Consider the following 72,089-nt stretch of genomic DNA (forward strand, 5'->3'; position numbering starts at 1 on the left):
GCCCGTTCGAGGCCGGGTAGGTCGCTGTCTATGGGGAAAGGATATGGCGAAGTTGCGACGTCGGCTTTGGGTCACGCTATGCTGGAATGGAGTGGGGATGAGGAGGAGATTGTGGCGCCGCAGCATGTGGGAGTGGGACGAGTGAGTGCGTCGGTTAGTGGTTTGTCAAGTTCGGGTTTTTTGAGTGGTATTGGATCGCGGGCAGCTAGTAGTTTTCTTGCTCCTGGCACACCAGTCCAAACTTTTTCTTTACAGGATAGGTCAAGTAGCAGAGCAGCGAACTCGGTAGGGCGAGGTGCGGCCCATTATCGCCGAGGAGAAGGGAGGATGAGGCCTTGCGCGGCACATTCCGTACCGGCGGGGGATCCCGTCGCGGCCAGCTCACGAAGGTCCGGCGCGGCCTCGCTGGCCCCAACGTCACGCCGGTCAAGGTGGATGGATTTTTCTGACAGGATGGATTGTTGTGTTAAGCGAGGTAGAGGGGGCGACCGGCGTGTACAGTCGGCTCCCCCGCAGGAGGGTTTTAAGGCCGCGGAGGCCGGTGGTGCTCATTCAGGGTCCGGTAAGGCCCGTGTGGTGGATTTTGCTCAAGAGGATTTGCTGGTGGACGAGCCAATACGCCTTGATTATGATGAAGACAGCCCCGAGGAAGGGGAGATTCGGGGCTACGAGGGGGGGGGAACTTCTCATGTTTCTCATAGTCTGTTACAGGTTCCGGGTGTGGCACCCATTGCACAGTCCTTGGTGGTGAAACCTACAGGAGAGCACGGCCCGTCAGCGAGGGCGCATCCTCCAAGGGATTCTTCTGCTCGGGCGGTGAGGCGGTCGGAGTCGGTCCGCACACCCTTTTTAGAGCCAGGTGAGAGCGCAAAAACACAGGCCAAACCTATTATGGTGTCTGTGGGGTCTGGGGAGGATGGGGGTGGGGGTCTGTCGGAGGGGAGATTATATAGAGGCAAGTATGTGAAGGACACGGGGGTTGGCACGGGGACGGAGGGAGCATTGTCGGGGGCCAAGGTGGAGAGTGGGTCTAAGGCGGAGGCAGGCGATGGTAAGGAAAAGCCGCAGAGCAAGGAATTAAAGATCAAGAAGCTCCCGTATATGGGGGTGACTAAGCCTCTGGGTGCACATTTAATGCTGGCAACAAAAGAGCGTATTTGGAAGGGTGAATATGTAGAGATTCTGAAGCTGTTACACAGGGAGGTGAGGTCTAAGGAGGGTTCTAAAGAGGAGGAATACGAGTTGGCCAAGCGCCCTAAGGTGCCGCTGACGATCGAGAATTGGACGGCGGCGTTCTTAATTTATGCTAGTGTTTACTGTGAAAAGTTTCCCGAGCGCTGCGTAGCCATATTTAAGTATATGGACGTTATTCGAAAGGCTCAAATCACTGGTACTGGTTATGCTTGGGCTCAGTATGACGAGGAATTTCGAGCCCGTATGGCTTGGGATGCTGAAGCTAAATGGGGCGAGTTGGATAATGACCTGTGGCAACATACCATGGGGGCCGCGCCAGGGGGTAAGACGATTTTTACGGCTAGTGGTCTGCCGCTAGTTTACCGGCCCTTTCAGGGAAAGCCCACCCGGGGTGGGGTGGGAGGCTCAGCCGCATCACAGACTGGGGTCGGGGCTTGTTGGGATTTCAACAAGGGCCTGTGCACTCGGGAGTATTGTAAATACAGACACGAGTGTTCTAAGTGCGGCAAGCGGCACCCTCTCGTCAACTGCTGGGGAGTTAGGCCATCATGAGGGCAGAAAGCAGGTGCAGGGATGTCTGGCAGTGCGCAGCAGTCGCAGGGTGGACGAGGGGGTAGGGGCGCACAGGGTTCTGGGCCAAAGGGCTCCTACACCTATTAAATTGGCTCGGCTACAGGATGCCTTGGATGGCTACGAGGACTTGGTGGCAAAGCAGATTCTTTTGGATGGTTTCAGGTGGGGTTTTCATTTGGGGTACCACGGGCCCCGGCAGAGACGGTGGGCGGATAATTTGAAATCCGCATCAGAGCACAAGCTGGTGGTGAGGGAAAAATTGCGTAAAGAAGTGCATGAGGGGAGGATGGCAGGCCCGTTTGGAGAGTGGCCAGTTCCTAATTTGATCATTTCCCCTATTGGTGTGGTGCCCAAGAAAGAGGAAGGGCAGTTTCGGCTGATTCAGCATTTGTCATGGCCTGAAGGGTCGTCAGTCAATGATTTTATCGATGAAGACGCTGCTTCGGTGTCATACTCCTCAGTTGACGTCGCCATGTCACTGGTTGTGGCCGCGGGCGCAGCTGCAGGGATGGCAAAGTGCGATATTAAGTCGGCTTTCCGGCTGCTCCCGGTTCATCCGGACGACTGGCCTTTGTTGGGCATACAATTTGAGGGTGAATGGTATGTGGATAAGGCGCTACCTATGGGTTGCTCGGTGTCATGTGCTCTTTTTGAGCTTTTCAGCACTTTTTTGCAGTGGTTTTTCACGCATCGCACTGGTCACAGCTGGGTCGCACATTATTTGGATGATTTCTTTTTTGTGGGCTCTCCGGGCTCTTCGGAGTGCCGGCGTGCGCTGGAGTCGTTTCAGGAGCTTATGGAGGAGTTGGGGGTGCCTTTGGCTCCGGAGAAAACAATGGGGCCGGATACTGTCATTTCATTTCTGGGCATTGAACTTGACTCAGTTGCGCTGCAGGCTCGGTTGCCTGCAGATAAGAAATCCAAAATGTTGGTTTTGCTGGACGAGATGTTGGCACGACCGAAGGTGACGGTGAAGGAAATACAGGTGTTGCTAGGCCATCTGAATTTTGCTTGTAGGGTGGTTCGGGCGGGGCGGACTTTCTGTCGGCGCCTGGGCCGGGCTTTAGCAGGCCGGCACCTGCCTCATCATCATGTGCGCTTGTCGGCAGGGGTGAAGGAGGATCTGCGGATGTGGTCCTTTTTCTCGCACTCATTTAACGGGGTGCCTTTGGCCAGGGACGAGGATGTACAGTGGGATGTGCAGCTGTTTTCAGATGCAGCGGGCAGTGAGGGTTTTGGCATTTACTGGCAGGGGCATTGGTGTGCAGAGCAGTGGCCACAGGAGTGGAAGAATGGTGGGCGGAGCATTGCCTTTTTGGAACTTTTTCCACTTTTGGTGGCTTTGACCATTTGGGGCAAAGAGCTGGAACATAAGAGGGTGCTTTTCCGTGTGGACAACATGGCGGTGGTGCAAATAGTCAATAGACAATCGGCCAGGGATGAGCAGATTTTGAAATTGCTGAGGGTGTTTGTGCTGGGCGGTTTGCGCTATGACATTTCATTCAGGGCTTTGCACGTGCCGGGCGTGGACAATGACATTGCGGATGCTTTGTCTCGTTCACAGTGGGGGAGATTCCATGGGCTGGCCAAAGAGGCGGACAGGACACCGACCCCGATGCCGGAGCACCTCTGGTCGGTCGGCAACGCAGGGTGTTTCAACTGGTGGTAGGTTCCTTGTCGGTTTCCACGCGTACGGCGTATACATTGGCATGGAAGGAATTTTTGTCTTCAGGAGCTTGTAGGAGGGAAGAGCCGGGGCGCAGTTCAGAGGATGTGGTTCATTTTATCCTTGACCTCATTGAGACGGGTCTGTCACGAGTCACTATTGCGGGGAAACTGGCAGGGGTTGCCTTCATGGGTAAGCTTTTTTGGGGTTATGCCCCGTCTGCTGGGGAAATAGGACGCAGGATGCTTGAGGGTTGGGCGAGAGAACGGGGTGGTACTGGGGTGTCCCGTTTGCCGATTTCCTGGCAGACGCTGGCTCGTTTGCTGGCTGTGTTGCCTGCAGTTTGCACAGATGATTTTGAAGTTTCATTGTTTTCTACCCTTATGGTTTTCATGTTTTTTGGAGCTTTCCGTGTTTCGGAGCTTCTGGGGACCAAGGTGAAGCGGGGTATTTGTTGGCAGGATGTTTTCTTATCGGACACAGGTGTACACGTTTGGTTGTCCAGTTCCAAAACAGATCAGAAGGGGGTTGGTAAAGGGGTTTGGTTAGAAGCAGGATCCCCTAGTTGCACATGTCCGCTGCGCTTGGCGAGGCAATGGAAGACGCTCTCAGGGGGGGATGGGGGCGAGTTAGTTTTTCAACACATAGATGGGGCGCGCGTCTCTGACTATCAGCTGCGTACGGTCCTGCGTAAAGGGTTACAGCAGCTGGGATTGGATGGAGCTCAGTTTGGGACACACTCTTTCAGGATTGGGGCGGCGACTGAGGCGCATAACCGGGGTTGGTCACAAGGCGATATAATGCGCTTGGGGCGTTGGTCATCTTCCTGCTTTCACAAATATGTAAGGGAAAATCCTCCTTCGGCGCCTGCGTCCACTGCTTTGGTTTGAGTCTCATATTTGTTTTTCCTTTCAGGTTCGGTGGCCGGGCCACACACGAGGGAATTGACGGTGTGGATTGTGGGGCATTCCTTCGTCAAGTGGGCGCACGTTCAGGCGTGCAAAAGTTATTTTGGGGGGAGTTTGGGTTTCAATAGCAGCCTTTTTCGATTGGTATGGAAGGGGAAGGGGGGTATGCTTTGGAGGGAGCTGATCCCCTGTTTGAATAAAGCCATGGTGAAGGGTCAATGCCCGGATATTCTTTTAATTCACTTGGGGGAGAATGATCTTTGTAGTGTGAAAGGGGTGGTATTGTTGCGAGCCATGAAAAGGGACTTGGCGTTGTTGAAGGAGCATTGGTCTGGTTGTCATGTCCTCTGGACAGAATTGGTCCCGCGGAGGGTGTGGAGAGGGGCTTTGAAGCCCAGGGCGATTGATAGGTCACGGAGGAAGGTGAATTTGGAGATCTCCAGGTTTTGTCGGGATTTGGGCTTTGGGAGAGTTACCCACAAAGATATCCGCTTTGAGGCGGTAGAGTTTTTTCGGGGAGATAGGGTCCATTTGTCGAGGTTGGGCATGGATCTTTACTTGTTGGAGCTCAGGGAGGTCTTGTCTCGGTGCTTGAGTGGGCAGAATCAGGCTCGTTGTGTTTAAAGCCTTTTTTGTTGGGGGGCAGAAAGAGGGGAGGGTAGTTGCACCGCCCCCCCCTTTCTGGGTGGCAGGGGTTATGGTGAATTCTGGTCAGTTTTACCGGAGGTTGGTGGAGTTATTGTGGTTGAGTTGGGTTATCGACAGGGAAAGGTTAGTTTGGTAAGTTTAGTTCGGTTACACAGTTTGGGGGCCGATAGCTGAAAAGGGGCAGGCAGGGGAGTTTTGGTTAACAGAAGGTTTGGATTTAGAGATTGTTGGGGGGTTATACAGGAGTGTAATGTTTTATAATGTTTTATAATGTTTTATATTGTTGTAATGTTGTAATGTACGGGCGGGGGCGGGCTCGAAGGTATTTAGGGGAGGGGGCGGGGGGCGGGGCTAGGCATGTTGTATTTAGTGAGGCCTAGTTTTGGAAGGCGTTTCGGCCAAGGATTTTAATTTGTAATGTGCACCTGTTTCCAATAAAGCGGCCTTTTACACACAATTATCTTGTCAGTGGCCTGCTTCCCCCCCTCCACCCCTCCCTCCCAATGAAGTATGAGCACACAAAGGAACTTAGAGGAGTGAACTGGGGTTGGCCATTTCGTGCACGTAGTGCCCCAAAAGAAAAATTAAGTAGCCCTGGTGTGTGCAAGGAGTGAAATGCTCATTCTGAAGTTCAAAGCAAAAGGGAAGCATGTGCTTAACTGTCAATAAAACAAGATATTTTTAAAAAGAGCCTCGACAAACAATTTACTCGCCTGATTCCGCCTCATTAGCATTTCCAGACCGATCTGCGGAGCACTGCCACACCGGCAATACCACTCTGTGACCGCCCCCTCCCCAAGCTTTGCCAGAAGCTGAGCCTGACCAGGCCGCGGACCCATGCTGCTTCCCCCGCACACAACACACCGCCAGGCCAGGGGGCTGGGGGACCTCACGAGTCCCAAACCCCTGCCCAGCACGACCCGGCTCAAACACACTGTCGGGGCCAGAGCAGCATGGGAAATACTTGGATGGGGGGGCGACAATGCCCACACACTCACCGGACAAAAACCGACGCCAGACCTAGATACGACGGCGGCGTCACCAGGACAAACCAAACGGCGGCGTGCGTGGCGATCATGCGGCGTGCGTGGCAAAAAAGAGGTCGCCCACATGGTGGGGGAGGGCTATATAGCCTCCCCCCTGGACCAAGATGTCCCTGAAGTGACGCCCTTCGCGTCATGATCGGGCAGGAAGAGGGGGGACTCCAACCTGAGTCCCTGCCCCTGAAGGGGGGCGGGGAGGGGTATCCGGTGCCCAGGCGATACTAGAGCGCTGACCGCTCTAGTGGCCCCTTGTGGGTGCCGCGGTCAGCGGCAAAGTGGAATCGCCCTGACACAGGGAGCTCTAATTTCCTGCCTGAAGGCCAAATGTTAGCGCGAGCTGCTCTGGCGTTCTAAAGAGGGGGCACGTTTAGGAGGGATGAGGAAGAATTGAAAGCAGTGTAGGGTATAATGCATGACGTGTGATAACTTTACTTCTGTGCTTTCACCACCTCTGGTGACCCGGAATGACGGAATCACTCCACTCACGAAGAGTAACCCAGCCTACGAAGACCTCTTCTGAGGTAAAGGCGCTTGATTTTCTTACTCATAGCACGGTGGTGGGGTCCGCCTGGTCGTCCACTGGGGTGGATTCTGAAGTGTCCCACCCTCTTTGTTGTTCAGGGGGGACACATGCGTGGGAAAGGGTTTGCACCCCTGAAGTCAGCCAGGTCTCTTTCAAAGAAAAGAGTCATCCCATTGGCCAACTGTTGGGTGCAGAGGAGCATAAAGTAATTATGGTGTAACTATTTTTGACGCCTCAGGAAAATTATTTTTTCCATGTAGGCGCTCATTTTCTTTGTTTATTTCATAAAGTCTGTTTTGAACCCTATGTAACTAAACAAACTGATTTCAATAAAAATATTACACATTTAAATAGTATTTCGCAGTTGATTCGTTATAAAAGGCAGCACTTGTATTACAACAACACCATTGTTAAAGTTTCAAAAATGTACAAGCATTAACATTTCCAAGCCTTCCATAAACACTTAGTTTTACAAAGGCTGAACTCATTTATAAATTTACCTGTGCGCTTTCTTTTGGATATCTTAAACTCATGAAACTGTATCATTTCCTGTTAAAAAAAAAATCCCGCTTGATTATGCTGGTTAAACTCTGGAATAATAGCTTCCTGTCCGCAAACAGTTTAGTGCAAGAAAATGATGTAAATATACCTTTTGCTCATCACAAAGGTGACCTAAGATCACGTTGTGTAAGGGCTCATTCCATCAATGCGTAAGTCCTTGTAAGGGAAGTTGACATGGTCTTACAAGTAGACCTAGTCAGTTATCCTCAATGAAGGACTTTTCTTGGACAAATGCTACTCTTCAGCCTTGTCCAAACAAGCATGTATTCTTGGTAAATAGGCAATGACTTCAAGTATGGCATGCCCGTCAACTTACTGTACCATGGGCGTACTTCACTTCACCTTTAAAAAAGTTTCATATTACTATTCAGACCACCAGGGAGTTAATGGGGCTTAAAAATGTGGCCTCTAGGATCCACTATTCTGTAGCCTATTTTTTTTTTCTTCTATAAGTCATGTTGGATATCGCTTAACATTGTGCCCCAGGCAACGGTCTTTAGATCCTACAGACCTAACGGAATGGATTGTACCTCACAAGGGGGTTTTCCTGCTACCCTCCCAGGCCCTCTATGCTGACCTGCCCCAGAACTGACAACCAGTAGCCGCTTGGGATTGGTGGATACCACAGCTGCAGTTCACAAACACACTTGTATAAACTACTGCTTCATGCATGTGGAAGATTTGTAAAGCACTACACACCACAGTTTAGTAGGTAACTAGCCGGGATATTGGCTATAACACGTTGTTCGCTTGAGGGTGACGTTGGGATGAGTCACTCTAGTCCTGCCTCGAGAGAATGTCCAAAAATAATATTTTAAAAAATCCTCTTCCAATTTTCCAAGTCAAACCCTAGATACTAGGATTACTCATAGCCTGTGCACCTACTACGTAATAGAAGCTGCAAATGTACAACTGCAGGTAATTGTTTTTGAAGTCGCACAAAAAAATAAACCGAGTAAGTAAAAACAGAAGAAATGTTGTAGCACAGCAGCCCCTCACCGAAAGTGAAAAGTAGTATTCTCTTCAGCTGGACTGACAATAGACTGCCCTGCTTGAGCCTGTACGACCCAAAAGAAAAGCTCACCCAGGATGTCATATTTTGATAGAGAAAGAAGATAGGTCCAAGCAAGGTACAGTTAGCCAGTTGTGGCTTCTTCCCAAACACTTTTTCCTTGCTTCAACAATATTAGTGTTTGCTGTCGGCCCAGAGGTTATCTCTCCCTGCCGTCCAATCTACAGGCAAGACAGGTACCATGGCAGTATGTACCAGGGTTCTAAAAGCGAGCATCTGGGCTTTAGAAGCGCCTTGCAATAACAGCTCGCTTTGCGCTAACGGGGAACTAGAGCTGCAAATTAACTCACCAGGCAGGGGTAGGACCAATAACGTCATTCAATTTGCCTATTTTGGCTAGTGCTTTGTCCCTTCAAGAATTGGCAAGGCACAGAGCTTGAAATGGTAGCCATCTCCCCCAAGTAGACTTAAAAGAGTCCATGGCTATAATGACCACCTCACTCTCCCAAGCCATTTACACTGAAAATGGACATGCCAGCCATCTGCACAGACTGGAACACGAGCACAACGTGGCTACTAGCAGCCAAGCACCCTTTGTCTTCGACATCCACAAGCATCAACTTTTCATAGATCATCAGAGGAATCCTAGCAAGAAAAGTAAGCTTGGTTGAACTGTAAATGGTGGATGCAGAAGAGTGGTATTATGTTGTGTAGTTATGTTGTATTGAGTAGAGTGTAAATATGTGTTGTGTAATTATGTGGTATTGAGTGTTATGATGTGGAGAGTATTTATGTTGCATTGATTAGTGTGTAAATATGTGGTTTGTAATTGTATGGTACTGAGTGGTATGAGGGATGTATTTATGTTGCATTGAGTAGAGTACATAACTACACTCAACATAATACCACTCAGTACCACATAATTACACTGTATTCAGTATAACATAAATACACTCCACATACTACATAATTGCACGCCACGTAATTACTCTCTACTTAATGCAACATAAATACGCTCCACACAATACAAATCTGTGCCACATAATTACACTGTACTCAATGCAACATAAATACACACCTTTCACTCAAGTCCGTAATATATAAAAATGAAACAACCAACTCACATTACTGAATCTTGGAGCTTCTAGTGTTGCATTATTATTAGCAATGCCAACAGCTCAAACCTTTATAATGCAAGACCTATTGCATTGCAAATGCTTGTTTCCTCTTTCTATGAGTGCTGTATTCTGCAGCACACATAGAAAGAGGAAAATGCCTCGGAGGATTGTTTTTGTGCATGAAGGTGCCCCTTTCTGCACAAAAACAATCCTGTCTGCAACACAAGCACCCTTGCACCACAGCGCAAGGGGGCCTGTGTTGGCGCTAGGCTGCACATTGTGTGCCTGTGCAAGGAAAAGACAGAAATGCACCGTAAAGTGTTAAATATGGTGCATTCCTACATTTTCCCTTTCATGCAGAGCAGCAAGGTGGCTTGCTGCTCTGCGTGAAAGTTTGATAAATCTACCCCCAAATTTACAGACATCTTTAGTGCTCATTCACCTTCAGAAATCCAGCATGGGATTTTTGGGGGTGCTCCAGCAACCCCTACATCCCTATTTCCAGAGCCTATGGCCAATATAAAACTTTCTAAATAAGTAAAAGTATGGCAAAAAAGCAGAAGACAACGTAACCGATCATGCCTGTGCTACTCAAAGCCAGTCCAGTTGTTGGAGAAAATGACACTGCAGCACAAGGCTAAATTTATCGTCTGATTTGCAGAAATGTAGTCAAACCCATCTCTTATTTGACTCCTACATTTTATGTTTACCTTTTGCGAACATTTTGTTTCAATATTATTGCATACTTACACATATTATCCATTATCAACAGTCCGTTAAATTATGTAAATTGCTTCTTTTTATCCTTTTAAGGCTTATTAGTAAGCATGATTAAAAGACTGCTATAAATTAATCACTACTGACTGTGGAAGAAAAGAGTGCAAAATAATGAAGTGCAGAAATATCAGCTGGAGGAGGGTTGTAGTCACGTTATCCTGCCTTTGGCTGTTTCGATGTCTCCTTTCACCTCCTGTGAAATGATTCCAATAGAATGTATGAGGGACTATCTTATATCTGAACAGTCAATCTTCACACTGTTTCTCACGTTCAATTCTTTATCTCATGCTTGCATTATGTGCAAAATTGTGTTCTTCTTTTCAACGTATGACACATTGGTTCAGTTTAGGACAAAGTCAGTTGTTAGGGATACCAAAGGATCTCTCCTGTAATGGTTTCCAGGGGAGGAACGGTCCTTTGGGGGTCCTGGGCGACTACATTCATCCTCCGGGCCACTAGCAATATGTAGTGCATCTGGCAGCTCTCCTGCTTCTGCCACGGGCTGGCACGGCTGAAATACTAATTCAGCACGCCTGCCTGGCAGCGTCGACAAAAGTCAAGAAGTGCAAGAGAGGTGTATTGGCTTTGCCAGTGCTTGTTTCATGCACACCTTAGTGGTATTAAAACACCTCTGCTATAGATGGCAAAGGTCACAGAGAAAGCTCTTCTCTGCTTTTGTTTACAATGCATTGTGGGCGGCTGCTGACACCACGGTGTAACCCTCACCCGGACACCCCTGGGGGATGCGAGGACAGTTGGGTCTCCATGCCAACCCTGCCCCGTGGCTCGCCAATGAGGCTGCCAATAGCGTGCAATTAGAGCTAATTGAGCTGTGAACTGTCTGCCCACTGGGAACTGAGTGCGAGAGACGGACTCTTTTCACAAAGGTCACTCATGTCGGCCCAGTTAAAGTCTTGCCACAGATTTATTTGCACCCCGTCTTCACAGAATGACTGAAGGCTAAATCATTGCAAAGCTAAAATGCAAGATGTATTTTTTATTTTTGGTCTAGTGCCATGTAACTCTGCTGGCACGAGAAATGAAATACACCATTAAACCTGCAGTCCCCTTATTTAACATTGGTCTAAATCTTTTGTCTGTGTGATGCAACTTCGGTTAGAGGGCAGATCCCAGACCTCTTGTGTAAGGAACGGCACGCTGTGTGCACATACTACGAGCAGCACGTGCAAAGCTATTGAAACATAAGGAGAGATTTCATCAGCACTAAAATACTGACACAGATCGACATAACTTTCAGAGTAAACAGCCCTGAAGTGGACAGAGTGGAGGACAGAGAAGGAAACTGGGGAGGGACTTTTCCAACACTTCAATCAGTGACGCACTTAAAAGTTAATCGAATCTTTCCCGCAAGTTGTGAACATGTCTTTAAGGTTTAAAGTCAGGTCTAATGTTCCTGGCGCTGACTCCTTTGCATTGCCCTTGCTGGTCCCCGGGACGAGCCTGGGCGAGCTGCAAGGCTTTTGGTCGCCCAGGGTCGACGCATCGAGCCTCCGCCCTGCAATACAGTCCAGAGAATTGTAAAATAATGTGAATAAATACCACTGTGACAGTCCGAACTGTAAAGTAATGCGAACAAGCACCACGGCATCTTTATTCCGCCATTTTTAGGTCTCGGCTAGCGAAGGCTGTGTTTGCGCAGTCTCGCTTGCGAGATTTAATGACTTTGAGAAGAGGGGCTTGAACCCGCCTCTCTTCTCTCCTCTTCTCCATTGGCTGTCCTCTTAAATGCTGGGCAGCCATTGGAGAAGAGCTTTGTCTCTCCAAACAAGCCCCGTCTCTTTCGGATTCGGGGCGTGTTTTTTCGATTCTTTCTCTCCCCTGGAATGTATACATTCCAGCCAATGGCAAGAGGAGAGAAAGAAAAACACGCCCCCGAATCCAAAAACGCCGCTGCCTTTCTCCGAGGCATTTCTGCTTGACCTCGGAGAAAGGCTGTGGCCTGGTATGCATGCACCGTGTTCGCAACTTTAACCGACGGGGAAACGGAAACGTACGATATTTTGGTGAAATACAACCGAGGGGTACATTCCAGGACTTCTTCCCAATAGTTCGCAGCTCAGTAGCTGGTCCGCCTTTCCCCCTCCCGCCTCCATTCCAGCCCTGAACCTGGCGCAGCGCCTCTGTCCTCCAGACACTCATTGATCCGGAGAGAGTTCTGAAGCGGAATTAACCCCCCGAATGCCCCCCCCGACACCCCCTCTCCGCAGCCCCTCCGTCCACCCCTCTCAACTCTTCCCAGGACCCTTACCTTCTCCTCCCTGCAGGCCTCCAGAGACGGTCCCCAGGGCTCACACCTTCTCAGCTCACAAAGTAGAAATCCAAGTCTGTGCGGGAGAGGGAGTCCAGTCCAAGGTGCACAGACACTCTCACTCAACCTGCTGTGGGGCGTGGGGGTGCCGGTGTGTGCGCGCGTATCACTCCAGCGGCTGTGGGGGCAGTTCCAGGCGCAGGTCTCCCCGCCGAGGGTGTAAGCAGATATCCGCGCAGCTGGGCGCAGGCAGATCTCTCTCCCGCCAAAACGGTCTTGGCTCTCCAACTGACGGTTTGTGAGAGGAAAAACCGGGAGTGGCTCTGCAGCTTTAGAGTTGGACGGCGTTAGTGCTGGGCACTTTCTGTCGGTAGCTTCTTTACTGGATGAGACCGTAGTGTTTTTTTTGAAGCAGCACATAAAGGTTGTAATTCAACTGTCTGCGGATTTTATTTTCTCTCAGTTCGAAAAGTTTGAATTCTTAATTGCGGATATTTGAAGCATTAATTTAGATAGTGAGAACTAATGAACGCAAGCTCTTCCCGCTCTATTTAATTCCGTTGCTAGTTCCTGTGGTTTTTAAAAAATAATAGTCATTTTTTTTTTAAGTCTACAGCAGTAGGAACTGCATTTTATTTGGTTTTGTAAATGTTTCTTTGGAGTTCTCCAGCTATCTCCTCCTCCCGGGAAGCTGCCAGCAGGGCAGGGAGAATGCAGATAAGGCGCTACAAAAGCCAGCCTGTCCGCTAGAGCGGGTCACAGCCCCATGGGGGAGGGGAGCAGACGGACGCACCGTGTGATCTGTGGACAGAAGCACACTCGAGGACCGGCAGTCAGTGGCAACCCCCAACCAGCGGGTGAGTAAATTCATACTAGATCCTCCTCAGATCCCTCTGAAGGTTGGCCTGCATGCATGACCGCACGGACACCTCATATGTGCTTGCAACACCACAGGTACTTACACACGCACAACAGAAAAGGGAATCGCCGTTCATGCACCGCACCTACACCAGAAGTGCATGTGACTGGTATTGGAGTGGAGCTCACTTTAACCGAGTGCGGCACTAATACTTTTCCCAGGGGTCAGAGGTGAAACTTGGAGCTGGGGGTTACACCGGCTGCCCCCAGGGCCTAAACGTGCTAAACGAGGCCGGAGAAAGGGACCCGGGAGCAGCGAGCAATAATTTCATGCCTGCATCCCGTGAGTCTGTGCTGCCTCTCAGTCCTCGGCTCCGGAGAACTGGCGGTCTCTAGGTCCTCGGGTCCTGAACCCTGCTGTCTCTTAGACGTCGGCTCCAGAGCCCTGGTTGTCCCTCAAATATCGACTAACGAGTCACCGAGGTCCCAAAACCTCGCATCCTGTTTCTGTGCTGTCCCTAGGACTCCCACCTCCGGCCGCACCTCCGACCCCTGAGACCGTTCTGTCCCTGAGTTCTCAGCAGCTAAATCCCGACTGTCCCTAAAATATCGAGTAACGAGTCACCAAGGACCCCGAAACCACAGCTCCCGTTTCGGTGCTGTCTTTGGACTTCCACTCTCAGCTGCCCGTCACTACACCTCTGACCCCTCTTTCCGTAAGTTCTCGGCCCCTGGCCAACCCACGGCAGTCACCAGACTCTGCACCATCGGGAGTAGGGGTGGGGTGTACCACGTCTGCCATGGGGGGCGGGGGGGGGCATGTGTGTATTTATTTATGCAGCCCTGTCTCTGTGCTCTATTCAGCAGAGCGAGTGCTGTGGTGCAACGCAGTTACAGCACCGCTGCAGCCCTGTCTCTGCGCTCTATTCAGCAGAGCGGGTGCTGTGGTACAGCGCCGCTGCAGCCCTGCCTCTGTGCTGTATTCACGGATGTCAGCCGTTCCTGCACTCCTGCCAGACAGAGCCAGACACAGCAGTCCAGCCCAGTGAGGGATTCCAGCTGTTGCCTCACTCCCTCTGTCTGCAGCTCTCAGCCCTCTGCCCTCCGTTTAACTGTCTGCCTCTCTAATGGCCTGGAGTCTTGACGGGAGGTGCTCCCTGGCATCTGCTGCCAGAGTGCGCAGTGTTCAATGCCTTCACTTCCCCTCTTATGTCCCGAGGCCCACCAGACAGCACGCCATGAGAAGCAAGCAGCTCAGCGGCTGCTCCAGCGGGGCCGGGTGCTGAACTCATCCTAATGGTCATAGGCTCTGACAGCTCGGTTGCTTCTGACAGCATTTGTTTTGTATTTACGTGAATGCTCGCAGTGTGGGTGTTATTTCTTTCTGATGTTGGCATTTAACTCCTTCGTTTCTCGTGCCTTAAACACTGTTAAATGATGATTTATTGCTAATCTCGTCACAGGTGCTGGAAGGTTTGTGGATGCCACTGTGTGTGTATGTGTGGCTGTGTGTGTGTGGCTGTGTGTGTGTGTGTGTGGTTGGCTGTGTGTGTGTGTGTGTGTGAGGCTCTGGTTGTGTGTGGGAGGCTCTGTGTGTGTGTGGGAGGCTCTGTGTGTGTGTGGGTTGCTCTGTGTGGGAGGCTCTGCATGTGTGGCTCTGCGTGTTGGCTCTGTCTGTGTGTGGGTAACTCTGTGTGTGTGTGTGTAGGTGGCTCTGTGGGTGGCTCTATATGTGTGTAGGTTGCTCTATATGAGTGGCTCTGTATGTGTGGGTGGCTCTGTGTGTGGGTGGTTTTGTGTGTGTGGCTCTGTGTGTGGGTGCAAATGCAATAGGTCTCGCATTGGAGAGTGATTAAGCTATTGACATTGTAAATAACAATGCCGTTTCTTTAAATGTTTTAAAAACAAAAACATAAACAAGAATAATGTCATGAGCAATGCCAACAGCTCTAACTTTAACAATGCCGAGACCATTGCATTGTAAATGCTTGTTAATACCAGGTGAAGAAAGGCAGCCTGGCTGCTTACGTCATGAACCTGGGTTGCCGCCCTGCAGTGTGGCTGGGCACAGAATGCATTGGTGCAGAAGTTGTTTACACACTGATATGATCAGCAGTGTTTAATAACTGCCCCTGGTCATCGTATCAATGTCATCCTCAGGCCTCTGTTGTTTCTTGCGAATACACATTTTCAACACCGCTCACACATGCGCCACGGACATTTTTGGTTGTGCCCATCATATTCATTTGGGAACTCCATATTTTTTGGTACTGGCCTATGAATATTTGTGGGACATAGGAGTCTGCGGGGCCCTTCATCACACTGGAAGGGGGCCACAGCATTTTGTGTTATGAAACTGGGGTTAAGCCCCTGCGCTTAAGTTATAATGATTAGCACACATCAAATATCAGGGAAAAGCAGAAAAGTCAAAGAAACTGTGGCTCGGGCTTCTAAATCACTATTCAGTGTGTTCATTTTTAGGGACTACAAGACATGCAATGTGCGAGCAATGGAAAGAGGAATATTCACAGTCTCACAGTGTGTACATACATTCCAGTGTGTGTATATGTCATCTGCAATCCAGGAACAGAAAGCTGGTAGCTGTGTGTGCACTGATGTACTGCTTTGTGTTGTAGCATTTATATAGCCCTTACTACCCCCATGTGGGGCACTGAAGGGCTTGCTTACATGGGTAGCATCTACACTGTGCAGGGTGTGTGGTCGGTAGAGGAGTGTTGTTTTTATTTTGATGCTACGTAGGAAGTGCTTCCATGTTATGCATGATGACCACCGAGGTGCGGTTATCGTGTTATCAGATGAAGCACTTAGCAAAATGATAGACGAAGAAGTGTGAGAAAGGTGTCCAGTTGGTGGTAAGCTGGCAGCTTCAGTGAGCTCTGCAGGTTCCTTTATGCTATTTCATATGATCACAGTTCATTAAACTGGTTACCGCACAGGGTTCTCCATTGAGACATTTTTGTTTGTTTATGGTGCTAAGCAAGCATAGGTTGGAGGGAGAGATGGTCAGGAGATCTGCCTTGCCTATGTGGTTGTACTTTCTGTGAAGAAAAAAATTCCCGTACGACTCGTATCCGTATATTTTTACGTACGAATCGTACAAGTCCCGTCCCACCGGTGAAGTACGATTCGTACGTGAAAAATACATATGAATCGCTTCGGGAAAAGGTCTACGAGACGTACCCGGACAGTTTTACGTACAAATCGTAAAACTGAAGTCCGAGCGCACAAGTACGAGCCGTAATGCCCTTCCGAATACACAAGCGTATGTAAAACGTCCCGTACTCTGTACCACTCGTATCCCGGGTAAACTTGTGCCCGGGATACGAGTCGTACAGCTCTCCCCTCCCCCCGCGTATGTCCACACGTACCCCCGTATGTCAGCACCGTACCCCCCGTATGTCAGCACCGTACCCCCCATGTCCGCACCGTACCCCAGCCCCGTACTTGTATGCACCGTACCCCAGCACCGTACCCCAGCCCCGTTCTTGGACACACCGTACCCCAGCACCGTACCCCAGCCCCGTACTTGGACGCACCGTACCCCAGCCTCGTACTTATACGCACCGTACCCCAGCACCGTACCCCAGCCCCGTACTTGGACGCACCGTACCCCAGCCCCATACTTGTACACACCGTACCCCAGCAATGTACCCCAGCCCCGTACTTGGACGCACCATACCCCAGCACCGTACCCCAGCCCCGTACTTGGACGCACCGTACCCCAGCCCCGTACTTGTATGCACCGTGCCCCAGCCCCGTACTTGTACGCATCGTACCCCAGCCCTGTACTTGGACGCACCGTACTCCAGCCCCGTACTTGGACGCATCGTAACCCAGCAACGTACCCCAGCCCCGTACTTGTACGCACCGTACCCCAGCCCCGTACTTGTACGCACCGTACCCCAGCCCCGTACTTGGACGCACCGTACCCCAGCCCCGTACTTGGACGCATCGTACCCCAGCACTGTCCCCCAGCATCGCGTATGTACGGACCTTACAACAACATTACATATGCGAGCACGGTACAACAAAATCGCGTATGTACGCACCTTACATACGCGAAAACTCGTACTGAACCAGGACACTGTACAAGGAGGGTCAATTCGACTCGCACAACACCACAAAACACGTCTACAGTAGAAAATACATCAAAATGACTGACCTGGCACATCCAAACAGGCAAACAGAGGCCCAAACTCACAACCACCTCTAATAACACACCCACAAAAATTTCAAACTCAGGCACACCCACAAATGGACCAATAAAAAGGGCCCACACACACTAACCATGAGCCTTTGCAACAGACTCACTGCAGCTACAGAGCATACCCCAACAACTGCACCCATACACCTTAACATATACACCATCACACACACACCTTCACACATACCCCCTCTTCACATTCCCACACACACCTTCACATTCACACCTACAACCATCCACACCCTCACCCCACACCATGCCCACAGACAAGAATCCAAAGTTCACAAGGGAGGAGCTGGACATCCTTGTCAATGAAGTCATCAGAGTCGAGCCACAGCTCTTTGGAACATTGGTCAGACAGACCAGCATTGCCGAAAAATCACGCCTGTGGCAGAGGATCGTCGATAGGGTGAATGCTTTTGCGCCCATCAGAAGGACCAGGAATGAATGCCAAGCCAGGTGGTACGATCTGCGGAGGGCAGTCAAGCGGAAAATAAACGAGGACTACGCCCAGAGCAACATCACTGGAGGTGGGCTGCCCCGCAGACCGGTACATTACCATCCCTGGGAGGAGAAGGTGATGGCCCTGCTTCCGCCGGTGGGAGTACACGGAGTCGAAGGAGTTGCAGAGCCTGGTGAATACACAAACAACTTACGTAACATGGCCTTGCTGGTGAGCTACTTGGTGATTTCATCCTGGTCCATCCCCTGGATACCAGTGTTGGAGATGTGTGAGCTGACAGTGTGTGACTACATCATGCATAATGCTGTGGAGAGGTCAAGGGGGGTGGCCTAATCATTGTTGAGCAGGGCAAAGTTGTCGGTGTTGGTGGCAATGATGACGGTTGCAGTGGGGTGATTACTGTGGAAGACGGTCTTGTGCAGGTTGCCTGGAGCTCTTTGTGTGGAGGAAGTTTGTCAGTTGCTCGTTGACTGTCTTCCTGATGACATTTGCTGGCTAGGGAAGCACGGTGATGTTCCTTGAGAGCCAGCGTTCCTGCCGTCCATTGTCTAAGAAGGGCCTGGGTCACTGCATGCCTCCATCTACCATGGAATGTGGCTAACTCCAATGATACATACATGACGTGCTGGACGGGGGCTACAAGGATGGGGAATGATGTGGTTGAGATGTTGTGTGGGAAGGGGCCTGATGGAGATCCCCAGGGGATGTTGCACATGAGCCGGGTGTTGTATCTGCTGATGATGTAAGTCCAAAACCTGAGGGTGGTTGGTCCTGCGTATAATAGTGCGATCTGCCTCTGTGTGACAAGGCTTGCGTGTATGTTCATGAGCTTGCAGTGGTAGAAAGTTGCAAGGGATTGGCTCAGCATTGCAAGGGTTGGGTGTCTTTTGGATGGAGAGCTGATGTCAGTGCACTCACGATGCTGATGAGCTCCTTGATGTCATGCGGTATTATGGCCTCGGCCCCATCTGAAGGATCTCCAATTGTCCTTGCTGATGATATGGTGATGGCTGTGTGTGCCGTTTTCCAGGGTTGTAAGGCCACTGATGGTTATGTGTGTTGCAAGCTGTGCACAAGTGTCCTGCTAGACGTGTAGGAGTCCAGTTGTCCCAGGTGGCTTAATTGTTGATGTGCAGGAAAGTCCATCAACGTGGCTAGATTGTTGGATCATTTGCTGATCCAGTGTGTGAGGTAGCAGGGTGTGGCGGTGGTGTTGGTTCCAGTGTCCCACACAGCATGTCTGTGTTGACCTGCATCAAGCATCTTTGGGGGATTGGTAGCGGGGTGTGTGGCAGTGTGTTGCTCGTCGGAGACGTGGATGCTAATGTGGATGGACCAATGATGGATGCTGGTGTGGTTCTCATCCAGCCAGAAGTTCCTGGCCCACAGCCACATGCATGCGTGATGATGGACGTGTTGATGGCTTTGCGGAATTGTGGATGTAGGCCTGGAGATCTGTAGATGAGTGTTACTCTGAGGGTTTGCAGGGGGTTTGTGCTAAACCGGATTTGTGACCCTGAGTGCGTACTTGGGAATAGATATCAATTCATCCTCCGGGATTGTTAGTGCCGTCCCTGCGGGTGCTCTTGTATCCGTCTGAGATGGCAATGAAGAAGTTGTGTGCTGAGGATGCTTTCATCCAGGTCACTGTCATGAAGGTTATGTGTGGGCCTGTTGTGTTGAGGAGGTAACAGAGTCCCATGGCGTGCTGGTGGATGGAGCCGGTGTGGAGTAGGAGGGACATGACCTGGTTGGTGTGACAGGGCCTGGAAGGCGGGGCAGCGCTGTGTAGGCAGTTGGAGTTGCACACTCAGCATGCAAAGGTGTCGTGTGTGCGCTTAGGGTATGCCTAAGAGCATGCGATTGATTTTCAGTTGGACATTGCTTGGAGGTTGGCTGCAACATGAGACTGTTGTGTGATGTGGGTCATGCAAGGACATGAGGGTTGTGCAATGTGCACGTTGCATGCACTGACGATCCTGCCTTTGGCACCGCGTGGCTGCAACAGGGGCACAGACAAGCTGATGACAGCCTAATGAATGGGTGGAGGGAGGAAGGGGGGTGGAGGGAGGAAGGGAGGAGCATCTTGGAGGCGTGTGGGTTGCAGAATCCGGGAACTTGGTGGGCCCTTGCCATGCAGGCGGCATGTACTGGAAACTAGGCCGAAAGTAGCACACAAAGACAAGGATGTCAGAAAGGACAACTGCAACAGGCGTATGTAAAGGAAGGAGTGTCAGGTTACTCATGGCTCACCCAGAAAAAAAGGATGAACAATCACCAAAGATGACTGACACAGGATCAGGAAACAGAAGGCCGAGCTGCGCACAGAAGACACACCCTCAGCAGGCGTTGACGGTCCATTGGGGGTAGCAACCTGCCCAAATACATACACAACCATGGACTTCATGCACAATAGAGATTATAAGCCATGAAGAATAGCATGCATGTTGCCAAACTACACATAGACTCATATGCACAATCTTTGACAACTATGCCAGAGATGACGCATGCAAAGTGGCAAGAGACCTGCATTGACAGAGATGAGGCACTTTGGAGGGTGAGGAACACCTTTATTACTCAGGCTCACACTAAAGGAAATGCATCAATATGAACAGACTCACAGGTCATTTGACTGAACATGTGGGACCTACGCTGGACACCCCCTTCACAACACGGATGTTGTAAATCTTAATGAACTGGCACACAAGTTAAGGGGATGAGCCAAACACCTCCTGCTGCACACGGAGAGGCTGCAATTCCCCATTGAGCCTGTTATGGGGATGTCCCACACTATGTCCACCCGTAGCATCCCGTAAGTTTCAGTGGGAAGTTTTACACACATTGATGCCTTCATCAGAATCAAAACACCATTAGAGATGACTGTCACGAAGGGTGCCTATCAATTCATGGGACTCATGCTACATGTTATGTGCCCCATGGTGAGACGACATGTATGCATGGTAACACAACATGCACAGAAGCAGTCCCCACACATTCCAAACACGTACCACACCCAAAATGCCTTGCTGCAATCCTTACCCAAACTGACCTTTCCCCATGTCCGTGCATGGAACGCTGATTCAGCACACGTTGCAATCCTCATGAGGAATAGCAGAAGGACAACAATGACACGAGCAGACAACATGTGGAATAACCTGGGAATGACAGACACACAAGAAATCAGCTAAAATATTTTTCTCCGCATACATGGGCATTTACTAAACAGGAACAATGTTGTTCCCATGCTAATTTAAAAGAAAGTGTCTCAGCTAAAATGTGTGGAATGACATCATCACTCGAGTGACACATCAGAACACACATCTAAGTCACTTAGCATACAGTCAGCTGCACACACACATCGCAACACATGCCACCCAAGGCTCCAAGCGTGCACACTCAGACCCAGTGACTCACCATTATGAGAAGAAGTTGCGTATGAGGTGACTCCGGATATCCTCCTCCTCCTCCTCCTCCTCCTCACTTGACTCGTGACCAAGCCCTTCATCCTCCACTGGTGGATGTTCCTGCTCATCCTGCTCCAGGATGAGTGGCACTGCCTTCTCCACTGCCATGTTGTGCAGCATGCAGCACACGAGGAAGATTTTGCAGAGCTTCGCCGGTGCATATGGGAGGGACCCGCCTGTCTTGTGAAGGCACCGGAATCGGCTCTTCAGGAGGCCAAACGTCCTCTCAATCACTCGCCTGGTCTGCCCGGGTGCATTGTTGTACCGGTGATCTGCAGCTGATCTTGGGTTGCGGAGAGGCGTCATCAGCCATGGCATGTTGGGATAGCCAGAGTCCCCTACATGGAAACATCATGTAAATAAGTGGGTCAGGAGATGCCGTAAGAGCCAAAGATACCGCAACACACAGGACAAACAAAGTATACCCACCAACAAGACATGCTCGTTAGTTGTGCAGCCGCAGCATCATTTGTGGCACCCTGCTACGCCACATGATGTAGGCATCATGTGCTGACCCTGGAAAACGCGCACAGACATGGGAAATCAGCATGTTAGCAAGACACACCACAAGGACCTTTATAGAGTAGTAATGTTTACAGTTGCGATAGGCTACCTCCTGTGCCTGTGGTGGTACCAAAGCCACATGCGTCCCATCAATGGACCCAATGACATGGGGCATCCCTCCCAGGGCATAGAAATCCCCCTTGACACCTGTCAACTCCTCGGGAGTCGTAAAATAGATGAATTCATCAAGGTGCTCCAACATTCCTGCCAAAACATCACGCAGGACACGGCTGAACATTGTCTGTGACATGCCACCAACATCAGCTAAGGTGAATTGAAACGTACCTGTGGCAAAAAAATGTAGGGCTGCGATCACCTTCATCTTGGGGGGCAGCGCAGTAGGATACCTGTGTCGCGGTTGGAGGTGTGGTGCCACCTTGGTGGTCAAGTCCTCAATCAACTGTTGAGTGAATCTGTAACGTCGGATGCAGGCACGTTCCCTCATGGCATCCAAGTCTGGCATTGGTCGGGGGACAGGCGATGTCCATGCTCAACTGCTACTACACATCTGCTAAATACAGAGTCTGGTCTGTGCAATACTTGAATGATGTCATCTCATACAGACAGCTGACGGCAAGCTAGACGCACAGGTCACATGGAATGTCAAATGTACAGTTAACACACATTACGATGAAGGGGTACACGTGAAAACAGAAAACACAGACATTGAGACGACGCAGATATGTCCTCATGTCAAAATATCATGTTCGATGCATACAGACCCTGTTTACATGGGAAACCACATGTGGCATGGTGTGCGTAGATGTGTGCCATGCCCATCTCCACACAGACACATGTTGGATGCAGCAACAGCAGATGTAGTTGACGGAACACCAACGGCAAGCTCATGGGAACACATGACACACACATGACATAGTCACATCGGGGCACGTTGATCATGAAATGTCAGTTGGTAGTGTCCCTGTCCCTGGCATCAGGGGACAGTTGCAGGTGGTGGTGACTGTGCCATACCAGTGATGCTGTGCTTGACACGTTTGTACTACAGGCACACATGTGCAAAGTGTGAAGGGGAAGTGTGTCACATAGTGCCTCATCACACATGACATGTGTACACAGGTCATCACACATCAATTGTGCTACTACATGAGGAGACATGTGCAATATCACTGCCTGACACACCTAGGCCCTGCACATGAAAGTTTGCAATGACCTAATGTACAGCCTTATGCGAGTCGGAGACCTCTATTCCTTACGTGTGCACCTCCTATCACCAGTGTAAGCGTGTGAAACGCACCATACACACGCTCTGAGAGCGTGTGTACGGTCCATATCACTATAGTAGTGGTGCCGTAGGAGTACGCATGGTACGGACCTTACACACATTGTGTGTACAGTCCGTATCACTATAGTAGTGGTGCCGTAGGAGTATGCATGGTACGGACCGTTCACATGTCGTGTGTATGGTCCGTATCACTATAGTAGTGGTGCCGTAGGAGTACGCGTGGTAAGGACCGTACACACACACGCGTACTCCTACGGTACCACTTCAATAGTGATACGGACCGTACACATGCTCTGAGAGCGTGTGTACGGTCCGTATCACTATTGTAGTGGTGCCGTAGGAGTACGCGTGGTACGGACCGTACACACGCGGTGTGTATGGTCCGTATCACTATAGTAGTGGTGCCGTAGGAGTACGCGTGGTACGGACTGTACACACACACGCGTACTCCTATGGCACCACTACTGAGAGCGTGTGTACGGTCCGTATCACTATTGTAGTGGTGCCGTACGTGTACGGGTACGTGTGAAATGCACCGTACATGTTTTTTTTTATCAAAAATTACATAGGGGACAAGTAGTAGGGCCAAAATGCATGCTGGTTGTCATGGATACAGAGATCATCATGTGGGCTTGAAAAGTCAGTTGGCCCAAAAATTACAATGTTGCAAAGTGGTGTTTGCCTTGCTATGATGCTCAAAATTTCAACCATGCAAATTCGTGTCATTGGTGTATGTTTAAAGGGATTGGAGGAAACGTAGGATGCAAATGAGTCTGACCAATCAGTCTGTACTCCTGTAAATGAAAGCCCCCAGCAAGACAGATATAAGTCAGCCAGAAACCATGAGAGGGCACTTGCCTGCACAACTTTCCTGTCGACCACACTGCTGCTGTCTGTGCTTCCTCTGGCACCATGTCGCGGACTGTGGAGAGGGCCCAGCCATTCACACTTGAGGAGAATGAGGCATTGCTGAATGTCCTCCTCCCACAGTACCCCAGCCTGTATGGGAGACCAGGGGAGCAGGTGAGTGCTGACTCCACTACCTTTGACTGTGCACCTTTTTTGTGACTGTCGCTTCTGGCATTGTGTCCAGGTGTGACAGACATGCAATGTGGTTTAGAGCGGGTCCCGGGGGGGGGGGAGGCTTAGGTCTGTCATGCAGAGCATGATGTAGTTCCTGTGTGCAGTCCTCACTTGCATTGTGCTTACTGTGACATTCACTGCATAGTACATGACACATTCAGCCTGGCAAATCCTTGGTGGCATTTTTTGGCTATTGTCCTGAGGTGATTCAGTGGTCCCCCCGGTGTGACAGGTGACTGTACCCACAGATGTGTATGAGTTGAGTGGAGCTGTGGTGAGAGTGTCCAAGTGATGTGTATGCCCTCCTGGACATTGATGTGTGTGAAGGTTCCTTGTCATGTGGGTAAGTGTCTATGTGAAATGTTGCACCACAGCTGCATGGAGGAGGCAACAGCTCTACCCATCTGATGTGAGAAGTAAGCCGTGCTGTGTGTCTGACTTGCTGAGCTAGCCCAACACCTGTGACACCCCACAGGCAAGTGGCACATGTGCAGAGTGAGGTATGTATCTGCTGATGCCAATGGCAGGTGATTGATCTGTGCCTGTGTGTGTCTGTGTACTCTGCTGAGGTTGCGTCAGTGGCCTGGGGCATGTAACTGCTTTGAGGTGCTGTCCATCAGCCTGGTGTTGCATGTAATGCACAGTGTGTGCCATATTCATGGAGTGTGTCGCACCCCTCATGCCACCTGTGTACTTTATATGCCATGTAGTGCATTGGGGCTTCCACAGAGGCCAATGTCTATATGAGTAAGATGCTATTCCTTGGCAGCATCCCCTGCCCTGTTTAACATATCATTGATGTTCAAATGTGCGTCTCTGTGACATGGAGCTGGTGTAGTGATTTTGTCTCACTTTGTCATCCTCACAGGTAACTGTCTACGAGAAGGGGGGGATCTGGAAGGAGATTGTCAGGGCCGTGAGAGTGGCGGGGGTCGCAGTCGGCGCCTAGCCCAAGTCTGAAAACGAAGGCAGGACATCCGGTGCTGGACCCGGCGGATCGCCCGGGTCCAGCTGGGGCTCTCACCTCCACGCCCCCACGGCGGGTGCCGACGCCTGACCACCCACATGATGCGCGTCCTGGCGGTGGTCTTCCCTGACCTGGATAGGCAGTTACAGGAGGGACAGCAGCAAGGAGGGGGTAGGTACATGTCTGTTTGTTGTGTTGTGTGTCCCCAGCTTTTGGAAGTGCTCTGTAGCCTGGATACACTGCCAGGGTTTATATGTGCAGTGCATATTCTGTTCCACGGGGTCAACCGTTGCTCTTATTCGTCCCTTCCCCTGCTTGACATGTGTCCCCTGGTCTGTGTGTAATCACAATTGCACATGGTCATCTAGCCTGCCAGTTGATCCAAGTGCACATTGCATTCTGCATCATGTGGGAGGGTGGTCTGTGACATGTGTTGGTACCTTGCCTGTGCCCTGTCCAGTTCACTCTGTTGGGGGTCCATATTTGTTGGCACTGATGATGAGTCTCAACATGGAAGTGTGAGGTTTCAAATGAACACACTTGCAGCATGCATGACCAATGTTGTGGCCTCAGACATGATGTGCATGAGTGGGAGATATGCATAGTGCCAGGACGGTTGCTCATGTTACAGTCAGATCATTCCAGGTACAAGGAGCAGTGTGCCCACTACAGTCCCCTGAGACACCCTTGCCTCGTAATCATGTGTGTCATCCAACACTGTGTCCATTCTCAGTGTGTTCAGCATATGTTTGCCTCTGTGGCATTGTTCCCTGGCCTCATTTGTATTTATCCAAAGTGTGCTACATGTGTCGACTGGACAGGGAGACCCCATTTGGCTTGTGCATACTCACACTGGGCAGTGCCTGTGTGTCTATTCACAACTATCTGTCGATGGTTGTTTTTCACAAATATGTGTGGAGTACATTTGGGAATTCTTGCTGCACATTTTTGTAAACCCTGATTAAGAGGTGTCACTTCTTGATCTGTCTCAATCACATTGTCTCAGGTATGGGGTATTTGTGCGGGCGAGGCCTACATGGCCAAACCTTATGTCTCCTTGCCAGGTCTGACCTGTGTGTGATAATTGGCTGGACAGAGACTCAACGTGCAGTGACCCAGTGATGTTGTGCAGGATTTAATGTTTGTGCTTTGCAGCATGTGTCAATTGTTTAAATACATGTTTCCTGCTCATACATTTTTTGCACCAGTGTGTTGTCCAGATGCTACGTAGTTTGGTCTTTGTGTGCTGACATCTGTGTGGACATTCTGGCTTGCCTTGGGGGTGTCTCCTCAATGCAGGTATGCCTTTTTACGACACAATTGCAGGCCCATTAGCTCAGGCATTGTCCTGGGTTTGGACATGTGTGCCACTCCACATGACAGGCAGTGGGTCAGATGTGTTGGCAACTGTGTCATCAGATAACGGATGGCCATGTGACAACTGACATAATTCAAGTTGTTAGTCACAAGGTAACGTACCTTGGCACTCACAACACTTATTAACAGGTCTTCAGGTTTTAAATGCTTTAGTTTGATGTTTTGTTGTTAAGAACAATAATGTGCCTGCATGACAGATGTCTCCCAAGGAAGTGCACAACGAACCACCTTTACACTTTCAGGGAACACAATGGCACAATTTAAAAGAAGGCACTGTTCTAATGAGACTGTTTTCCAGATTATACATATACATGTTCCCCCAGTGTTGTGGAAATTCGGTAAGTCCTTGGTTGTTGGTGATATCAAGTTACGAGTGTCAAGTCATCAAGACCTCCGTGGGCCCATGTATATGTACTTTTTGCAACAACATTTCTTTCTAACAGTGGCTTCTTTAAAGAAGGCTGCCAGCTTCTTCAATGACTGGGTAAATGTAGTTTTGTGTGCACCTCCTTGGGAGCCATCTGTTATGAAGGCACATGTGTGTTCTGTTCACAAAATGGCACATTCCCACATTCTGACCACGTCGATTGGGTAAAGTATTGTGATTCTCAAGGGACCAACATTTTTTCGTTTTGTGTTCAAAAGTACTTACAGGTCTCTGAGTGTGGGGACACCTTTGGTATTGAGGTGGGTTACTTTGCCTTGGGTGCACCACTACCGTTTCTTTCAGGGTAAACAAGAGGTGGCATGACTTCATTGTATTGCTGTGCTCACCTGTTCCCAGACACTAGCTCCTCAGTGTATTTCTCATTCAAGTTTTGGGCTGGTGTGTCCAATTTTTCCTTGTGTCCAAGTTGCATGGTGGGTCTACCAACTGGGGAGTACAGGGCTTACATATGTGCGGAGTAATCTAGCTGTTACTCATGATGCATTGCCTGATATGCACTGTGACCTATTGGTTTTGTACTCATGTGACTGATGTTTTTCTGTTTCTTCACCTTGCCCACAGCATCATCAATGGAAATCGAGGGAGACACCTGCATGGACCTGGATGAGGGACCCAGCACCAGTGCCACCAGTGCTGGCGAGTCTGCGGGAGCCAGTGACACAGAGGGCGAGGGGAGTCCGTCGGAGGACCTGTCTGGTGGCGATTCCAACTACGGCGCAGACGGGTCCGAGGCTGACCTCATCGAGGGGGCGGAGGCTGCTATAACACCTGGCAGCAGCCCAACATCTGTTCCTGCCTCCTCCATTCCCATCACCGCCCTCCCAGTTGCTCCGGTCCCTTCTGTCCGTGCAGGGCACCACCATGTCTCCTTCGTGACAGGCACCGCACCCCCTACCCCTGTCACCCCTGCTGCCCTCAGTGCAGAGTCTGTGGACATACTGCGGCATTTGCAGGTTGGGCAGGCATCGGTGCTGACTGTCCTCCATGGCCACACCACACTGCTGACACAGATGGTGTCGTTCATGGAGGGCATGTCAGCAGCGATGTCTGAACAACGCAGGTTTCTGCGGTCCATGAACTCTTCCCTGACGGCAGCAGTGAGTCTCCTGCAGCGCTTCGTCCCCCCCTGCCCCAGCCCCATCCACACTTCCCTCTCCCATACCTGTCTCATGCACACCCAGACATTCCCAAGCACGCACCCCACCAGACACAGGCAGAACACCACCAAGTAAGGGCAAGCGCACACCTCCTGGCACGCACACTCAGGGGGATGTAGGCACACCCACTGGGTCTGGGGCAAAAAGACATACACGCAGCCACAGTCTGAGTCCGCAGGCCTCACAACCCAGTCCCTCCAAAAGCACTCCCCTTGGCTCCCCTGCCAAACTGACACCCAAAGAGGTCGACATGGGTGAGCTGCCCATCACCACCACTGTGACACCACCCCGCAAGCGGGCGAGGAAGTCCCCAGGCAGGGTACTTGAGTTCCACCCCCTGTCCACCCCCTCCCCCAAGAGCGCTGCACCCCATCCCTCGGCCACCCCCCACCCCCTCCGTTGGCCCTGGGGTTTCTTCCAGTGCAGGGGATACCTTGGACACCCTGGCAGCAGTGTGCAGCGACGTGCTCACATCCACCTTTGGCGCTGCCCCACCCCCTGTGGTGGAGACGTCCACCCCTGCACCCACCACACCTGCCCTTCCCCCCCTGTCCCTGCGGTGCCTGGTCCTTCCCCACATGGTGCCCCCCCCCCGGTCGACGAACTTGAGGGATCCACTGTGCAGGCAAGCTAGGGGAGACGCGTGCCCATGTGTCCACCCAAGGACTTCTATTATGGACTGGCCATTGGCCTTTGTATATAGGGTCATTTCATTATTTGTTTTTTATGCTGAATAAAGCATTTTATTTTTACTTTGAACACTATTGCATTTCAGGTATTGATGTTGGTGCTGAGGCTCCAGGAGTTGGTGTTGTGGTAATGTGTTATGGTTCTGAGAAATGTTCTAGTCTGATGGTCATGAGGTGGACCATGGTATCTGCGTGCCATCACAAGGTCTCTGCAAATAATCATTGGTAGTGTGTGTTATTTTGGTTTTGAGACATTGTCCCAAGGAGTGTTCCTTCCTCTGTGGCAGCTGACATCTTCCCTGCAAAGAGTTGCACAATTGTTGTGCTGACCTGTGTCTACATTTCCTTTGTTGGTGACGGATCCCTTCAACTATGGCCATGCCTGCTCAGCAATGTCTCTGGCTGCATCGTCTGTCCCATCCTTGCTAGTCACTGTACTTGTGTATTGAGTATGTCGAAATGCCTTCATGGAGAAATTCTCCCTTTTCAGCACGATGCATGTGTGTACTCCCGGCCCAGCACACATATGGTACTTGTTCTGCAGGGTATTTGGGCACATGACTCACAATTGTGGGCATTGTATCTGTGGGAACTCCACCCTAGTCCTTCCATGAGAGACAACATCTTGGTTGCTGGCCCAGCACCTGAACATTCCTATCAGTACTGGGATGTGCGTGACAGCGTGTGTTCCCTTTGGCTCTCTTAGTTTAGTTGGCAGTGACATGACTATACAGTCTTGTGGCATGCTCTCAGTGTGTGTATTGTGCTGCATCCGCCAGGGGTGGGTATGCATGTGTTATTTGTCCTCACACCCACATGTGGTGTGTAATGCAGTGGGGGAGTGACATCCATCCTCCTGGGAGTGGGACACTGCTGTCAGTGATGTGTTGTTATGGCACTATCATCATTGTCCAAAGTTAGGGATGCGTACATACATCCATGGAGTTGTGGTCATCTGATCATGATGTACACCCCCCCATGTCTCTGTCCACTGCTGGGAGTCCTCTGCACCCACCCCTCACATGTCTGTCCACTGCTGGGAGTGATATGCACCCACCCCTCATATTGTAGGCCACTGCTGGGAGTCCTCTGCACCCACCCCCATGTCTCTGTCCACTGCTGGGAGTCCTCTGCACCCACCCCCATATCTTTGTCCACTGCTGGTGTTGGTATGCACCCACCTCCATGTCTCTGTCCACTGCTGGGAGTCCTCTGCACCCACCCCTCACATGTCTGTCCACTGCTGGGAGTGATATGCACCCACCCCTCATATTGCAGGCCACTGCTGGGAGTCCTCTGCACCCACCCCCATGTCTCTGTCCACTGCTGGGAGTCCTCTGCACCCACTCCTCACATGTCTGTCCACTGCTGGGAGTGATATGCACCCACCCCTCATATTGCAGGCCACTGCTGGGAGTCCTCTGCACCCACCCCCATGTCTCTGTCCACTGCTGGGAGTCCTCTGCACCCACCCCCATGTCTCTGTCCACTGCTGGGAGTCCTCTGCACCCACCCCTATGTCTCTGTCCACTGCTGGGAGTCCTCTGCACCCACCCCCATGTCTCTGTCCACTGCTGGGAGTCCTCTGCACCCACCCCTCACATGTCTGTCCACTGCTGGGAGTGATATGCACCCACCCCTCATATTGCAGGCCACTGCTGAGAGTCCTCTGCACCCACCCCCATGTCTCTGTCCACTGCTGGGAGTCCTCTGCACCCACCCCCATGTCTCTGTCCACTGCCGGGAGTCCTCTGCACCCACCCCTCATATTGCAGGCCACTGCTGGGAGTCCTCTGCACCCACCCCCATGTCTCTGTCCACTGCTGGGAGTCCTCTGCACCCACCCCCATGTCTCTGTCCAATGCTGGTGTTGATATGCACCCACCCCCATGTCTCTGTCCACTGCTGGGAGTCCTCTGCACCCACCCCTCACATGTCTGTCCACTGCTGGGAATCCTATGCAAACACCCACCCACCCAGCCCATTGGTGCAGTACACTGCTGTCCTGGGCCTACACTCACACCAATATAAAGGTAATATGCTGCACCAGGCCGTAGGCCAACATTCGTGGCGTGTGTACGCCTTGTATCCCAAATGTACTGGTGCCGTAGGGGTACGTGTGATATGGACTGAACCCCCGCATTCATAGGGTGTGTACGGTCCGTACCACGCGTACCGCTACGGACAAAATCCAATGGTGATACGGCCCATACCCACGCTATGTATGTGTGGGTGCGGTCCGTATCACTATAGTAGTGGTGCCGTAGGTACGGTCCGTGTGTACGGTCCGTACCAAGCGTACCCCTACGGCACCACTACAATGGTGATACGGACCCTACACATGCTCTGAGGGCGTCTGTATGGTCCGTACCACGCGTACCCCTACGGCACCACTACAATGGTGTTACGGACCGTACACATGCTCTGAGGGCGTGTGTACGGTCTGTACCACGCGTACCCCTACGGCACCACTACAATAGTGATACGGACCGTGTACACGCTCTGAGGGCGTGTGTACGGTCCGTACCCCTACGGCACCACTACAATGGTGATACGGACCGTACACACGCTCTGAGGGCGTGTGTACGGTTCGTACCACGCGTACCCCCACGGCACCACTATTATAGTGCTACGGACTGTATCCACGCTATGGATGTGTGAGTACGGTGCGTATCACTATTGTAGTGTTGCCGTAGGGGTACGCGTACACGTCCACTTCCGTTGTTGCGTGACGCAGGGATTGGTGGACACGGCCCCCAGAGTGACCAGACCTTGGAGGTAATGTATGTCCTCAATATTGTAGGTTTTAATTTGGGTGGGGGTATGTTTCCTGCCCCTCACCCCCCCTTGACCCCTGGGTGTTGTTCTCACCTTCTGCGGCGTGTGCATCGAGTTCGGTGCCCCAGGTCGTAGGCTAAGAGGGCCGGGATGACACGTAGGATGGGGTCCATGGCTGTCCGTCGTGCACTGGGGCTCCGTTTTCGCGTCGGACTCAGTTTTCCGGCATTTTTTGGCTGCCGTAAAAAAATAGCTGTGCGGAGTGACATAGGGACGAATCGTACTTGCTGGTCCGTAAAACGCTGCCTGACTCCGTACGGACATCGCGTACGCGCTGTCCAGGATCAAACTCGTAGGTATTTTTTAGCCGTACGGTGTTTTGTACGAATCGTACGGAAACGGTATTTTTGTACGAATCGTACTTGCTGGATTGTACGCTGGATTTCCCGGGTACGAGTCGTATGGAGAATACGCTCCGTACGACGAATCGTACCCGGGTTTTACAGGATTGGAATCGGCACCTTGGTGTGCACCGTATGGGGACTGGTCTGAAAACATTTGCCAGGGCTGCTTTGGGTTTCCAGTCTGGCCCTGGCAGGAGTAGGAGCCTCGTACTGCGAAATAAAACCAACCATTTAAAAGTTAGTCACAAAGATGCAACACCAACCTTCCCATTAAAATTTTAGTTTTTTGCAAATTCTTTCAATATAAAATACTAAGGGGGATATTTACAAAAGAAGTGGTGGAGCGTGTCGTTAGCCTCTGTGGCTTAACGACACGCGCCGCCATTTCAGAAACGCAGGGCTGCACCATATTTACAAGATTATGGTGCAGCCCTACATTTTGCCCTGTGCTGGTGCTACACTTAGCAGTGTAGCGCCAACGCAGGCACCCTTGCAACATAGTGCAAGGGTGTCTGTGTGCAGGGGAAGATTGTTTATGTAAAGGAAGGTCCCCCCTTCCTGTACATAAACAATCTTGAAATGGAGTTTTGTCACTTCTGTGTGTGCTGCTTAATGCAGCACACATTGAAGTTACAAAATGCGCTTTTTTACTGATTGTTTATGTGCAGGAAGGGTCACCTTCCTGAACATAAACAATCCAAGGCGTTTTGCTTTTTCCATGAGTGGCTGCACAAGGCAGCACATGTGGAAAAAGCAAAAATGAGGAGAAATACAGCACCCTGGTGTTAATTGTGGCGCTGCCTCCTATTTACGCTGCCCCTGTGAATAGGGGGCAGCATCAAAATCAATGGGTTTTGCGGTTGAATACCCACTGCAAAACCCACAACCCACCCCTTTCACGCTAAGCATTGCGCGAAAGGTGGTCTTATTTACAAGGCAGCGTTAAGCCATATTAAGTGGCTTACCGCTGCCTTGTAAATAAGGCGAAGCCCCTCTCGACGCGCAAACGTTACAAAAAGTGATGTTTCCATGGTGGTAGGGGTTTGTAAATATGCGCCTAAAATCCTTAGTATTTCGAGTATTTGTTTTGTGTGCACACGTGTTTATTTTTTTCGAATGACTGTTTTAACGTTTGAAATTTAAATCATACAAATTGCTTGGGGGTCCCCGAGTTCCAGTGGTGACTCAGTTGGGTCCTCAGGAGTCAAAAGTTTGGGAACCACTGCCCTATGCTATCCAATGCTTTCCCTACTGTTGCACTCACTGGAGTGGGAATAGTAATTTTTACCCCTACGCTATCCAACACTTTCCCTACTGTTGCACTCACTGGAGTGGGAATAGTAATGTTTACCCCTACGCTATCCTACACTTTCCCTACTGTTGCACTCACTGGAGTGGGAATAGTAATTTTTACCTCTACGCTATCCAACACTTTCCCTACTGTTGCACTCACTGGAGTGGGAATAGTAATTATTACCCCTACGCTATCCAACACTTTCCCTACTGTTGCACTCACTGGAGTGGGAATAGTGATTTTTACCCCTACGCTATCCAACACTTTCCCTACTGTTGCACTCTCTGGAGTGGGAATAGTAATTTTTACCCCTACGCTATCCAACACTTTCCTTACTGTTGCACTCTCTGGAGTGGGAATAGTAATTTTTACCCCTACGCTATCCAACACTTTCCCTACTGTTGCACTCACTGGAGTGGGAATAGTAATTTTTACCCCTACGCTATCCAACACTTTCCCTACTGTTGCACTCTCTGGAGTGGGAATAGTAATTTTTACTCCTACGCTATCCAACACTTTCCCTACTGTTGCACTCACTGGAGTGGGAATAGTAATTTTTACTCCTACGCTATCCAACATTTTCCCTACTGTTGCATGCACTAGAGTGGGAAAAGTAATTTTTACCCCTACGCTATCCCACACTTTCCCTACTGTTGCACTCATTGGAGTGGGAAAAATAATTTTAACACCTACGCTATCCAACATTTACCCTACTGCTGCACTGTTTGGAGTTGGAATAGTAACTTTATTCCCTCCACTATCTAATATTTTTTGTAATATTTTAGATAATGTAGTAAATAATTATTTTTAAAAAGATTAAAAATAAATTTTATTTTGTTAATTTGTTACATATATTTATGTAATTTTTATTTATATTATTGTTTTATGTATATATATGTATCTATAATTTATACAAAAAAATGAAATAAAGTTATTAACATTATTATTAATACATATTAATAAGTGTATATAGTATATATTATATGTATATATTAAATGTATTTATAAATTATATATATAATTTATAGTTTTTAAACTTTAAAAAATATTTTTTACTATGTTTATTTTAATTATATGTACTATTTACTTTATTTTACTTTTTTTTTTAACTAAAAAACCCAAATATTTTTAACAACGATATTTTTGACAACGATATTTTTTGGGGATATTTTTGTACTTATGATGTAGATAGGATGTCGATATTCTTGACTTCGATATTCTTGCTGCGATATTTTTGTAGGTCGGTATTTTGACCTTCGATATTCTGTCAGTGATTCATACCAAGCGACTGTTTATGACACCTGCACATAGCTGGCTCCCTGCAGTAGGGTTCATTGCCAATTAAACAACCTGTGACCATATTATGAAAGTGCATCTTGGGCTCAGGGAGCTGTTAGCTCTCCTGCTGCACAGAAGTGCACATTTTACAAATTCACCGTCTCAAGAGGGCATTCCCTCATTTGTATGAGGGTGTGGCCCTAGTCAAATGGGAGTACACCTTTGCCTCTGCGCCCTATTATTAATGCTGATGCGGGAACACACTGATTCTTGACTGTACCACACAGGAAACAGGTACACCCTCTGCAGAGTAGTGAAGTAGCACAAAACCTGCAGGGAGATCTCAACTCCATAATCAAACTCAGCCTGTGTGACAGAGTCCAGTGCTTAATATGAGCCTGTGGGGCCCACTGGCACTCATTTTTGGGGACTGGCTCTTAATTTTTCTCATTAGACAGTGGCCTCGAGCAAGAGAGGGAAAACACACAAAGGGGAAAGAAGTAGGAAAAGAAAGAAGTAAAAAAATGTGGCAAAGGGAGATAGTAGGAAACTATATGAGTAAGGTAACGAGACAAGGAGTGTCTGATAGTGGACAGAAGAGGCATGAGGTCGATTCAGGACCACACTGCCCTGGTTTTCAGCGTGCTGACATTCAAAAGCACAGGCAGCAGGTTTCTATGCAGAGCTTTGGTCACCATCACTAATTCTATTACAAATTAAGCACTGGTGAAATCTGCAGTCAAAGACAGACCAGCATTATCAAACCACTGGTCAGTAGGGGCCGAGCTTGGTCAGTAAAATTAGGGGGGTGTGAGCTTCAGGTTTATCATCGACCATGCTGGCATGTCATGTTAAAATACAATATTAGAGAAGCAGTACAGAAGGTGGGATTAAGGGGTGGCGGAGAGGGAACGAAGTGCAGATTGTATGAAGTACTAAAAAAAAAATATTTTGTAAAATAACCAACATTTTCTGTGTGTGTGTGTTTGTTTTTATGTAAAAACCCCAGATGAAATCTGACAGACTCCTCACCATACCGGACTGAAAACATCTGTACCCAACTACTTACTATGGAATGGATTTTTTTGGAGGGGGGTGAAACACCCCAAACAGCCCCCATGAAGCTACTCTCCTATTGGTCAGTCTGTTATTGCAAGGCTTTCTGTCACTGTAGGACACCTCTTTGTCATTGCAGCACTGTCCCCAGCTTGCACCTGTGCTGGTGACAACATTTCAGGCACACTGATACAGTCTATGCTGTGCGGTGTGCTGAGACACAGAACAGTAACCCTGTGCCAAATAGCCTTGGCAATTTGGTATTTTTGGGGATTCTATAGGCAGCAAAACTAGAATGGGTGGTGTGGTAGTAGGGCGACCAGGCGTCCCGGATTTGCTGAGACACTCCCGATTTTCCACCAGCTGTCCCAACAGACTTTTGCAAAGTTAGCTCAAGTCCCGATTTTTAGAGAGGATAGACTGAAAACAGAGGGAGGCAGACTTTTATGTGCTCAAAGGCAGGACGAATTGGCAGTTCTTACCAGAACACAATTTAATAAACACCAATGAGGGTAGATTTAAAAGTTTCTTTTAATTTATTTACTTAGTACCTCTTGTCCGTGTTTCTATTTTGATGCCCGTAATCATTTGTCATTTTGTACCCCTCGGCTGATGTAACAGAGTAGTCTTTCTTTTATGTTTCCACAATGTCCTGGGTTTTGGTATTTAAAATCTGCTCACCCTATGTGGGTGGTGTGTTTGAGAGAGTGTGTGCATATATACACACATAGCTATAGTGCCATGGGCCCTAATGCAATGAAATAAAATAGCCCCCTAAGTCATTGTCGATAATAAAATACAGCCATATTTGGAGTGCTGTGGGCCCCTCAGACCCTTGGACCCTGGTACCACTACACCTGCAGCACTAATGACAGCTATGTGTATGTATTTGAGCATGCATGAATGTTTCATTCGTTTTGGATGGTGTGAATTTATTTGACCAATGCAAACTGCATGTACATCTCTGATACACAGTAGTAATTTTGTCACCCACCCTCCAGATAAGACTATTCCATATTTTTGACCCTCAAGATCTCTTTGCACAAGCATTGTGAATTGATGGGACCCTTGTTTAAATGGTGCAGGGGTCATGATGTGTGAGGAAGTACATCTCTCAAATGCAATCCCAAGCTGTTTTCCTTACATTTCGTGCCTCCGCTGAGGCGCTTATTGTTATGACTCTGGTTGCAAGTGCTTGTGTGTAATGAATCACATAGGTCATATAAGATACAGCTACAGTGGTGATATGAACGGGGCATGGCTTCAGTGATGTCATTTGAGATGTCATCAGTGATGTCACTGACCATGTCATGAATGATGTAATATGTGACGTCATGAGCAGTGCATTGCGAATGCGCGAGTTATAGTTAGCTGAACTAACTATAACGGTGGAATTTCTATGGTTTTGTAAGAGTGAAATGTCCAGCTAACTATAACGTCCCTGAAACCTATGTTCTTTTCAGTGAATATATATATATATAAATAATGCAGTTGCCTAGCATGCTTAGCATGCCCTGTAAACCAGTACACTTCTTTTTTTGCTCACCCACACACAATTTTAATATAGGTCTAACAAAGGGAGAACATAATGTTGATATAAAGGACATAGCCTTATCAAAACTAGGGAACCCATAACCAGGAGGCTGTACAACCAGTGAATAATAGCACTCCTGGATGTTTACAGTGGTAGATGTGGAAGCCAGTGATAAGTCATACAATGCTAGGAAGGTGGGTTTCATCATCCTATGTGAGTACATGAATGTATTGTAATTCTGTTAGGGGCCTAACTCTTTCTTCCAGGTGTGCTCTGCTACTTGTATGTTCACGGAGAGAATGAATTAATGCTTTCACTTCTCTCACTCCCTCTTTACGGTGTTAGCTTCCTGTGTTGCACTTGTTATATGAGTGCACTTGTTTCTCCTGCTACTGCCACATGCTCTTTGCTTATAATTTGTGTTAGAGAAAGCTGCACTGCTGCTGTGCATGTTGTATCTTTGTGTTGTGAAGCTCAATAGAAAACGTTCCTCTGCACGAAAGACAAAACAATTTGTAATGTCAATGTTTAGTTTAATACATGATGTAATTGAAAGAGTGAACCTGCACACAATATCCAAGCAGAGTTTACTTTTGGTTTTATGTGTGAAACAAGTAGATTTTGGAATGTACTAGATGACGTTGTAACATTTTAAAATGTACTTGACAAGAGGCTCCATGTCATACATCACTCCTTCGGCCAGTTCTGACATTTTAACCAACGTCATGTTGGAATTTGAACCCATCTAGAAGGTATTAAGGCAAAAACACAAGCCCACAATGTAACATGCTGTTGGCAGAAAAGCAAGGAAGGACTGATATGTCACTTGACAGATTAGTGAAATGCAAAATAAAATTTCGTTCCTGATTTCCACAAGGGTGTATCATGGAGGGCCCCCCTCCAGACTCACTTAGGAGCTCTCAGGCCAGGGTACTCTACTGAGGGGGCCCCCTGTAGTTCAGGGAGCCCTGCACTGTGGGGGCTGTGGGGGCTCCTGAAGCCTTTGTTACGCCACAGGTCAAGTGGGTGAGAGGGCAGAGATAGCCTTTCAAATGCACATAGGATCATCTCACTGCTAATGGGCTAACACTAACACTTCTGTTTCCCACAACAAATCAAGCAGCAGAGACACTATGGTGCCGATTCCGATCCTGTAAAACCCGGGTACAAATGGTCGTATGGAGCGTTTTCTCCGTACGACTCGTACTCGGGAATTCCACTGTAAAAACCAGCAAGTACGATTCGTACAGAAATACCATTTCCGTACGAATCGTAAAAAACACCGTACAGCTAAAAAATACATACAATTCCGATCCTGGACAGCGCGTACGCGACGTCCGCACGGAGTCAGGCATCGTTTTACGGACCAGCAAGTACGATTCATACCTACAGCACTCCGCACGGCTATATTTTTACGGGAGCCAAAAAGCGCCGGAAAAGCTAAGTACGCTGCGATGCACGAGGAAAAGGGGGCCCGCTACGTGACGTACACGCCATCACCCACATCATACGTGTCATCATGTACGGTGTGTACCCCAACATTGCATATGTATGGCCCGTACCCCCACCCCCGTATGTACGACGCGTACCCCCACCCCCTGTTAGTACGGCGCGTACCCCCCACCCCCCGTATGTACGGCGCGTACCCCCCACCCCCCGTATGTACGGCGCATACCCCCCATATGTACGGCATGTACCCCCCACCCACGTATGTCCGCACTGTACCCCAGGCGTACCCCCCACCCGCGTATGTTCGCACCGTACTCCAGGCGTACCCCAATCATCGTGTATGTACGGTCCGTACATACGTGAGGATTGGGGTACGCCTGGGGTACGGTGCGAACATACGTGGGTGGGGGTACGCCTGGGGTACGGTGCGGACATACGCGGGTGGGGGTACGCCTGGGGTACGGTGCGGACATACGCGGGTGGGGTACGCCTGGGATACGGTGCGGACATATGCGGGTGGGGGGTACGCGCCGTACATACGGGAGGTGGGGGTTACGCACCGTACATACCGGGGGTGGGGGGTACGGTGCGGACTTACGCAGGAGGGGTGGGAGGCTGGGGGGGGCCGTACGACTCGTACCCCAGGCACAAGTGTACTCTGGGTAGGGCTCGTACAAAGTTCGCTCCGTACGGAGCCTTTTCCATGCGCTTGTGCTTTCGGACGGGAGGTACGGATCGACTTGCGTGCTCGGACTTCAGTTTTACGAGTTGTATGTAAAACTGTCCGGGGACGTCTCGTAGACTTTTCCCGAGGCGATTCATATGTATTTTTCAAGCGGCTCCTTCCAACAGGCTTTAATCTGTTTAATTCCCAAGGAAGATAAGGATCACTCGTTATGCAAAAATTACAGACCAATCTCCCTGGTCAATATGGATTATAAAATTCTGGCTAAAATTTTGGCATTGCGCATGGATCCCCTTTTACCCGACCTCATTGGCCCTGAAAATCAGGCTTTGTCAAAGGCCGTCTCTCATCTGATAATTCCCGTGTCTTTCTTAATATACTTAGCAAGGCTTCCTCTCTGTCGCTTCCTTTTGTGGCTATTTCCTTAGACGCGGAGAAGGCCTTTGACAGGATTGGGTGGGATTTTATGTTTCAGGCCCTACGTTGGATCGGCCTTTCTTCCAAATTCATCTCTATTATTTCTTTACTCTATTCTAATCCCCAAGCTTCCATTTTTATCAACGGGATGACCTCGGATTATTTCTCGTTACACAGGGGTAGTGTGACAAGGCTGTCCTCTATCCCCTCTACTTTTTGTTTTAGCCTTGGAACCCTTTCTTACCAAAATCTGTTTGGACAACAGTATTTCTGGTTTTGAATTTGACTCCCGTCAGGTTAAACTCTCGGTCTATGCTGACGATATTCTTTTTTACTGCTCTGATCCTGTTTCCTCTATTCCCTCCTTTCTCCAGCAGGTGTCTTCCTTTTCCGCGGTCTCAGGTTATCGCCTAAATGCTGATAAGTGCGAGATTCTACCTTTAAACCCTATTTGTCACAAGCATCTTTTTTCCCAAATGGGTTTCTTGTGGCAACCATCTAAGATCAAATATCTGGGTGTTTGGTTCGCTCCTCTCTTGTCTGATACGCTCAAATTTAATTTTGATTATGTCTTCAAGAAAATGGACACGGCTATTCAACGTTGGAACCCGCTCTTTCTATCCTGGTGGGGTCGGCTCAATTCTATTAAAATGATGTTATCCCCTCTTCTTCTTTACACCATTTCCATGCTTCCGATACACATTCCAGTTTCCTTCTTCAAGCGAATTGATTCCTTGTTGCTGAAGTTCTTATGGTATGGCAAGCGGTCTCGGATAGCTTTAGCTTCATTGCGCACTGATAAGCCCCAGTCTGGCGTGCGCTTTCCAGACTCTAGAGAATATCATCGAGCTTTCTCTTTGAAACAATCGACCCGTTGGTTCTCTTCTGATCTTCCGCACTATCCGCCCGTCTGGTTAAGTATGGAATCTTCCTTTCTGTCCCCCTTTACCTTTCGCGAGTTCTTATCCTTCACGTCTTCTTTAGTTCGCTTTCGCACGCTAGTTATTTCTCATTCCCGTACTCTCCTCCTCCCTTACCTAAAATCATCTTATCCCTCCTTTCTTTCTATTCACGAACAACCGATATGGCACAACTCTCTTTTCAAAATTCGTAATCGCACCATCTTTTGGAAGACATGGCACTCTCGAGGATTGTGTTGGATCTCTCAATTAATTTCCCAAGATACTCCTCTCTCATCCCAGGAACTTCAAGCCTCCTTTTCACTGCCCTCTTCTGCTCAATCGCAGTACCATGCCCTTCTCCCAGTCCTGATCTCCTATCTTCACTCCTTGGCGCCATCTACTGATATTCCTTTGGATCGCAAAACTACTTCTTTATTATTGGAGACGTCTCCCTCAGCCTCTGCTATTTATAACTCTTTACGATACTCCACTGACAGACTCAAATCTAAAATCGAGAATGCATGGGAATTGGTTCTTTCTCAAGATTGGCCAATATCTTTTTGGGACAAAATATGGGCTAAGCTTCATAAAACCTCTAGAGCTGCTAACGCTACCCAAACCTTATATTTCATTTATAACAGAACTTTATGTACTCCACATGCTTTATCCCGTTTTTTACCTGACATATCCCCTATTTGTTGGTCTTGTTCCTGTCCCGTTGCAGATCTCAAACACATATTGTTTGAATGCCCTCCTATCTCCAAGTTCTGGCACCTAGTTTGGATGCAAATACAAAAGATATTCCAACTTCAAACTCCCTTTTCCCCTTCGCAAGTTTTTCTAGGTTCCCTATCACCGAGACTCCCGCAATCTCCTTCCCATTATCTATTACTTGACCTTCTGGTTGCTGTGGCTTTCCATACCATTACTTCTAATTGGAAACAAGCTGCAAATGTCTCTTACCAATCTTGGTGGAACGCAGTCTGCTTCCATCATCGCCTAGATACTAATTACGTATCTCCCGTTTCCCTAGCAATTAAATGCGACCTGATTTGGCTCCCTTTGGTATCCTATCTCTCCTCCTTTGCTCCAACACATGCCTCACCAGACCCTGACACAGTTGAGGTGCGTAAGCCACCATGATTTTCTTGTTACTTTCATGCCTTTTTGCTATGATATTACATTCCATTATATTATATGATATTTTTTCTTCCTATACGAACGTTTTGTTCATGTAAACTTCATGCTTGTTATATTTGCTTTTAATGAGAGTTTCTATTGAACTGCTTATTCTTTGTATCTGCTTATCAAACTTAAAAAAAAAACATTTCTAAGTCTTATTTGGTGGATTCGTTTGTATATATGTGACCTTCCATTGATTTGTTTGTACTTCATTGCCTTGTATAGCATGTATATATACATGCTTTCCTGTTAATATTAAAACTATTGATTTTTCATTCAGTAGCACAGAGTAATTTACTGATCTGGCCACTGAAAAAGAAGTGTGAAGGGCACAAGCATCTAAGGTATTATCATCAAATATAAATCAAGCAATCTCTAGTTCTAAAAGGGAAATATTTCAATCACAGGACCGGAGGGGTTAATTGAGAAACTGCATAGAACCGAACTCTCAAAACGATGGGAAGCAATGTCCTTGTAAAATTACTTGGTCAATAATAAGATCCCACATGGTCCACATATAGATATACTATTCCCTCATTCTCTAATGCAGACCCCTAAATGCTAGATGAATGGGCCAACAATCCGACCCAGTGCCCCAGAACCATGTTATAAATCCTAATTAAGTATTCCAAGATGGATCGGGAAAAAGCAATGAAGGAGATCGAGAATATAACCGATTGGTTTAAAACTAGATCGGAGAAAGAGATAATAGACAAGTTCATACATGACATGAATGAGCATCTTCAGAAACTAGAAGAAGATATTAAGGCAAGAAAATAAAGAAAGTATTTAGGAGAAGCTGAGGTTTTATGAAGAAAGCCACATCCTCACTTTCAAACTGAAATATGGCAACCTATATCTGGAGGAAATGCACAAAGAGAACCAAGTACAAATTGACACCACAGGGTCTGAGTTGGACTCAGAAACCGTGGAGATCAGTGATAGGTCAAAAATGTCTGACAATACCGCAGAGGGAGGAAACATCTGGGAAACCCGTTTTTTAGATGGCGTTGTTAGATTAGCCTCATTAAGAGTAGGCGATCACAGGAGAGTTTAACACAAAGAGGGAGAGGCAGTCGAGGAAGAGGCGGAGGATGCAGAGGAAGAAGAAAAGTAAACAATGCACAAAGAGGTTGTACAAAGTAAGAAACAGCTCGGGTGGGAAAACAAGAGGGCCAGACTAAAGACCAACCTTGGATCTGGTAACTAAAACAAATACGGTTATCAAATTATCAGAGAGAATACTAAACCTTATTGAGGTATAAATTCTTGATTTGGTTTTGACATTTTGCCCAACAAGATTGGACAATTGTAACTTGAAAATTAGTGATACTGATAGGCTGATAACATTGCATGAACTAGAAAGCAATGATACTATTGTTGAGGGGAGATTGAGAACTTGTTGGATGATTGTGGCATTGTTTATGACTGGAGTATGTATACTGACTTTGAACTTAATTGTGGGTTTACACCACAGATGTCATTTGACATGATAGAGGCTTTTCATGAAAACACAGAAAGGTGATTTAAAAAGCTGAAGAGAACAAAACAAAAAACTAAACAGAACCTTACATTGGAACAAAGAGAGGCCAGAAGGGATTTAGCCGCAGACAATAAAATAGTAATACGTCCAGCCGATAAAGGGGCCAATATAGTAATCCTCGCTGCGAATATGTATAACAAAAAAGTCATGAGACAGCTCACAGACAACACGTGCTATGAGATCAGAGAGAAAAAACAATACCAAAATATGTTTATGACATATTGGGATGAACTATATAATTGGAAGGAACAGCGGTTGTTGGAACAGAAGGAGCATGACTTCCTAAAATGGCACTTCCGGAGAAACTCTGGGGCATGTTTACAAAAGAAGTGACAGAGCGTGGCGTTACCCTTCTAGGCTTAACACGGCGCTCCACCATTTCTGAAACGCAGGGCTGCCCCATATTTACAACAATATGGTGTAGCCCTGCGTTTCCCCCTGCGCTGGTGCTACATTTAGCTTCACTCAACTGTCTGCATTGCAGGGGAAGATTGTTTATGTGCAAGAAGGTATGCCTTCCTGTACATACACAATCTTTAAATGGAGTTTTGCTGTTTCTATGTGTGGTGCACAATGCAGCACACATGGAAACAGCAAAAACTAGGAGAAATTAAACATTTGTCCTCGTTTCGCCTGGGTAAGACCAGATTTTCACTGGTCTTAACTTTGGCTCTGCCACATATTTACTCCACCCTTGTAAATATGGGGCAGCGTCAAAATCAATGGGTGTTGCCGTGGAGCGCCCACGGCAACACATATTGCCCACCCCTTTCACGCTAGGTATAGCGTGACAGGGTGCCTTATTTACAAATTTACGTAAATGGGTCGCGACACTGCTCGTCATGCTGCAAATAACCCCAAAGGATTCTGGATAGTGTAGTGGCTACGGTGAGTACGCCTACGCCACGAGTATATAGAAATATAATGCCATCCCTGGACACGTGTTTCGAGGTAATTGCCTCTCGTCAGCAGGGAGCAGGTAGGTATGCGGGGTGCCGATGACTGCCATATATATAGGTAAAATACCTTCCGAGGCGCGCAGGTGCAGACACCGGGCTCGTCAGCCAAAGTCGCTCGAATGAGCTATTAGTAATTTACGTAAATGGGTCGCGACACTGCTCGTCATGCTGCAAATAACCCCAAAGGATTCTGGATAGTGTAGTGGCTACGGTGAGTACGCCTACGCCACGAGTATATAGAAATATAATGCCATCCCTGGACACGTGTTTCGAGGTAATTGCCTCTCGTCAGCAGGGAGCAGGTAGGTATGCGGGGTGCCGATGACTGCCATATATATAGGTAAAATACCTTCCGAGGCGCGCAGGTGCAGACACCGGGCTCGTCAGCCAAAGTCGCTCGAATGAGCTATTAGTAATTTACGTAAATGGGTCGCGACACTGCTCGTCATGCTGCAAATAACCCCAAAGGATTCTGGATAGTGTAGTGGCTACGGTGAGTACGCCTACGCCACGAGTATATAGAAATATAATGCCATCCCTGGACACGTGTTTCGAGGTAATTGCCTCTCGTCAGCAGGGAGCAGGTAGGTATGCGGGGTGCCGATGACTGCCATATATATAGGTAAAATACCTTCCGAGGCGCGCAGGTGCAGACACCGGGCTCGTCAGCCAAAGTCGCTCGAATGAGCTATTAGTAATTTACGTAAATGGGTCGCGACACTGCTCGTCATGCTGCAAATAACCCCAAAGGATTCTGGATAGTGTAGTGGCTACGGTGAGTACGCCTACGCCACGAGTATATAGAAATATAATGCCATCCCTGGACACGTGTTTCGAGGTAATTGCCTCTCGTCAGCAGGGAGCAGGTAGGTATGCGGGGTGCCGATGACTGCCATATATATAGGTAAAATACCTTCCGAGGCGCGCAGGTGCAGACACCGGGCTCGTCAGCCAAAGTCGCTCGAATGAGCTATTAGTAATTTACGTAAATGGGTCGCGACACTGCTCGTCATGCTGCAAATAACCCCAAAGGATTCTGGATAGTGTAGTGGCTACGGTGAGTACGCCTACGCCACGAGTATATAGAAATATAATGCCATCCCTGGACACGTGTTTCGAGGTAATTGCCTCTCGTCAGCAGGGAGCAGGTAGGTATGCGGGGTGCCGATGACTGCCATATATATAGGTAAAATACCTTCCGAGGCGAGAGGCTCTGCTGACGAGAGGCAATTACCTCGAAACACGTGTCCAGGGATGGCATTATATTTCTATATACTCGTGGCGTAGGCGTACTCACCGTAGCCACTACACTATCCAGAATCCTTTGGGGTTATTTGCAGCATGACGAGCAGTGTCGCGACCCATTTACGTAAATTACTAATAGCTCATTCGAGCGACTTTGGCTGACGAGCCCGGTGTCTGCACCTGCGCGCCTTGGAAGGTATTTTACCTATATATATGGCAGTCATCGGCACCCCGCTTACCTACCTGCTCCCTGCTGACGAGAGGCAATTACCTCGAAACACGTGTCCAGGGATGGCATTATATTTCTATATACTCGTGGCGTAGGCGTACTCACCGTAGCCACTACACTATCCAGAATCCTTTGGGGTTATTTGCAGCATGACGAGCAGTGTCGCGACCCATTTACGTAAATTACTAATAGCTCATTCGAGCGACTTTGGCTGACGAGCCCGGTGTCTGCACCTGCGCGCCTTGGAAGGTATTTTACCTATATATATGGCAGTCATCGGCACCCCGCATACCTACCTGCTCCCTGCTGACGAGAGGCAATTACCTCGAAACACGTGTCCAGGGATGGCATTATATTTCTATATACTCGTGGCGTAGGCGTACTCACCGTAGCCACTACACTATCCAGAATCCTTTGGGGTTATTTGCAGCATGACGAGCAGTGTCGCGACCCATTTACGTAAATTACTAATAGCTCATTCGAGCGACTTTGGCTGACGAGCCCGGTGTCTGCACCTGCGCGCCTTGGAAGGTATTTTACCTATATATATGGCAGTCATCGGCACCCCGCATACCTACCTGCTCCCTGCTGACGAGAGGCAATTACCTCGAAACACGTGTCCAGGGATGGCATTATATTTCTATATACTCGTGGCGTAGGCGTACTCACCGTAGCCACTACACTATCCAGAATCCTTTGGGGTTATTTGCAGCATGACGAGCAGTGTCGCGACCCATTTACGTAAATTACTAATAGCTCATTCGAGCGACTTTGGCTGACGAGCCCGGTGTCTGCACCTGCGCGCCTTGGAAGGTATTTTACCTATATATATGGCAGTCATCGGCACCCCGCATACCTACCTGCTCCCTGCTGACGAGAGGCAATTACCTCGAAACACGTGTCCAGGGATGGCATTATATTTCTATATACTCGTGGCGTAGGCGTACTCACCGTAGCCACTACACTATCCAGAATCCTTTGGGGTTATTTGCAGCATGACGAGCAGTGTCGCGACCCATTTACGTAAATTACTAATAGCTCATTCGAGCGACTTTGGCTGACGAGCCCGGTGTCTGCACCTGCGCGCCTTGGAAGGTATTTTACCTATATATATGGCAGTCATCGGCACCCCGCATACCTACCTGCTCCCTGCTGACGAGAGGCAATTACCTCGAAACACGTGTCCAGGGATGGCATTATATTTCTATATACTCGTGGCGTAGGCGTACTCACCGTAGCCACTACACTATCCAGAATCCTTTGGGGTTATTTGCAGCATGACGAGCAGTGTCGCGACCCATTTACGTAAATTACTAATAGCTCATTCGAGCGACTTTGGCTGACGAGCCCGGTGTCTGCACCTGCGCGCCTTGGAAGGTATTTTACCTATATATATGGCAGTCATCGGCACCCCGCATACCTACCTGCTCCCTGCTGACGAGAGGCAATTACCTCGAAACACGTGTCCAGGGATGGCATTATATTTCTATATACTCGTGGCGTAGGCGTACTCACCGTAGCCACTACACTATCCAGAATCCTTTGGGGTTATTTGCAGCATGACGAGCAGTGTCGCGACCCATTTACGTAAATTACTAATAGCTCATTCGAGCGACTTTGGCTGACGAGCCCGGTGTCTGCACCTGCGCGCCTTGGAAGGTATTTTACCTATATATATGGCAGTCATCGGCACCCCGCATACCTACCTGCTCCCTGCTGACGAGAGGCAATTACCTCGAAACACGTGTCCAGGGATGGCATTATATTTCTATATACTCGTGGCGTAGGCGTACTCACCGTAGCCACTACACTATCCAGAATCCTTTGGGGTTATTTGCAGCATGACGAGCAGTGTCGCGACCCATTTACGTAAATTACTAATAGCTCATTCGAGCGACTTTGGCTGACGAGCCCGGTGTCTGCACCTGCGCGCCTTGGAAGGTATTTTACCTATATATATGGCAGTCATCGGCACCCCGCATACCTACCTGCTCCCTGCTGGCGAGAGGCAATTACCTCGAAACACGTGTCCAGGGATGGCATTATATTTCTATATACTCGTGGCGTAGGCGTACTCACCGTAGCCACTACACTATCCAGAATCCTTTGGGGTTATTTGCAGCATGACGAGCAGTGTCGCGACCCATTTACGTAAATTACTAATAGCTCATTCGAGCGACTTTGGCTGACGAGCCCGGTGTCTGCACCTGCGCGCCTTGGAAGGTATTTTACCTATATATATGGCAGTCATCGGCACCCCGCATACCTACCTGCTCCCTGCTGACGAGAGGCAATTACCTCGAAACACGTGTCCAGGGATGGCATTATATTTCTATATACTCGTGGCGTAGGCGTACTCACCGTAGCCACTACACTATCCAGAATCCTTTGGGGTTATTTGCAGCATGACGAGCAGTGTCGCGACCCATTTACGTAAATTACTAATAGCTCATTCGAGCGACTTTGGCTGACGAGCCCGGTGTCTGCACCTGCGCGCCTTGGAAGGTATTTTACCTATATATATGGCAGTCATCGGCACCCCGCATACCTACCTGCTCCCTGCTGACGAGAGGCAATTACCTCGAAACACGTGTCCAGGGATGGCATTATATTTCTATATACTCGTGGCGTAGGCGTACTCACCGTAGCCACTACACTATCCAGAATCCTTTGGGGTTATTTGCAGCATGACGAGCAGTGTCGCGACCCATTTACGTAAATTACTAATAGCTCATTCGAGCGACTTTGGCTGACGAGCCCGGTGTCTGCACCTGCGCGCCTTGGAAGGTATTTTACCTATATATATGGCAGTCATCGGCACCCCGCATACCTACCTGCTCCCTGCTGACGAGAGGCAATTACCTCGAAACACGTGTCCAGGGATGGCATTATATTTCTATATACTCGTGGCGTAGGCGTACTCACCGTAGCCACTACACTATCCAGAATCCTTTGGGGTTATTTGCAGCATGACGAGCAGTGTCGCGACCCATTTACGTAAATTGCCTTATTTACAAGGCAACATTAAGCCACGTTAAGTGGCTTAACGCTGCCTTGTAAATAAGGCGAAGCCCCGATCGCCACAACAACGTCCATAAAGTGACCTTGTGGTGGTGATAAGGGCTTGTAAATATGCCCCACTGTCCTATACCTTTCACTCAAGATCCCTTGAAATGCCAGTAACCCTTTGGGGACACACATAGTTTCATCCAGGAACAGTCTACTGGAAAACAGTTCCAAATTTGTAGATCATGTCCTGAAACCCTTTGTAACATCTCTGCCAGACTTCCTGTCCAAAATTGATGGTTTGCCCTGGAAACCTGACTACTCATGACTCTCGTTGTAGCCTCCCTTTATACTAGCATCTCAGGATATTGCTGTATGTAGACATTTTTCAAGACCAGTATGATATATATCACATACTAATATGGTACTTGAGATGAATCCATTTTGTTTGGAAAACAATATCTTATTCAATGGTGTATTATAGAGACAACACCGGGGGGCCAATATGGGTACTTGTTTTCCCCCAAGTTTTGCTGGCCTCATGATGGGCTTGTGGGAGGAACAGGTGTTCATGGCTCCCCACAACAGAAAAGTGGTTCTAACATGTTATCTTGTGGCTACGCTCCATAGATGATTTATTTGTGATTTGGCAAGGGACCATGGAAATGGCGTTAGAATTTGTTACAGAACTCCTCAGCTTTACGGTTCACTACACGACCCCTGGGTTTTCCACTTAATGCTGAAAATATATTGCTCTATGTTAAAGACTTACCCACTCATTTAGTGCAATCATGCTGGTATATGTATGATTCGAGTGGTACTCGGGCTTCGGCATTAACTGGTCTAAGTCGATTATTCTTCCCTTCACCCCAAGCACCAAGACATGTCAAACCACCTTTCCCCTGCAGTGGAGTATTGACCCTGTGAAATACTTAGGGATCTGGATCCACAAGGATGCTGAGCTTGTGCTTCAAAATAATTAAGGAAGAGCAGTTTCACAGCTAGAGGATTGGGTGAAGAGATGGTCCCGGCTTCTGCTCCTCATGGCTGTGATGAAAATGGTGATACTTCCCAAGTTTCTAATTCTATTTTGAAGATCCCAATCTCTCTGTCACAGCACTTTTTTAGAACACCCAGGACACATTGATTGACACTGGATTGGGTCAGTAATCAACCCAGAATTTGGTGGGAAGTGCTCACCCACTGTAAAGCAGGTTTGACTGTGGGGGCCCTCTGCCAGGGGGGTCGTTCATCACTTGGAGAGAGAGAGACGTGCCAAAGCTCACTAGGCGGTCCCTCAAGGCACGTTAGTTGTGTGTGCTTGGAATTACTGCTTTTTAACCGCTAACGATTTTGAATCATTTTTAAAATAGTTTTTAAAATCATTTCTTAAATGGTCAACTGCTGCTAACACTGTACATGAATCTGAACTTGTTTTTTTAAATCGCTTTCAAATTGGTTTTATAACGCAACGCTTGCTGCTAAGACCTCCAATTGAATTTGTACTTGCACCCTGACACGCACTTCCCTTACCGATTGCACCCTCTTCAGGTCACCAGCACTTCCGCTCTGCTAACGCGGTCTAGTGCTTAGGGGGAGATCAGCTGTAGCAGCATAGAGCTGATTGGTGGGCGGGCAGGAAGTAACACCATAACTGCCTCGCTGGAGCGGACGCGCTGCGAGAGACAGATGCGCCAAAGCTCACAAGGCGGTCCCTCAAGGCACGTTAGTTGTGCGTGCTTGGAATTACTGCTTTTTAATCGCTAACTCTTTTAAATCGTTTCTAAAATTGTTTTAAAAATAATTTCTTAACTGGTCAACTGCTGCTAACACTGTACATGAATCTGAACTTGTTTTTTTATATCGCTTTCAAATTGGTTTTATAACGCAACGCTTGCTGCTAAGACCTGCACTTGAATTTGTACTTGCACCCTGACTCGCACTTCCCTTACCGATGCACCTTCCTCAGGTCACCAGCACTTCCGCTCTGCTAACGCGGTCTAGTGCTTAGGGGGAGATCCGCTGTAGCAGCAATGAGCTGATTGGTAGGCGGGCGGGAAGGAACACCATAACTGTCACACTGGAGCGGACGCAAGCCCGTATGCGCCCGTTCGGGACCAGGGGCCAAGACCCCTGCCCAATCACTGATTTACTCAGCGGGCCTTAGCTACCGGGAACTACGCTCTAGGAAAGAGCGTAATAGACACGCTGAGAGCTAAAAAAATACTCTATATTAATCGTGAGGGCAGATCCATGACGCCGCGACCAGCCCTCCACAAAAACATTGTGCCCAGTAAACCACCTGGACTTAAGGTGGCAGTACTTAACACACGCTCATTACAAAAGCACTGCCTTGAAATCTTCTCGCTCCTCCAGGATGGAGACATAGATATCCTGGCGATCACATAAACTTGGCTCAGAGACACCTCAGTACCAGACATCATTGCAGCTCTCCCTGGGGCCTTTGACGCCTTATGACACAACAGACAAGACAAGACTAGCGGTGGGGGAGTGGCCATCCTCTATAACAAACAGCTACTGGTAGCTAAGATAGTGGCAGAGAGCATCGAAAACGCGGACATTTTAGGGGTAAAAATCTCCCTTAAATCCTCCTGCCTCTTACTCTTGGTGGCATACCGCTCCCCGAGATCAACCCCCAGGTTCAATGAATCATTCTCAGAGATTGTCAGTGATCTCTGCTCACGTTATCAATGACTCCTTGTAGTTGGCGTTTTCAATTACCACTGGGATAAAGCTCCCAGAGAGCCACTTGTCAGCCAATTTGAGATAGCTATGAGCTCGATGGGGCTCCACCAATTGGTAGATGCCCCAACCCACATCAAGGGCCACACCCTTGACCTCATTTGGACTTCCCAGCCACGGGCCAGTCTAATAGCCATCAGCCCCTGTGTCTGGTCTGACCACTCGCTGATCAGTTGTTGGGTCCCGCTGGGCAGCCAATTGTCGCAACCACCCCCTGAGTGGAGAATGGTGTGAAGGTGGAACAAAATTGAGGCAGTCAATCTTGTGGGCACCTTATTCAGGCTCCCCCCAAAATAATTCACAATTGGTAAACTTGACCAGGAGTGTGAGGCCCTTACCGACACTCTTAGAAGAGCTATAGCTCAGGTGGCACCAGTACTGAGGGGCAGAATTAGAGACAAGGGCAAGGGGCCCCCCTGGTTCAATGAGGACCTGAGAGGAAGGAAGCAAACCCTCTGCCAATCTGAGAGGCGGTGGCGGAAATCTGGTAATCAAGCCAAGCTTGTAACTTACAAATTCTTGTTAACCTCATTAAAAAAAAACCATTATGACTAGAAAGGCAGAATACTATGAGGCCAGAATTGCAGACGCTGTAAACAAACAGAAAGAGACCTTTAGAATATTTTAAAAACTCAGCCAGAAGTCAAAGTGGAAACCTACAGCCTGTGGACTGCAACATATTCCAGACCTTCTTTCTGCATAAGGTCAGGGACATCCTGGCTGAGATTGACAGCACTCCGATCAACCAGGGTCTCCTAGACCAGAACCCTGCCCCCCTTACTCCCAGCAAACAGCTCTCCTCCCTCCCAAATTTAGATCTGGCCTCCTTGTCACTTATGATGAGTAGGGTCAAATTGGGCTCTCCAGCAGACCCCTGCCCCCCAAGGGTCTTTCGGATGGCCCTCCCCGGACTAGAAAGGCAGATCCTCGCCTTGCTAAACCATCTCTGGAGACAGGTTACATACCCTCCGACCTAAAGGAAGCCAGGGTTATCCCCCTGCTGAAGAAACCAGGGGCAGATGTCGCCATTCTCAAGAACTATAGGCCAATCTCCCAGCTTCCCTTCTTAGCGAAAGTTGTGGAGCAACATGTCCTAAAAACACTTTCGTCCTTCCTGGAGGAGCAGCAGTTACTCCAGATACGACAGGCTGGCTTCAGGGCCCACCACAGCACTGAGCTGGTGATGTTGTCTGTAATCGACGAGCCCAGAGTCCTGGCAGACAGTAAGAAAATGAGCGCCCTGGTTCCGTTAGATCTATCAGTGGCATTTGATACGGTCAATCATGCACAGCTCTTGACCCGTATCACCAACCTGGGCATCTGCGGGTTGGCAGATCAGTGGCTTGAGTGCTTCCTGTCAGGACGGTCCCAGAGAGTCTAGTTGGACGAGCAGGTGCCGGACAGAGGCACCCTCACTTACGGCTCAGGGCTCAGCACTGTCCCCGCTCCTCTTTAACAGATATCTCCAGCCATTGATAGCTGCTCTAGCGCGCATGGACTGCCAAGTCTTTACCTATGCGGACGATACACAACTTATCCTCCAGATTGACAACTCCCCTCATGCCCACTCACTGGTGCAAAACATACTCAGATTTACGGTGAACTAGATGACAATTAATTCACTAAAAGTCAACCCCGATAAAACAGAGGTCCTTGTCATTCCCTCGAAAATCAATCCCTGGAGCGATATTTTCTGGCCCCAAGAGCTCGGTACCACCCACACGCCAGTAACGGTCGTAAAAAGCCTGGGCATCAAGATTGATGCCGATCTTTCTATGGCTAATCAAGTTGCTACCATGGTTGGAACCTGCACAGGCCTATTGAGAAAGCTGCGGAAACTCACCCCCCTCCTCTCAACTGCAGCGCTACAGATGATTGTGTCAGCCGCAATCGTGTCCAGACTGGACTATGGGAATGCTTTATACATTGGCCTCCCTGAAAAGGTCATCAACAAACTACAGGTGACTTTGAATGATGCAGCTAGGCTGATCTTCAGGCTTCCCAGAAGGACTCATGCCACCCCTCTACTGTGCAGGTTACACTGGCTCCCCATTAAGCAGAGAGCAAATTTTAAGGGTCTCTGCATTGCCCATAAAGCCATATACGGCCAGGCCCCAGTCTACATTAAGGAAAGCCTTAGGAACTATGTGCTGGACCGTACACTCCGTTCATCCAAGGCCTGCCTCTTGACCTTCCCACGGTTCAAAACAGTATCCAAGGGCGGCAGAGCTTTCTCTGTCCTACTCCCACAGCTCTGGAATCAACTGCCTGATTACCTCCGCAAGGAATCCGCACTCCTCCCTTTCAGGAAACATCTCAAAACGTTCCTGTTCAGGTCGGCCTTGGCCACAGTTTAATCCTCTGCCATGCGTGATATTGGTAACTGCCGGTGGTTTCGGCCACTCTCTCTAAGCGCTAATAAACCTGTTGGTGATTACACGCTATAGAAATAACAGTTAACCTGACATAACATAACATAACTTGCGAGACTATGTCTCAAACGCAGTGCTCCACACCCTTACTCACAATCATATACTTCCTGTGGTTGTACAGCCCCTCTTCCTGCACTGCCCAGATGAACCCCTGATGCTTTGCGCACTCCACACGCTATTATCCAGCAGTACACACATGGGGCTTATTACCAGGATATACGCCTGGGTATTTTGCTGTACACAAACTAGTATGATCCCACCTAATTGCAATGTACGTATAATCCACTTTAAACATATAAATCAAATGTTTTACACTTCTGCCAGGCTCTGTTGATTTGGATTGCTGGAAGATTCTAATTGTTTTAGGTGTGAAGTGACCACAGCTGATTTTATCCATCTGGCGTGGTACTGTCCTCCAGTGTGGCAGTTCTGGGTTCAGATCACCAAGGCTTTCTCGGCTATGGCATTGGAGCCTGTGCCCTGTCGGATGCATATCTGTCTTCTAGGACTGGTGAAAGACTTGCAACCCACAATGTGCAGACTCATAGCAGTGGCACTTCTACTGGCCAAAAGGAGTGTTGCGATGTGTTGGGGCAAACGTGTGGTGCCCACCTGACAACAGTGTCTCTTGGATATAGCCTACTGCAAGGAACATGTGGATCCATATGCTGAGATGCTTCCCAAAGATATCTGGGCCACTTTTACTACATATTTGCTCACCACGCTGAATACCCCCTAAGGATTGCAAGTAGCTGCAATCACATGGGCTGGGACATATTGTACTCATTTGTACTTCCAGGGTGCATGAACGTCCGAACTATACCTTCCCGAATTTGTACTGTGGCAATGGTTTGACTTTCTATTGTTGTGTTCTTTTGTTGTTATGTGCAGAATGAACAACAAAAAACCCACAAAAAAACAAAAAAGAATTTATTACAGAGTGTACAAAAATGATTATAACTTAGGGTTCACTGCAGAAATAAACCATTGTAAAATAATTTTCTTGAACATAAAGCTTAGAGTACAGGACAACATATGACCAGTTATAGTTTGATAAACCCACAGTGGGTGGGAGCCTCCTCCATGCTTTCAGCAGCTGCCCCGCATCTTTGAAGTTAAGCATTCCTCTCAGGGAGTTACTGAGAGAAAAATGGAACTGTAGCATACACAAATTGTTTGAGATTGAGAAAGAGAACATGCTGAGAAGGTTCAAAGAGAGGGGCTACCCAGATAGAGTACTGTAAAAAGCAGTACACAGAGCTAACCTCAGGGAGAGGGAAAGCATTTTTAATTTGAAAATAAGGAGAACCTAGAAAAGTAAAGTGAAAATGAAATAAGGTTTATAACTACTTACTGCATAGACTCAAAAATAATGATCAATGTCTTAGGGAAGAACTGGGAAATGCTCAAATATAAGCTGATGATCAATAGCCATATTGATAACATAGCCATATTGATAACATACAGGAGAAGTAAGTCTCTAAGCACTACCTATCCAAAGTGAATATATAGAGACTTCCCCCAACTAGAAAAGTGGATCTGCAATGCTCTTTCCGATGTAGGGAGATGCACAGCATGTAAAAATAGCAGTGCTATCAAAAAATATCCCGTACCCTATGTAGGTAAAAACATGTAACACAGCTCCTATCTTGTAATTTATATTACGTTGTCTATGTCCTTGAGTGTCCATGTAATAAAAGATATGTGGGGAGTACCATTCATCTGCTCAAAAAACATGTTCTTGACATATGTGGGCCATAGACATTGGAGATAAATACTACCCTGTTCCAAGATACTTTACTGAAGTCCATTTTGGGGATAGAATTCTTCTCAAATTCTATGTGATTGAGACAAGCACAAGTAGAAGGAATATATTGTTGCTGCTGAGAAGAGAATCTCGACACACACTAGATTTCGAGACAAAAACTCCCACAGATCTTAACATGGAAGAATAACTGAAGGCTCACTTCAGAAAATAATGTAGTTATGCTGCTTTTTTCAGAGTCTTTAAGAAGCTTTTGTGTATTTTGATAACTGTCTGTTTGTTTTTACTTTTTCACATACTGGAGGAGGAGGAGGAGGAGGAAGGGACTATTGTTCACTCAACAAGAGGCAGTGAAGCCGGCTGGCGACACCCCCTAACCCTTTCTTCTTAATCCACTCTTGGAACATACATGCCTGCATATCAGATAACACCTTTCCATCTTTTGTTGGACATTGAGTAATACTGTTCTCGAATTTGAATATTTTTGGTGGATTTACATGTCCCTTTTGAAGTATGGAAGACATATATCCATAACTTGACTTATACAGCTGTTCTAACATATTGGGCCGATGAATTAAGTATAGCAGATTGCAACCGCTGAACAAACAAAAGTTTCTGTACAATAATCAAATAGTGAATTATGAACATTTGGAGGGGTCTCATATATTACCTGTCATGTTCCTTTGACTTTTCATGTATGCCTTACTTTTTCACATTGGATTTATGTGGGATTTGTAAAACTTTATAATCTTTACAGGGTGTAAGGAGATTAGGTGGTGGTGATCAAAGATTTATGCTCTCGCATCACAAATATGGGTATGTAAAGAACCAAACAGAAAGGACCATGTGTGCTATACAGGGGTTGGTTAAAATGTAGCACCCACGTAGGGGCCGATTCTGATCCAGGTCGGAAAGCACTCCGACCAAGTTGGATCCGGAGTGTTTTCCGACCGAGCCGGACCCCTACAGTCCGACCGAGCGAGTACGATGCACACGTATGCTGTCGGACTCGGTTCGGTCGGACTCCCATAGAAGTCAATGGGAGCCAGTTGTACGACGCGTACATGCGCTCCCATTGACTGAATGGGTACGTCTCGAACAAGTGCGCCCCCTACAGTGGGTACGCGTCGGTGCCATCCGCGCCGTACATGCCTGTGTGGGGGAGACCCATGTGTCTCCCCCTGTGTGCGAGTCGTACGGCTGCGGGTGTGGACCCCCGAAGTCCGACTCCTGGAGCTTTTGCGAGCCGGACACTCCGGCTCGCACAGGCTGTCCGACGCGTGCATCGTACTGGCTCGGTCGTGAATCGCATCCATTGCACGCCACGGTTAGCTTACGACCGAGACGTACGGAGTGGTTCGGACCCGGAAACGACTCGGTCGGTGAATTTCATGTAGCTCGCATCGTACTGGCTCGCTCGTACAGCTGTTCGAGTCGGGCAGAAAACACGCGTACGGCTCGTAGTTTTTCCGGCCCGATTGCGTTCGGGGCCCTTACGACCTGGATCAGAATCGGCCCTCTAGTGTTGAAAAGTATCAGAGAACTCTTAATACTTAATACATAACAGTTTGTCCCAAAGCACCACCAAATTTCACAGTCTTGGTCTGTCTAAGCAACAGGTCTAAATAGTAGTTTACAGACACAGAAGACAAATTTGAGTTATGCAAAGTATAATCAAAGTCCAAGTACGAGAAAGACCTTTCTCTGAGGTAGCAAATGCTTTAATTTTCAAATGAACAACCATGATTGTAGTGCACAGATGAGCAAAACCAAAGATGAGTACAGTCAACACATGTTTCGTCGTATGGCGACTTTTTCAAGGCTCAAAATATTATGGGATTTCCATCAATTTCATAGAAATCACTGGATGTGCCTCAGAGCCCTGAGGACAAAAATTAATTGGTGGTCCCTAGTTCGTGAAACCCTCAACAACCAATTCGACACACACCGTTATAAGACAGCCTCACACGCAATTGTGGTATGCGTGCTTGAAAAGATTGTGGACTATGAAAAGTCCAAATTTTAAAAGTCCAAAACTGTGGCACCGTGTTGTGTTCCGTAGTAAAGAGAAGAGGCATGGTATTAAACCGGGTGGTAGGGATGCATGGGATTGCAATATAGTTTCTAGGTGCCCACTGTGGCTATAATTGTTGTTGAATTATTGTATTTTGAACTTTTTGTATTGCCCATAGATAATTCTCTCAATTCTTGTATGATGAAGCCAACATTGGCCCACTTGGGTGTGATTCATTGCCTGGTCATTTTATTTTGAATCTTACAGGCATTGCACTATTTGGAAATGTATCCATTATAAGAATATTTATGACATTCGCCCATTTGTATGAATATGATGCTATTGAGTTTGCAACACATGAACATGTTATAAGATGGCACCCATATGAACTTCACCTTTGTTAGTCCCTTGTCTATGTTCTCCCAAATAAGTATGTGCACTTTTCTTTCATTGCCATGTACGTCATCAAGCCCGAAACCATTGTGAGCCATTTCACTTATTAAAGTACTGAGCACCCTGGATTCACTGAGTGTGTGCTTTTTTCCTGTGTATGGAAGCAACCTGTATGTGGATGTGACTGTAGGCATGTTCCATCAACTTCAATGTGTGGTGAGCGGCTGCCCCAGAGGAGCAGCTGTTGCTGAACAAGTAATTGGGGACATGGACACCACTTTGTGCTAAGTAAGTGATTTATTTAAATCATAAACGCAGGATGACACGTTTCGCCAACCTCGCTGGTCTTGTTCACAAAACGAGGTGCATTTCAAATGTAAGTTTATAGTGCAATCTATATCACATGATGAAACACAGGCATGGTCATAAAAGACAGACTTTGCATGATCATTTAAAATCAATGAGTAAAAATACACATAGGAAAATGCATCTTGAGTTAAAATTTTGCATGTGATATTTACAATTATTTCATTATTCAACTATAAAAAACCCCACTTAATAATATTTGTATATACAGTAACTTCTCTAGGAAGACATATGTAGTGTTTTGAGGGATTGTACTTCAAGTATGTTGGCCATGAGACCCCTATGTCTGCTTAAATGCTATGTTATATTCGTCTCAGATAGATTAAGGGACTCATATTGCGTTACCAATCACTTGCTACTCCTATTGCTATACATATTATCTCATCTCTTTCTCTAATAATGCACAAATGCATATAGTTCCTGAGTAAATGTAGTGCCTCTCTTATATAAAGAAAAAATTAAAGTGCTGAGTGCTGGTAAAAATGAATGGATTTTTAAAAAGATGCACCTTTAATCCTCAATTTAATGTACAATCTAAGTTGAATGGTTCAGCATGTGTCTTAACTCTAATGATGATGAAGCCAGTCTGTATTATGTTAATATAGCCTGCGTAAACGTGCATGTACATGCATGAGTACAATCAAAAAAGTGCTTAAAGTGTATTATAAAGTGCTGAAGTGCAAAAGATCTAAAAACCCGAGGCCACAGGCCTTGGAAGGTCAAGCAGCATTTTAAGTGTCGGGCACTATATCCTGAAATAGCGATGGAGATGTTGTGAGAGTTGGCCTGGTATATGCTGTCCACTAGTTATAGTGGGCACCTTGCACCAGTCCAAACAACCCTTATTGATGATTAGGTTTAAGACAACCTTTCTTGAAAGCTATCCTAGTGGTAGCTATGGAGAGCAGCCTTCAGGCTAAGTCTTGAGGAGTGTAAAGCAGCTTGTTTACCAGATTATAACCTCTTGAATAACGAAATGAAAGGAGAACCACACAAGGTATATATATAAAGTATATATATTTTTTTATTATTTTATTTTTCGTGGTCAGTCAAATAGTAAAATTTTACACGGCGTGCATACAACATAATTTCGAAAGCAATAGATACAGTGGATTTTATCACTCACATGCATCATGTTACCGCCTTTGGTGTCTCTGGATTTACAGGTCTAATCAATGACATATTGGAAAAAGATAAGGAAATTGCACATCGATAACGCCATGAATCAAATGATCGTGAAACATCAGTACAGCACCTGGTACATATACATATAGTAGGTCCTACTGCCAACTGGCAATAGGGCTAGGTGAGGCATCTCCCATATCATATCGTGCCTATGAGCCAACCAGCTTGCTTAATCAGCCCTCTGCTTGCTTAGAGAGAAGATATTGCACCAGTGGTTCCCAGAAATCTCGCGGTCTACAGGATTGGGGTATGGCTTCTGCATACATATCTAGTTGTGTTTTACAATATGACATATCCCTGATCCAATCTGCATGCTTTGGTGTCTGTTTACTGCCCTATTTCATTGCTATTCTTCGCAAACAATAGTGCCACTGCCAGGGACTTGCGTCTACATGCCAGTTTAATCTTATAGATACCAAGGAGGCACACCAGGGGTGCATTCGGAATGCACTCCCCACAGCATTTGTGTGAGAGTGTCGGTGACATCCTGCCAATAGGGTTGGAGTTCCGTACACGCCCAAGCAATATGTAAAAAGTCTGCGTTGGAGGCATGGCATCGATGGTATCGATCATCAGCTCTTAGTAAGTATTTATGCAATTGCGTGGGTGTGTAGTATATCTGATATATAAACTTAAAGTGAATAATTTTCAGATTGCAATTAGAAGTGAGCAGCTGTAATTGCATACATCCAAAATCCCAGTCTTCTTTAGCAATAGTTGTACCCAGTGTTGTCTCCCACCTGACCAGAGGTCTAACCGCTGTACGGGACTGTTCATGTTGTGACGTGTTGTATAATTTAGTAACTAGGCTATGTCGTGTGATAGATGTCTGGAGAGTCTGCAGCACGTTAAGCGACGGTGGTTCAGCCGGGAAGGAGGGATACAAGGTTTTGATCGCCATGCGTAAGTGCAGATTTGCGGAAACCTTTAAGGGGGTACGACATGTGCTTAAGGCCGCAGCGTCCTGCGATATGTATTCCTTGTTCGGGAAAACATCACCCATGGTACGGAGACCTACCTCATTTAGTTTCTGCACCATTGTCCGCTCCTGTGTCACCGTGAGTTGTGGGTGGTGTCGGAGAGGAAGTGCTGGTGCATGTAACGGAAGTTTGTGTGCACGCTTTGCTAGTGTGTACCAGGCCCTCGAGGTGCAAACCGCTGGGTGTATCTCCAGATTGGAGGCATACTGTCTGGGCGAAGATATAAGTGAAAGAAGGGGGGTGGGGTGTATACTTTCACGCTCCACCGCAATATGCGGCACGTGACGTGTGGCTGTAGCCAATAGTGTGCACGTTGCGCCTGAGCTCAATAATAGTATAGTTGCAGATCGGGGGAGCTCAAGCCACCTTGGATCAGTCTCATCAGTTCCTTCCACCCAACCCGCGCGTGTTTCCCTGCCCATGTCAAGCGAAATTGCGCTGTACGTAGTCTGGTGAACAGGACCTGTGGTAACCAAATCGGTATATTCATAAACAGATATGGAAACCGGGGCAGCACTACCATTTTCTGCAGTGCAATCCTATCCGCTAACGATAGAGGCAGTCGGATCCACCTGTTCACTTGATCTTCCAGTTTGCTTATTGCTCTATCATAATTTTCCCGTATCACTGATTCCGGATCACGATGTATCCAGACACCCAGGTATTTGACCAGGTCAGTCTGCCATTGCAGTGGGAAGTCGAGGGATGGTTTGGTCATCACAGGGGTAAGTGGGATGACCAATGATTTGTCCCAGTTAATACAAAGGCCCGAAAAGCATGCAAACCTAATGTATTCGCGAATAAGCGCATTTAGATTAGTGTCAGGGTATCTGGTGTACAAGACCATGTCGTCCACATAGATTGATATGCTAACAGGGCGTAGCTGGAAAAGCAGAGCCATAGCGGCATGTCTCTGGCATATCTTGCAGGCCAGCGGTTCCAGTGCCAGCGTGAAAAGTAAAGGTGACAAAGGGCATCCTTGTCTCGTCCCTCCATAAATGGGAAAAGGAGCATATACTATGCCATTGATCGTTAGTCTTGCGCAGGGTGCTGTATATAGTAATGCTATCCATTTCAGAAAAGGTTCCGGGAAACTCATTCGCCTCAGGACATAGAACATGTACGGCCATTCAACAGAATCAAACGCCTTCGCAGCATCTAATAAGGCCGCCGCTGCCGGTAATTCTGGATTTATGTGGTGGAACATGGCAAATATTGTTCGTAAGTTTTGCGTGGTTGAACGGGACGGGATGAATCCCACCTGGTCTGGCAGGACCAGTTTATGCATCAGAGGTTTTAATCTGAGGGCTATGACTTTAGCTAGGATCTTAGCGTCCATGGTGATTAGGGATAGGGGGCGGTATGACTCACAATGATTCGGGTCCTTATCAAGTTTAAGGAAGGTAATCAATAACGCCTCGCGTATTGATGGGGGCAGCATGCCATCCTCATATGCCTCTTCATACATAGACGCTAGATGTGGTATCAGCAGATCCTTGCATTCCTTATAAAACTCGGCAGGTAGTCCGTCTATGCCCAGTGCCTTGTTGTTGTTAAGGGAGTTGATGGCTTCACGGAGCTCCTCTTCAGTTATGTGATGACTAAAGTACTCACGGTGCGCATCAGACAGCGATGCCAGTGCTATGTTGTCAAAGTACTGATTGAATTCAGTGGGATCAGGTATGGTCCCCGCCCTGTACAGTCGGGTGTAATAATCCAAAAAACATTGGGAGATTGAGGGGGTATGATAACAGGCTGTGTCTTGAGAATTCATTATCTTAGTTATGTATGATGCTGTGGGCATAGGACGGATCTTGCTAGAGAGAGCCCGCCCCGGTCTGCCACCCTCACCGTAGGCCCGCGCTGTGTATTTCTGTGAAATGTATTTAAGTTCACTATCTGCAAATTTATGGTAGCTGTCTATTTTCCCTCTGATGTCCGCCAGGATTGTGGGATCAAGAGTAGTGGTATATGTGGACTCTAATCGTTCGTTGTCCGCCTCGACAATGGATAGCTGTCTACGGATATCGTTAAAAATACCAGCATGTTTACCGATGCAGAATCCGCGAATAGTAACCTTGAACGCCTCCTATAGTACTTTTGCGCTTTCCACCGACCCCATATTATGTTCGAAGTACTCGGTGATAGCAAGCTTCAGGTCAGAGTTAAATACCTGGTCTCGCAATATACTTGGCCGAGAGCGCCATGCGTATTGTCGTGGTGTATGCGAGGGAATGTTTAGTTTCAGTCGTACTGGTGCATGGTCAGAGAGGGTTTTGGGCAAGTGCGTGATGTCAGTAGTCCAGGCGCTTACGTCAGCAGTGGTTATCCAGAAATCTATCCTGGACCATGTATTGTGAGTAGATGATATGCACGTGACCTCCCGGCGGTGTGGGTGTTGTGTCCTCCATATATCCAGCATGACATAGTCTTCCATCCCCTTCCTGAGCGTTTTGGTGGAGTTCTTCCCATATCTGTCATTCCCTGTGGACCTATCTACCAGTGGATCCACGCATGTATTAAAGTTGCCTCCCCAGATTATTGCAGAGGGTGGGAGCGATCTCAACTTGCCCCATATATTTGTAAAAAAGGAGGGATCATCGGTGTTCGGGCCGTAGGTGATGATAATGGTTATGATCGTCTCGCCAAAATCCCCTTGTACAAGGAGATACCTGCCCTGATCATCTGAATGTGAGTGTAGCAAAGTGAACGGTATACCTCGTTTAACTAGGAGAATTACCCCCCTGGCATAGGTGGAGTAGGAGGATGTTAATCTATATGTGGCCCATCTACCTCCAATTCTACAGTCAGTATCTCGGGTGAGGTGGGTTTCTTGAAGGCAGGCCACATCTACAGCATGCCTGTCTAGATACGCAAATACTTTCCTTATCTTCTGTGGGTTGTTCAGCCCACGCACATTCCGGGTCAAGAGGGTCAATTTCCTCGTGTCTCTAACACGCGCAGCCATTGTCAGTACATGAGTTGGAAACTACAAGGCGGCAGGGCATGCATGCATAACTTGTGTGAAATGCAACCGTTATTACATCTGAGCTGACCTTTTTACAAAATTTACCCCGTTTACCCCCCTCCACCCACATCACCATCCCAAACATGGCGAGGACAGACCCATAAAACATAAAACAATACCCCCCCCAACCATTCTCATTCCCATACTTAAGAGAGAAAAAGCTGTGGAATACACTCGGGAGGATAGCTGCCAGCCGGTTCCCTGGGTGAGCTAGTCACTTGGGTGGACGTCTAACCCATGCTTTCTAGATTACAAATAGTAACAACTAGTCTAGCTTGACCTGAAGGGGTAATGAGGGGTTTGAAACCCCATACCAGGATATAAGTCCCAACTATGAATCAGAGTTCCAAATGCTGTGAACATGCATCATTGTCTCTTGCATAAAAAGTGGCGTCAAACATCAGTCTGTTAATCACGGTACTTATCTGAATCCAGTCACAGTGTCTCAGAGGTCTTCTTGTAGTGTCATACCGCGTACAGCCAGCGACATGTAGGGAAGGCCATTGTCACTCAATGTCCGAGGTGCCGCCCTGTTCATCCTGCGCACCTCTAGGAGATTTCCAACATGGAGGTTGAGTGTTTTTCGATTGAAGGAATTTTGTCACCTCTTTCGGCTCGTTGAAGATCCTGCTCTTGCCACCATCCGTTACCCGTAGCCGAGCCGGGTAGAGCATCGCGTATGGGATGTTGCATTCACTGAGCTTCTTTTTCACTTCCACAAATTTCTTCCGTGCCTCCTGCACTTGTGAAGTGAAGTCTGGATATATGGATATGTCCATCCCTTCATGGTTAAAGTGGCCTAGCTCTCGGGCCATATGGAGCGCCGCATCCCGGACGCTGAGTGTGGTGGAGAGTCTGCCCCAAATCTCGCAGTTAGGGGCACAACAACATCACAAGGCCGACCTCTGCCACTGCTGTACTGAGCAGCCAGCTCCCGTAGAGTACCCAATCACCACCGCCGACGATGGGGAGATACAGGTTGCGGCCACAATCTGAGAACTCCCTGGCGGGGTGGTGTATGGAGCAGGTTATGGCTCAAAGGGGGGCCCTCCGCCCCAGTGACGATATGCAAGGTCACATCAGCCTGTGAAGAGCCACACTCACTGTCTATTTTTAGATGCTATAGTGGTGGGGCCTTCTTTGCTCGGAGCAGATGAGGACCACAGACAGCAGCGGGGTGGGCGCCGAGATTGCAGTGGCCCTCTGCGTCACATCGCCTGGATTGAGGAGGTGAGAATCGCGTGTTGCGTCCCCCGGAGACAACCAGCCCCGCAGCAGTCGGAATCACGAGGCAAGTTTAGTGGGGGCGCCAGAGACGCGCCGCCGGCAACCTCACTGCCGCCGCAGTCAGAAGTGGCCCAGCGGCCTCAGCAGCAGGTCAGCCCGCGACAGCAATCTCGCCCCCATGCCCGATCCGCTCTCACCTCGGCCGTGCAGGTCCAGCAGAGCGTCCCAACGGAGCCGTCCCGGCCTCCGAACCGTAGCAGGCAGCGGACGATCGATGGGCGGTCAGCTCCGGCATCAGGCGCAAGCATAGTTTGGCGCCGGGGAACGCCCACTCCAGCTTGCAGGCTGCACCCCGGCTCAGCACCCGCCTCGGTCTCACTGCATGTTGCTTGGACTCAGCCAGCTTGGAACGAGTCCACAGAACGCTGCCGTCTGCTGCTGCAGTATTACTTCAAAGTTGGAAGGATTGGTCGGTCCAGCAACCAGGATTATTGTAGGATCGGGTTATAGCCGGAGGAGCTCGCCTACATTGCGCCATCTCCTGGCGTGGCTAGCTCCGCCCCCATCATATATATAAAATATGTGTATTTATTTCTAAACACTCTCTACTAACCTCTTCATGAAGTTAGAGAGCAAGGTACACAATACAGTTATTAAACGACAGTAAATAACACAATATACAATGGGCCCCAGGGGGAGACCAAACCATATATTAAGAAAGTGGTATAAGAACTACGACTTGACTAGACACAAGTGTCTAGAGCACGTAGAATTGCTGGGACCCCAAGGAACCACCCAAGGCAGTGACACAGGGGACCCGCGGGGGACGTGTGCAGTGTGAGAACACAGTACGAGCCCCGTACAATTCAATGGGAAAGTCGCAGTTGGAATTTTAAAGAATAAGGACACTTAGGAGAGGACTTTGAGCAAACCCTTTCAGACTTGGAGGGTTCTAGGGCCAGCACCCATGGGAGCACTGGAGTACTCGTGTTACCTCACCCAGGGAAGCAGGGTGCATAGGTGTCAAATGGTATCAGGAATCGTCGTTGATTTCAATGGCGATTTGCTGCAAAGTGCTGATGCTGTGGAAAGTGTCCAGTGTGATCCAAGCCTGGATCGAAGATGTGAAGAACCTGAAAGCAGAGGGGACAGAGTCTGGGTCACTTGCCAGTGACCAGGAGCACGATAGACGAATGCCCACCGATGTTGGGTGTTTCAGGTGCGAAGAGGTGAAGCTTGACGCCACTGCCACAGGGACCAGGAGGCATCGACGATGACCACAGTCCACAGGCGAGCTGTCCCACAAAGGATGTCGAGTGATGGGGGTCAGTTTCCGGATTGGAGTTCAACAAGCCTAGGCAATGGCAACATGCAGTGAGAGAAAAATGGCTTCAGTGTGTACCAGCAAGGTCCTGTGGACTCCCTAAGCAATGGAGAGTCAGGGCACGTCTGGAGTAACCAGGTAAGTCCATTGAAAGTCAAAGTACCCATCTCAGGGACCCACAAGTCGACAGACAAGTGATCGCAAAGGGACCTTGAGAGGAATCACTAGATACCAGCCCACGGGTCACTCGAGGAGTGTAGGCTGGCAATCTTCAGTGGAATCACTGCTCGGGGTCTGGACTACAAGTAGCCCAAAGCACAGCCTCAGGGATCGCCAAGAAGCATATGCTGCTGCAAATGGTCGCGGTGTACAGGGGTTCGGGTTGCACGGTCCCTACGAGGGCTTTGGATCTCAGGTTTGCTGAGCGCACGGATTGGCTTCGGGGAAGCTTAGAAACTCACCTCTTGTGTTGCAAAATTATTGGTGTCCTTTGGGAGCAGCGTCGATGCAAACCCGGCAGATGCGTCTTTGGTGCCTGTCTTGTAGGGGAGTAACTCCTTTACTCCAAGGGAGATTCTTTGGTCATCCAGCATCGTGTAGATAGTAGAAGTTCTGGGATTCTGTAGCAGAGTTTCATCCAGGTAAATCTAAAGTCCTGTAATCAGGGGTTTCTACTTTATACCCAAGGAAGGGGTGGGACAAACTCTGGGGACCCACCTATGGGAGGGTCAGGACAGAGGGGTGGCTACACCCATGTCCTTTGTCCAGTTTCATGCCAGAGCAGGGGCTGAGTGCCCCTGCAACCGGTTTGAGTTGGACAATGGACAGGGACACCAAATGTGCCCCCAGTGCAGACATCAAAGCACTCTTGGAGTGCACCCACCGAGCCCCAATACACTAAAGCCTGTCTGGGAGGTGGTCACACCTCCCTGTGACAGGAAGCCTATTGTCCAGGCCTCCCCTGGTGGAGTTTCGTCCAGCAGCAGGAGGGCAGACTCGAGTCTGTGGCTGGCAGCATCCATTTTGTGATGCCAGGTTCTGTGAAGCTGGTACCGGGTGTACTGGTGAAGTCATAGTTCTCCCTCTAGTAGGGTGGAATCATACCTCCCCCACCAGTTACTGGCGGGGGAGGTATGATTCCATGGTGTTTGATACCAAACACGACACGTTTCCATGCAGCCATTCCAAAGTTAGCATTTACCGCGAGGTTCTAATGCACTTAAGAGTTTATGGTTTGGCTTCATCACAAACAACCCCGGAATAAAGGTTCCAAAGGCTGCAGAGGGGCTCTGCTCATGCATGGGCACCCTCTCACATAAAACCCAGCACCCTGCCTTCAGGATTGATAAGACCTGCTATAAGGGTGACTGATAGGTTTATATGTGCAGTTATATGAATAGATCTAGGGAACCTATATCTGAGAAAGGGGTGCATACACCACCTTACACAGGCTGCTCTAGCAGACCTGTTGTGTCATTTTAAATGGCTTCCCAGGGGTGGCACAATACATGCTGCAGCCCCTGCTAGGCCTCTGGTGTACCTATGCCCTGGGTACATAGTATACCATATACTAGGGACTCATAAGGGTACCCCAGAATCTAATCTGGAGTGTACCTAAAGTACATGTAATAAATTTAAAGGGGAAAGCAGATAGGCGGGGGCCCTGAATAGCAGGATCCCAGCCAAGTCGAAAACCAGCAAAACACTAAGGTGGGGGTAACCATGCAGTCAGATTCCACCTTCCTACAGATGTTATAGTTAGGTAATAAGGTCTTAGTTTACATTATATAAAACCTAGAAATTAACTAAAAAAAAGTTTCAGTGATGTTACAGTTAGGTGTTAAAATGAGATAAAAACTAATGTTAAAAAAAAAATGCAGAATTTCACGAGTTGCTATTTATTGAGCTTTGCACTGCTTATTACCTCACATATCACTCATGATATGTTAATGACATAATTGGTGACATCACTGATGACATCTTTCTAACTATAATGTCACTTTAACCTTTGTTCTTTCAAGAGACTTTATGTTTTTTTAACATAAGCTAAGATCTTGTTACAATACCTAACTATAACATCACTTTAACTTTACGTTTTTTTCAGTGAACTTCTAAGGTTCATTTTAATGCAAAGTACGATATTATTGCCCTACCAACTATAAAGTCAGTTTAATCTTTGCCTTTTTCAGTGAATCTCTATGTTTTTTTGTGAAGTAAAGTTTTATTACCATGACAACCCTAAGCCTGCCAGACCACCATGGAGTTGGGGGCAGGCTTAACCCACCATCCGCAGGTAGCCAACCCCCAGCTGTGCACTGCCATTGGCTGTGCATGTATTGGAGTTGGGCGCAAGGCCTTGGCTGCAACCAAACCCTCCCCCCAACCCTCCCGAAAGTGGCCAAACCCCATGGACACTTACTGCACACATTTTCTTTGTAATTCATTTTTCCGGTCCTTCAGGACTACTGCAGGATCATGGTGATTCCCTAAAAACTTTTTTGTTAATTTTTGGCCCAGTAGTTCAGGGTACTTCTACCCAGTGCTAAATGTGAGCCAATGGTTGCTGGTGGGGGCCACCGGCGCTTATTTTTGGGGACAGACATTAGTTATTTACCAAGTGCATGGGAGGCAAAAACATACAGATCAGCAAGACAGTGGAAAAGGAAAACTGCAAAACTGTCACAAAGGGAGAAAGCAGGAACCTACAACAGTGAGAAAGCTCATTCACTGAGAAAGCAGTGACATTATAGTCAGGTGAATTTCTCAGTGGCAATGTTAATGTTTTGGAAAAAAACACAGAAATACACCTGTTAAAGTTAGCAGCACTAAATATAACTTGTGCCCCCGCCATGCACTGCTTATGACGTCACATATGACATCACTCATGACATGTACTGTGACATCTTTTATGACATCACTGATGGCATCTCAAATGACATCATCCAATGAGTGAATCAGTTTGTTTTATAGTTTATATAGTGGTGGGTTACTACCATATTAATTCTACATACTTTTGTACAGCTTGGGTTCAGCCAATGGGTGTAAATATTTACAAAACGTGTGTGCGTGTGTGCTCCTAATGAACCATAACTATGTTGAGTGATTGAACATGTTATAAATGTTTGCAATCAAGAGTAAGTCTGTGTGTGAATGACAGTTGACATATTCATTATGCTCCACACAACTTTTTGGTTCTGCTGAAAAAGTTTCCAATATCAGAAAGATTTTACATAGTAGATGCTAACTTTTGCAAGCAGCTTTGAGTTATTGTGTCAGCATGATCATTTATACTTAACATGAAACAGTGTGTGTACCAGGTACTAACCTAAGTATGTGTGTTTGTTTTGCTTAATAAGAAGGGCTATCTGTAAAGTTTTCACCACAGTATAAAGGGTGCAAGTAGTATGATCTTTAGCACTTTCAAATGTTGGTCATTTTTAGAAAATAGAGTTTTTTGTTTTTTACAACTGTTGCATAGAATGTACACTGTTTTTAGTAGATTCTTTTAAATACTCTGTGGTATATTTCTCATGAGAGTTTCACTGTTTGCAAACAGTGTAGTATAGAATGAATCTCTATAGAATAAACACTGTTTCAGTTCTCTACTGATATCAACTTCATTTCTTAATGTAGGCTCGGTGTGTGTCAAGGGTTTGATACAGATAAAAGCTGTCCTTAGTAGGGCATTTGTTTTGGAATGGGCATTCACTATTTTGACTTTCTCTGAGCAGTTGTATACAGATTGAATACCATACTCAATGAGAGTTTGCCATATATCTGTGGTTGATTGGTTGTTTGGAGGTTATGGTGTGCGTTGGTTGTAGTGAGCCAGGCGGGATGTTTCCCCTATCCCTTAGTGGACTTGCTCCTTCCACAGCGCAGCGCCATCTGGTAGCTGCTGCTGCAGTCCCCATCTGCTACTGCTGGTTCTATTGACCTGGAGGTCAGGAGTTCGAGGCGCTCATCCACCTGCAGGCTCCTGCCTGCGCCTCATCCTTGGTGGTCCAGTGGTAGAGCATCACTGGTCTGCTGCTTGACTGCCCTCCTGTCCCTCTTTCTTCCGTTTCTATCCCTCTTCTCTCTTGCTTTTCTGACTCTGGCTTTGGCTTTGTTTTTTATTCTTTTCAGTTCCTTTTTTTCCTGTCCTCTCCCTCGTTGCCGCTGTGATCCCCCGCAGTCCCGCCCCCTCCAGTGTCCAGTCCCACTCCCGCCTTTCCCACCTCCCAGCTGTCCAACCCCCTCACAGCACTTCTTAATGGCGGCCGCTGCAAAGGCAATCTGGTCTGCGCCTGCCCGCGCCTGGACCATGCCTAGCGCCAGGGACCCAGGCCTCTCGGACACTTCACCGCTACGATGCCAGCACCTCATTGCACCCCAGGCTCTCGCATCCACCGACTAGATCCGACTCAGAGACCTCAACTTGCACCTGGACAACCCCAGTGACCAGAACACCACCTCCCTCCTGGGAACCTTGCCAACTTTGGATCCAGCAGCTGGTCACTGCACCGACCCACACAGCCGGACACTCTGCCAGCGGGAACATCAACTACAGCCACACCACTGAACTCTCCTGGACCAGCGATCATTGTGTACATCTCGCCTTCACCACGCCCACTGTACACCACCGCCATCATTGCCCCCCGTCGCAGCTGGATAAAGGCCACTGAAGGACTTTTCATCAACTTCCTCAGCACAACCACTCCGCCAACGCACACGGATGCCAACACCGCAGCACGCAACCTCCACCGATGGATCGCCAACTGCTCTGAAACCCTTGCATCCCTCAAGAAAAGACCAGGCAAACAACACTCCAATATGTCCTCCAGGAGGCCGGACACACCTGCAGACGTTTCGAGAAGAGATGGAGGCACAACAAAACCCCGGAGATTCACACAACCTTCAAATCTGCCATCAAGGCACACCACCTTCTCCTGAAAACCACTAAGAAAACGGCCCTCCAAGACTAAATCAATGCCAATGCACACAACAGCGAAAAACTCTTCACCATTGTCAAGGAGTTTGCCAGGCACAACAGCAAGAACACAGACGTACACCCACCCAAGATCTTTGCAACAAACTCGGCACCTTCTTCCACCACAAGATCAGGAAGATCTATGACAGCTTCAACACCCTAGACCCAGTCACCACGCCCACCACCATTGCACACAACCAAGCTGCCTCCAACAGACGGTGCTCTGCTGGACCCAACTCACAACAGAGGACAAACTCAAGACCATGAAGAGTATCCACCCAGGTGCCACTGCCCATACCACATCTTCCACAGAGCAGTCGCCGCCATCGCCCCACCCCCCAGCTTCACCGCGCATTCAACTGCTCCATCGAAAGCCCCACCTTCCCCAACAGACCGATCTCACTCCTCCCCTTACTATCCAAGGTCATAGAGAAGGCCATCAATGCCCAACTCTCCGGGTTCATTGAAGTGAACCACGTCCTGGACAACTCCCAATCCGGCTTCCGAAGCAACCACAGGACAGAGACTGCATTCCTCACACCCACAGATGACATCCGCTCCCTCCTCGACCAGGGCGAGCCCGCAGCCCTCATCCTGCTAGATCTCTCGGCCGCCTTCGATGCCATCTCCCACCGCACCCTAATCACAAGATTCCACAACACCAGTATCGGCGACAAGGCTTTGGACTAGATCCAGTCCTTTCTCACCTGCCTGACCCAGCAAGTCAGACAACCACTGTTCCTCTTAGAACCCACGGAAATCAGTACCCCAGGGTTCCTCCCTGAGCCCCAACCTCTTCAACTGCTACATGGCCCATCTTGCAGCCATCGTCAGAAGCATCGGACTCAA

Source organism: Triturus cristatus, chromosome 4_1 (genome assembly GCF_964204655.1).
Source record: "Triturus cristatus chromosome 4_1, aTriCri1.1, whole genome shotgun sequence".
In the NCBI taxonomy this organism is placed as follows: domain Eukaryota; kingdom Metazoa; phylum Chordata; class Amphibia; order Caudata; family Salamandridae; genus Triturus; species Triturus cristatus.